General features: G+C 38.0%; 1 protein-coding gene across 2 annotated transcripts; it reads left to right on the forward strand.

Moving 5' to 3' along the window:
* The first annotated feature begins 16,423 nt into the window (after window positions 1-16,423).
* On the forward strand, window positions 16,424-34,762 carry LOC145991291 (uncharacterized). Of its 2 annotated transcripts, none has more exons than XM_083127281.1 (2): window positions 16,424-16,978; window positions 32,632-34,762. In XM_083127281.1, exon 2 carries the CDS (start codon window positions 32,651-32,653, stop codon window positions 34,718-34,720), a length of 2,070 nt encoding a protein of 689 aa, XP_082983407.1. In that variant the 5' UTR covers window positions 16,424-16,978; window positions 32,632-32,650; the 3' UTR covers window positions 34,721-34,762. The 2 variants fall into 2 exon arrangements, with proteins under 2 accessions (XP_082983407.1, XP_082983408.1); XM_083127282.1 differs by having other exon boundaries at window positions 16,424-16,669.
* Window positions 34,763-72,089: the final 37,327 nt, after the last annotated feature.

Here is a 72,089-nt window from a genome sequence, read left to right on the forward strand (position 1 = left end):
CACAGCACGGGTTAAAAACAAATTGATTGGCGCCTGAAGGAGGCAGAGCAGACGAAACATTTCTTGATAAGACATAAATCCGATACATCAAGGTCTCTTTCTTATGAAGCGTTGATTTGAAACATTGGTTTCATAGGTCTAAATTGTCACTGTGTACGTAAGACACTTTTTATTATTCTTGATATTCTGGAAAAAAGATTTGCCGCCCCCAAGAGTTGCCGCCCCTAGGCACGTGCCTATTTGGTAATCCGCCACTGGACACAAGTAGTGCGTATTTTGTTTTCAACCGGTAATCCACATCCTTGAACAACAATTCGTAAACAATACAGCATAGGACAAAAAAGCACAACTTCTATAGCAATGGTAACGCGTCATTGTTGGCACTGTTTAAAGTTCGCGCGCTTACTACATTAACGTCCAAGAACTGAAGAAAGCCGATTCATTGTTGTGCGGTAAACAAGAATCCCGTGCCAAGAAGCCGTGCTTCGAATGTGGGTGGGGTTAAACAGCGCGCGAGTTGTATTAAAAAAATGATAAAGATGCAAAAAGGGCGAAAAGGTGCAAAAGGTTCTGAGATTGTGAAAAAAGTGGAAAAGGTTCTGAGATTGTGAAAAAGGTGCAACCGAAACACCATGAGTAGAGTTCAGTACGTGCTTATTTTGGAGATGAGTCACTTTTTAACCATTTTCACACAAAATAATTTAAGGTGCAGCACCTAAAATTCCTCTCTCTGTCAATATGTTAGGCCAAAGTCGACACTCGAAGGGCTCATAACGGGAGTGGAACCCAAGAACGCTAGCACCAAAGGAGAGAGCGCTAACCATTCAGCTACCCAGGAACCCAAACGTGAAGATTATGTGAAATTGTTGAAAAGACACAATAAATACTAGGGAAGGACGATATCGGAAATTTGATATCGCGACATATCGTCAAGAAAATATCTTAACAGACGATATGATACGATATTTTTTTCCGTATCGTCATATCGGCGATGTATCGTCTGACACGATATATATTGATAAAATGTCATGACGATATATCGCCGACACGATATAGCCTATATCGCCAAATGTCGTGACGATATATCGCCGACACAATACATATCGCCAAATATCGTGACGATATATCGCCGGTAAGATACGTCGCCAAAATATAGTGACGATATATCGCCGACACGATATATATCGCCAAATATCGTGACGACATATCGCCGGCAAGATATATATCACCAAAATATAGTGACGATATATCGTCTAGTTGATATCGCCTGGACATTTTTTTCAATATCGCGATACATCGTCAGGACAATATGTCGCCCAACACTAATAAATACCCGTGGTCAGGTCGGGACTCGAACACACGAATTTCGGTAGCGAGATCAGAGGCTGATCGCATAAGGCGCTCGACCACCGAGCCCACCTTGTAGGACAAATTTACAATTCATAATGGGTTAAAACAAGGAGATGCATTATCTCCATTGCTCTTTAATTTTGCCTTAGAATATGCTGTTAGGAAGGTAAACGAAACTAAAGAAGGACTAAAATTAAATGGTGTGACTCAGTTGTTAGCATATGCAGATGATGTAGACTTACTGGGGGATGATGTGAATACAATTAAGAATATAATGCTAAAATATTTTTCAAAACTGCTAAAGAGATAGGTTTGGAAGTTAACAAAGAGAAAACTAAATATATGCTTACAGGCCGAAACCAAGTGTTAGGTAATAATCAAAATCTAATTATTGATAACAACTCGTTTGAACCAGTTTCCAAATTCAAATACTTAGGAGTAATATTAACAAATGAAAATGATATTAAAGAGGAAATAAAAAGTAGGCTTAATTCAGGAAATGCATGTTACTTCTCTCTTCATAAACTTTTGTCTTCTCGTTTAATATCTAAGAAACTAAAAGTTAAAATATACAAAACAGTAATTTTGCCTGTAGTATTATATGGATGTGAAACTTGGTCCCTTACATTGAAAGAGGAACACAAATTGAGAGTATTTGAAAATAAGATCCTTAGGAAAATATTTGGACCTAAAAGGGATGAGGAGACAGCTGAGTGGAGAAGGTTACATAATTTAGAACTACATAATTTGTATTCATGTCCAGATATTATTAGAATAATTAAATGAAGAAGACTTAGGTGGGCAAGCCATGTGGCACGAATGGGAGAGGAAAGAGGAGTTTACAGGATTCTTGTTGGGAAACCTGATGGTAAGAGACCTGTAGGAAGGCCAAGACGAAGATGGAGGGACAACGTTGAGATGGACCTAAGGGAAATCGGTAGGGATGGAAAAGAGTATATAGAACTTGCTGAAGATAGGGAAAGATGGAAGGCCTGTGTTGCTGCAGCCATGAACCTTCGGGTTTAAGAAGGCTAGAGAGTTAGTTAGTTAGTTAACATATAGCTGGGACTTTCATGTCTATCCTCATCTCGATATTACATTCACACCACTATGATCATTTAACGTGTCGTTCGCAAGAGCCAAGAAATTACACCCTTGTGTTGATTAAGCACTTATTATCCTGTGAGGAATAGCCCAGAAAAGAAACTGTAGAGGCATAAATATCAGAATTCTTGTGACAAGTGACACATTTTCTTTCCTCCTAAAGAAATCAATTCATTCCTTCTGATCGGAAACCGAGTCTCGATCGACTGAATATTAATGAGTGTCGAAATTTCTTGGACGGGAATTTGGCTTCGCTTACAAGAACGAACGACAGAACAGATTGCCTTCCGGGGTGCCGTCAAAAGAAGTGTTTCCAGCTTCTAAAAATTATCGCTAAAGAAAAGAGTGTCCATTTTTGTTCCAATGCTGTAAGTTAAGCTGGAGAAGATTGAGTGGAGCTTTTATACGCAGAAATGTTACATCTACCTCTTTTCTTCGTGGTGTAGCGAGCAACTTAACGTATCGAGAAAGCAGATATGCTGAATCCGAATTTTCCAACTGCAGAAAGAGACAGAGACAGAGTGAGACAAGGAGAGAGAAACAGAGGGAGAGAGAGATTCGATGAGATTTACAAATTGAACGTGAGAGAGGGAATTGGAAGGCATATCCAGAGAATGAGAGAGGGAGAAACTGAATGAAAGAGGCAGATATAGTAGATTAGAAAAGACAGTGGTATACACAGACAAGAGGATTGATTCATTGATTGATTGATTGATTGGGTTAACATAAATTGCATGGTTCGGCAAGTATGGCAATTTTACACCCTTCTAAGTATACGAAGAAATATCCCCTTATCTAAAACCATTACCTTACAGTTAAAAAAGGTATGTAAAGAGCCCCTTGGGTATAGTTGAACGTGTAGATTGTTAAAGGATCTACGCAGGACAAGCACAACACACTATAAAAGGTAAGGACAGCGTAAAAACTTCCTCAGAAACAGTGTAAAAGGTCTGCTCTTCTCAAAAAGCTAAAACACTGTCATCGTCTCCCAACACGGAGGATAAATCGTTGGGAAGGCCAAAGGGTAGAGGGGTGTGTTCCAAAAGGGAACCAAAATTAGATACATTTCACATGCCTATTGGGACATTCAAAAAAGTAATTCAAGGAATGGAAGAATAAATGTCAACAATGTACACATAAACGCAATTTTTGTAAATATATATTTCTTTCGTACTCAATTACATATATGCACGTAATTTCTAGAGTGTCAGTTATTTACAGGTCCTTTATTACACACATAATTAATGTATTTATTTATGGTAAATAACTTCTATCCTTGATTTATATTGTGTTTATTTTATTTCCATATTTTATGTAATGTATAATATATTATATTAGTATCTTATATATATATATATATAGTGTGTGTGTGTGTGTGTGTGTGTGTGTATGTATTGTACATGGTGGTAAAGATCTGAAATACTGAGTGTAAAGATAAATACGTTGTGCATTGTACTTAATAATTGAAATATTGTATTCATGTAGGCTGTTTTTGTAGATAATAGTTAGATATTTTATTCCACTCTCTTCAATTAACATGTATTATTATAACTCGGTTTGTTAACTGTTGTATACACATACAATTTAGCGTTGACATGTTTATGTTTATTTACATTTCTGCACAATAATATTTCTTATCAAACTGTAAATTTACAAACCCAAAGCAAGAAAAGTAGAACACTGTAATTGGCCATTCGCCTGTTGTGTTTAATAATAAATAAATAAATAAAAGGGAGAGAGCGTGAGTTGATAGAGGAATACAGGAGTAGTCGAATAGAGAGACAGGAAGACAGAGAGAAAGGTTGGGAGTGATAGGAATGAGAGGGGATACAGAAAAGCAGAATGGCATAGAGAGATTCGAAGAGATAAAAGATAAAATGGGGAATAGGAGAAAGAGTAGCAGGAGAGAAAGATAGGACGAGTAGGAGGAGGGAGAGAGAAAGAGATAAAGATGCGTAAGAAGAGAGAGGGAAAGAGAAAGATATAAAAGAAAAAAGAAGGATGCACTGAGTGAAAATAAAACAGGGAGGGACAGAAAGAATGAGAGAGCAAAAGAAATCAGAAAGATTAAGAGAAGTGAGAGAGGGGGCGACAAGAGAGTAAAAATATCAAAAAAAGGAAAGAAAGAAGATCCGAAAGAAGAAAAGAAAGATGAAATTAAAAATAAGACAGAAAGAGTGACAAATATAGGAGAAAAGAGGTAATCAAGGGATCCCCGGGTTCGAACTCGGTGGAGGCACAGTTTAAACTGTAGTCCAGTCCCGATTAGCCATACTGCGCATAAAGTTGACTTAAAAATCCAACTCAATCAATCAATCAATCAAATGGAGAAAGAGATTGAGTACAAGCTTAGCATCCCCTATTTCGAGATAAATAGTTCTTCTACCCTGAGCGGTGGTTGGAATTCTTTGCCCCACCCTACATTGTGAGCAACGAGAACTGAATCAATTATGATAGTTTTTAGTGATATTTTGCTTCATCGCTTTGGCAACACTGGCTTCTTTCTTCTGCGCGCAAGAACAGGTCTGCACACGTAGATCGGCGGCAGAAAACCGCCCTTGCAAATCATCTTTTAGGGACTGATACAGATTCTGGTGATTTTTCGGCTTAACCACTTGGCAACACTGATCACTTGCTTTCGGGAGATAAATGCAGATCCCCGCGGTCCGCACCAAGAGCAATAAAACAGCCTTTGTGGAACTGCATTTCGACAAGCCATTGTCTGGATGGAAATCTCATTTCTGGCTTCTCCCGTTCCATTTATAGCCAGGGGCGTGGCGGGAAATTTATCCACTTTAAAACGTCAGCTAGATAAACATGTGAGGAGACGCATTATCCTGCTGAAAGAATTATAAGCGACGCTTCTCCGGCTTTATGTCGTTCTCACGTGAAATGCTGCATGAAAACGTCACGTAAGACGCATACGCACGCGTGCACTGGGTGCCACACACTGTTTTATTGTGCGTGCGAGATATATTGGCAGGAATATTACGCGTTCCTTGCGCCAGAGGTGCGAGTGCGTGTGTACGCGTGTTTGCGTACGTGTTCCAAAATAGACGTTTGTCGTTTAACTTCTTGGCGCCGCGTTCCTTTACGTCTCATACAGAACACACGAACATAGATACTTCGCAATTATCTACAAGTAATATAGCAGCTGAATTAATATTGGGGGATAATTTGATGTTTTTGTGCTACAAATCATGTCCTCCTCAGCAATTAAAAGTGATATGGGTTTTCTACAAAATGTTACTTCAAATATACAAAATGTTACTTCAAATAATTCAAAGCCATATAAGTATACTACAAACTATCGCTTCAAACAATTCAAACCCATATATGTAAGCATACTACAAACTGTCGCCTCAAATAATTCAAAGCCAAACAAGTATACTACAAATTGTCGCTTCAAACATTTTAAAGCCATATAAGTTTTCTATAAACTGTCAATTCAAACAATTCAAAGCCATATTAGTAAACTACAAACTGTCGCTTCAAACAATTCAAAGCCATATAAGTATACTACAAACTGTCGCCTCAAACAATTCAAAGCCAAATAAGTATACTACAAACTGTCGTTTCAAACAATTCAAGGCCATATAAGTATTCTAGAAACTGTCACTTCAAACACTTCAAAGCCATATAATACTACAAACGGTCGCTTCAAACAATTCCAAGTCATATCAGTATACTACAAACTGTCACTTCAAACAATTGAGAGCCATATAAGTTTTCTAGAAACTGTCACTTCAAATAATTCAAAGCCATATAAGTATACTACAAACTATCGCTTCAAACAATTCAAAGCCATATAAGTATACTACAAACTATCGCTTCAAACAATTCAAACCCATATATGTAAGCATACTACAAACTGTCGCTTCAAACAATTCAAAGCCATATAAGTATACTACAAACTATCGCTTCAAACAATTCAAACCCATATATGTAAGCATACTACAAACTGTCGTTTCAAACAATTCAAAGCCATATAAGTTTTCTAGAAACTGTCACTTCAAACAATTGAAGGCCATATAAGTTTTCTAGAAACTGTCCCTTCAAACAATTCAAAGCCATATAATACTACAAACGGTCGCTTCAAACAATTCCAAGTCATATCAGTATACTACAAACTGTCACTTCAAACAATTGAGAGCCATATAAGTTTTCTAGAAACTGTCACTTCAAATAATTCAAAGCCATATAAGTATACTACAAACTGTCGCCTCAAACAATTCAAAGCCAAATAAGTATACTACAAACTGTCGTTTCAAACATTTCAAAACCATATAAGTTTTCTATAAACTGTCACTTCAAACAATTCAAAGCCATATCAGTAAACTACAAACTGTCGGTTCAAACAATTCAAAGCCAAATAAGTATACTACAAACTGTCGTTTCAAACAATTCAAGGCCATATAAGTATTCTAGAAACTGTCACTTCAAACACTTCAAAGCCATATAATACTACAAACGGTCGCTTCAAACAATTCCAAGTCATATCAGTATACTACAAACTGTCACTTCAAACAATTGAGAGCCATATAAGTTTTTTAGAAACTGTCACTTCAAATAATTCAAAGCCATATAAGTATACTACAAACTATCGCTTCAAAAAATTCAAACCCATATATGTAAGCATACTACAAACTGTCGCTTCAAACAATTCAAAGCCATATAAGTTTTCTAGAAACTGTCACTTCAAACAATTGAAGGCCATATAAGTTTTCTAGAAACTGTCCCTTCAAACAATTCAAAGCCATATAATACTACAAACGGTCGCTTCAAACAATTCCAAGTCATATCAGTATATTACAAACTGTCACTTCAAACAATTGAGAGCCATATAAGTTTTCTAGAAACTGTCACTTCAAATAATTCAAAGCCATATAAGTATACTACAAACTATCGCTTCAAACAATTCAAAGCCATATAAGTATACTACAAACTATCGCTTCAAACAATTCAAACCCATATATGTAAGCATACTACAAACTGTCGCTTCAAACAATTCAAAGCCATATAAGTATACTACAAACTATCGCTTCAAACAATTCAAACCCATATATGTAAGCATACTACAAACTGTCGTTTCAAACAATTCAAAGCCATATAAGTTTTCTAGAAACTGTCACTTCAAACAATTGAAGGCCATATAAGTTTTCTAGAAACTGTCCCTTCAAACAATTCAAAGCCATATAATACTACAAACGGTCGCTTCAAACAATTCCAAGTCATATCAGTATACTACAAACTGTCACTTCAAACAATTGAGAGCCATATAAGTTTTCTAGAAACTGTCACTTCAAATAATTCAAAGCCATATAAGTATACTACAAACTGTCGCCTCAAACAATTCAAAGCCAAATAAGTATACTACAAACTGTCGTTTCAAACATTTCAAAACCATATAAGTTTTCTATAAACTGTCACTTCAAACAATTCAAAGCCATATCAGTAAACTACAAACTGTCGCTTCAAACAATTCAAAGCCAAATAAGTATACTACAAACTGTCGTTTCAAACAATTCAAGGCCATATAAGTATTCTAGAAACTGTCACTTCAAACACTTCAAAGCCATATAATACTACAAACGGTCGCTTCAAACAATTCCAAGTCATATCAGTATACTACAAACTGTCACTTCAAACAATTGAGAGCCATATAAGTTTTCTAGAAACTGTCACTTCAAATAATTCAAAGCCATATAAGTATACTACAAACTATCGCTTCAAAAAATTCAAACCCATATATGTAAGCATACTACAAACTGTCGCTTCAAACAATTCAAAGCCATATAAGTTTTCTAGAAACTGTCACTTCAAACAATTGAAGGCCATATAAGTTTTCTAGAAACTGTCCCTTCAAACAATTCAAAGCCATATAATACTACAAACGGTCGCTTCAAACAATTCCAAGTCATATCAGTATACTACAAACTGTCACTTCAAACAATTGAGAGCCATATAAGTTTTCTAGAAACTGTCACTTCAAATAATTCAAAGCCATATAAGTATACTACAAACTATCGCTTCAAACAATTCAAACCCATATATGTAAGCATACTACAAACTGTCGCTTCAAACAATTCAAAACCATATAAGTATACTACAAACTGTCGCCTCAAACAATTCAAAGCCAAATAAGTATACTACAAACTGTCGTTTCAAACATTTCAAAACCATATAAGTTTTCTAGAAACTGTCACTTCAAACAATTGAAGGCCATATAAGTTTTCTAGAAACTGTCACTTCAAACAATTGAAGGCCATATAAGTTTTCTAGAAAGTGTCACTTCAAACAATTCAAAGCCATATAATACTACAAACGGTCGCTTCAAACAATTCCAAGTCATATCAGTATACTACAAACTGTCACTTCAAACAATTCAAAGCCATATAAGTATACTACAAACTATCGCCTCAAACAATTCAAAGCCAAATAAGTATACTACAAACTGTCGTTTCAAACATTTCAAAACCATATAAGTTTTCTATAAACTGTCACTTCAAACATTTTAAAGCCATATAAGTTTTCTATAAACTGTCAATTCAAACAATTGAAGGCCATATATGTTTTCTAGAAACTGTCACTTCAAACAATTCAAAGCCATATTAGTAAACTACAAACTGTCGCTTCAAACAATTCAAAGCCATATAAGTATACTACAAACTGTCGCCTCAAACAATTCAAAGCCAAATAAGTATACTACAAACTGTCGTTTCAAACATTTCAAAACCATATAAGTTTTCTAGAAACTGTCACTTCAAACAATTGAAGGCCATATATGTTTTCTAGAAACTGTCACTTCAAACAATTCAAAGCCATATAATACTACAAACCGTCGCTTCAAACAATTCAAAACCAAATAAGTATACTACAAACTGTTACTTCAAACAATTGAAAGCCATAAAAGTTTTCTAGAAACTGTCACTTCAAACAACTCAAGGCCATATAAGTTTTCTAGAAACTGTGACTTCAAACAATTCAAAGCCATATAATACTACAAACCTTCGCTTTAAACAATTCAAAGTCATATCAATATACTACAAACTGTCACTTCAAAAAATTAAAGCAAGAGAAGTTTGCTACAGACTGTCACTCCAAATTATTTAAAGCCATACAGTCACACTACAAACTATCATTTAAAGAATTCAAAGCGATATAGGTGTACTACAAACTGTCACTTCACACAATTAAGTGAGATATAGCTATAATACAAATTGTCACTCCAAACTATTCAAGGCAATATTGATATACTACAGACAGTCACTCGCACCAACGTAAGGGGTACACCATAAATTGTCATACAAATTAATTCAAATCGATATACGTATACTACAGTCAGCCCCCTAAATGAGTAGTAATCAGGTCTTACACATCACACCCAGTGATTTAATATAAGTTAATTCCTTTCTTAAGAAGTCATTTTTACAACAATGTAGAATAAGAATGGTTCGTAACAAAGATATTGTTGTAGGACAATTTCATAAGTTTTAAGACAGGTCCCACCTCCGTGGCAGAGTGGTTAGCACAGCGCGCTTCAACACCACGGGTGCAGGTTTCGAATCCAGGGCCTGGTGATGATTGTTCTTTGTGAATGTTCTTCATCAATTTCATAATATCATTACTCATCCTCATCTTCGCGATTAGCCAAAAGCGACAAAAGTAAAACAAAGCAAGTTAATTCATAAATCATTAACTCAACATTTATTTTTTCGCTCATTGATTTGCAGAGTTGCAGCCCCTCATTCCCCTTTTGGGCGCGCCCTTGAGTAATGTCAGTTGTATTAGCTAGAGAAGTACCATCACGTCATGAAACCGCAGAGTAATTTAGCCACAAATCAGAATTTTGCACATAATGCACTTCTCTTCACACCTCAGAACATGCCAGAGGATCTTACAGCAACGAAAGACCTTCCCTTGCGAAATAATTTCCCTCCCTAAGGACGTAGATCCCGCAGGAAGGGCCCCGTCTGACGTTGACACTGATTGGAGGAAACGAATGGATGCTAAGCCGGCTGCCTTCCTCATCCAATCTTCCCTTCTTCTTCCAATCTCGAGCCAAAAGAAAAAAACCTCTTCTCTGCCTCTTAATTCGGATTTAGCCCTGTTTCTTTTTAAATCTGGCGATTTGCTTCCACCCTTATATTCGTAGCCCATAGACGAATTGCGTAGTCAATAGACGGATCAGTGCGCCATCTTGGATCGGGATATATTGACATTTGAACACGACCAAGGAGAATACATACAGGTTAGGCTATCAGGTACTTTCTTGGTATTTATTTCTGACGTAGGTGGGAATCAATTTCGTGGAATTAGTTTTTTTTCCTTGTGCTTCATTCAGGTCTGTGGATATCAAGGACACAGCTTACGTGAATCCGCACAGAATGACTTCTTAACCATTCCTACCCAGCCGTCTTCCTTAATGCTGTGAAGTAAAGGGTGTTCCGTATAGGACGCCGAATTTGAATCGTATGCTATTGTCTTGTTTCGAGGTTGGCAGACCTGTTCTTACCAATGTTGGCATTTGTTGTCATGCCGATTAAGGTAGCCTCAATTGTTTTGACTCGTTCGTTGTGGTTTCCTTCCGAAAATCCTCGAATAATCCAGGAGCGTGAAATCCATCCATCCTCTGAGAACGACTGTGTGGTGTGGGTTTTGGGCAGGTAGAGTGTGATCTTACACCCTGTGATTCCTTCTTATGGGGGTTTGTGAAATCACAGGTGTACGCCAACAAACCACGAACCCTTTTGGAACTCAAGGTGGAAATCATACGGGTGATTGGAGGCATCGGGACAGACATCTGCGAGAGGGTTATCAATGATTTTGTGGAGCATATAAATGCATGCAGACTCTGTAGGGGTGGACATATGCCTGACATTGTCTTTCATACGTAAATGGGAGATGTCACTGCTTACATGTGAAATATAACTATTTTCATGATATTTTCCCTTTTTTTATTTAATTTTCTAATTCGGCGTCCTATATGGAACACCCTATATAAACGCCTTAACGCACTATGCTTGCGTTACGCACAGTTTTTAAAAAGCATTAGAATCCGAACCCGAATTATTCGGGAAACCGATATCAGAATTCCGAATCCTATACTCGATATCCGAATCATTATTCCTGAACCCACTATCCGAAATCTGATTCTTGAAACATTATCCGAATCCTGATTTCTGGATTCAATATCCGAGTCCTGATTGTTGAACCCGATATCCGAATTCTGATTCTGGAACCATTATCCGAATCCTGATTTCGGAACCAGATATCCGAATCTCCATACGCATTCCTATACACTGTCCCAGCTAACTGTGGAGCAAGGCCGCGCATAGCGTCAGAGAAGCGAGGGAAATCTGTTGGCCAGAGCGAAGCAGTAGACACTGATGGGAAGGCTGGTAACTTCAGTCGCTTTTCCCCTCTCCACGCAATTCCGTTCCTCTCACGTGTCCATTGGTGGAGCCGTCTCGCGTCACTACTTGCGCAGAGACTTCATTTCGTTTGCCTGCTCCACAGTTAGCTGGGACGGAGTATAGTGTTTACCTTAGCATTCTGGACGTTACCCCAAGAAATCATCTGACAGTCAATTCCGTCGTGTAATTAACTTCAATTGGTTCTTACTATTAACCACGCCAACCAGTTGCGATTTTCACATAGACTTCGTAACTCTTAAGGAACATTTCTCTGATCGTCTCGGTATGACGTCATACCCTGATGACGCGCCTACGTCATTTCGTAAGGCTCACTTGAGCTTGCTTAAGAACACAAAATAAACACGTGGCGTGCCCTCCGAGCTACCGAGCGTGTGTTTTCTTTCCCCGTCTCTTGCTCTAATGGGGCGCGTAAAAACATAATTAACTTCATAGCAGCAAGATGGAGCCTTTGTTTATTTTGTAGGCCGTCAACACTCGGCCGTTTCGCGGATGGGATTTCAGACGGATGACTGCGACATGTAAATTAGACAGAGCAAGACGTTTGGAAGCGCATGCGATCTGTGAGTTCACGTGAAGGATGACAAACACTGGCACATGCAACTGTATGTTCACACGACGCTCTGATTACACGTTTCGACTTGTCACCGAAGATTCCACGTTCGAGTCATGGCCTGGAAAGGGTGTTTCCTCGTGATGGTCCAATCACTTTCCACTCATCTTTTCGCCCTCCGTAGCGGAGTGGTCAGCACAGCGTGCTAAGACGTCTGGTATCCCGTGTTCGAATCCGAGCCTGACCTTTGTGAGTGTTCCCTGCATCAATTTCATCACTCATCCTCATCGAAAAGTGGCAGACAAGCGAAGTAAAATGAACCAAACCTTAGACCTTCTGCTAAAAGAAAAAAAAGATGCTGATTTCCATCTATATATTGTTTGAAAGAGGTAGACAAATAGTCAGCAATTATGTGTTCAAAAACCTTTAGCATGGCATTTAATATAGTAATTGGTCTATAATTATTAACGTCATTGACTTTTCCATCTTTGTTTTTAGTTACAGGTACAATAAACACATTTTTCCAGATATCTGGAATTATTCCAGAAGATAGTGACTTATTGTAAATTTTGGTTAACTATGGTATAAAAACATCTTCGTTCGCTTTCAAAATAAAATTAGGAATACCATCATGGCCTATTGAAGGCCCGATTTTTAGTCTTAATAATAATAATAATAATAATAATAATGCCGGCAGGGTTTAAAACAAAGGATAGCCTAGCGGCCCAAATTTTATAAATCCCCTCCTGCATACAATTGTAAACAGCCGGAAGCTAATCTCATTTCAAATCATTTCCGGGACTGTTTCTTTCGATTCCAGGCCTTGTGGTGTGTTGCAGCCAATCTAGATTAACGAGTGCTGGGACCGAGGGAATTCCCTCAGCATTTAACCTCGTACCCAACCTTCGCTGTTCTGGGAGTTCCCTGGGGAGCGGAGGGACTCCCGGCTCCGACAAAGAATCACTCGAATAACAAAGGAAGATACAGGCTGGATAAATCATTTCTTCTTTCCTAAAGGCTGAGGGGGGGGGGAAGGGGGGGATCAAATTGCGGTGTCTTTCCCTCTTGAGTAGAAACGAATGGAGTCGTTTTGACTCAAGGGTTTTCAATTTCACTGTCGTATGGAAGTGTTGTTGGGATATGTTTTAACAATTGCCTTATAAGGGGGGAACTTTTTTGGAATACGCTGATAAGTGAACCTTCATTTCATAGGACTTAGAATCTCCCGAAGGCGCAGTGGTAGCGTCGTCGGGTTGTAATCAAGGAGTCCCGGGTTTGATACCCGGTGGAGGCACATGGCACAGTGGTTCGGATCCCACTTTGAACCGTAGGTCCAGTCCCGATTAGCCTTTCTGTGCATAAAGTGGACTTAAAACACCAACTCAAACCAAACTCATAGAACTTAGGTACAGTCAACAGCAAAAAAAAAAAACATGATTCTGAAAATACACTTATATTTATGCTGTAAAAAATCACTAATTTTCCGGCTATATCACCAGCAGCAAGTACATTATAACTGGTCGCATTTCCAGCTGGCGGGTGGGAAACAGCGATTCAGCGGTGTGATGAATTATCGTCGACTGACATCGGGCATTTTCGAGTCACAAGGCACCGAACCATAGGCGCCGACTCCATGGGGCTTAGGGGGGCTCGAACACCCCCCAATGTTAACGATGTGGGGGCAGAGCCCCCCAAATAATTTTGCTTAGTAGGATGTAATGTATTATTTTGCTTCACTTGTAAAGTTTACTCTGAATTGTGCCACATGAACTTAACTTTAAACACACATTTGAAATGTTCTAGACCAGCAAATTTGGGGGGCTGAGACCGCTAAACCATCAACTTTGGGGGGGGGGCTATGACCAGGGACAGCGAAACACATGACTTATAACTATATACTAAGTATATACTTATGAGTATTGTTAAATGTTTTACTAAAAAGAGTTTCAAAAGACGATGTGCATGAACTAGGGTAGTGGATGGGACATTCGGGTTACAAATGGCTCTCACATGACATTCAGAACGAGATCATTGATATATTAGGGAGATCTGTTTTGTGCTCCGGGGTAGCAGATATTTAAAGTCGGGAATATTTTGCTATTATGGTTGACGAAACTTGTGACATATTCATCCGTGGACAATTAATATTCTGCATTAGAACTGTGAATAAAAATTTTGATATTTTTTTAGGAATTCGTGGGCTTTTATGAGATTCCGAACACTGAGGCCAAAACTTAAGAAAGGGAGAGAGTGAGTCATTTATTAATTTATTTCAGTGATCAGAGCCCCCCCAATAATTTTGGCAAGTCTGCACCGAACGCTGTTAGCAGCACGAAACAGATGAGCGTCGGATAAACCACATGTTGCCAAACGTACCGTAAAGCCAAAGAGTTCTTCGACGACGGTATCGTCAGCACCAGAAATCAACGGGGGTTAACGGTTCTACTGGACACGTGACCCTGCACAATGAAGTTTCCGGAACGACCACCCACAGGTCGATATGCAACTGGCAAAAACTAAAGTACGTTTGGCAACATTGTGTCGAGAGAGCCATGTCACCCCTACAGCTTTTGCTTCGGAACCGAGTTTGTCGACACCCATCAATCACACATTCCCGAAGGTGATTGGGGGACAGAAAGGGCCAGGAATAGCCATCAAGGTCATCCGCAAGCTGGAAATGCGACCAGTATAGTGATGTCACCGTAATATTACAACAACGGGCGCACAAGCAACACCCTAAGCACAGTAGCGTGCCCAGGATTATCGAAAGGAAGGGGTAAAGTACTGGACCAAATGGTGGGTTATTACCTCCACCAACCCCCCCACCCCTTGGGCACTGCCAAAGCACAGAGAAAGCAACGCCTCAGCACTATTCGCCCACCATTTGTGTGCATGCAGCTTTTTCAGTGACAGTAGTGCGAAGTGCAGGGGCATTTCTATCTCTGTGTGGAGTTTCTCTCTCTGGGAGAGGGGAGGCAGCATTGCTCAAAGTGGGGATCCTATACCCCGAGTTAAGAAAATTTTTATAAAGCATGCCCCTTTAGGATAATTTGCACAGGCATCTCCCCGCCGACTGCATTTTCTCCACGTTGATACATAGAAACATCCCTCCACTTTTCGTAACACTAGACAAAGCATCCCTTTCCTCCAGCTAAGAATTTCCACTCCGAGTACTGGACGGTAGGATAGGATTTAATATCTTGCCCTTCAGTCATAAAACTCATATTTTACCTTTTATGATTATTATTTTACAAATCATAAAATTGAAATTCAATTGAAAATTCCTAGACGTTGTTGTCAAGTACAGACTCCATCCCACTATTTAAATATAAACTGAATTTAACTTCCTTCCTTTCCATAAACATCAATCACTTCGTTGATGAACAGTTCTTTGTTTTTTGTACTTTTCACGATGGACAGGTATCAGAGACCACTTAATTCCCTAACTCATGTTTTCACGCTACAATTACACCATTCGACTGAAATTGTTTTCATATATCTCAGAAGGGCAAGTGCCTTCCTGGACCCCTCTTGGTAGATTCCATAACAACCAAAGCCAATCTGAAAATATTTTGTCTACTCTTAAGCCGTCAGGTGACGCCACTGAACACAGGGGCACAATTCCACCTTGTCACGGCAACCAAGACGCCTCTGGTGTTAGTTTTCTGCACTAGAAATTAAAGCCATATACTTTTGATACACCCTGCGGATGCGTCCTGTCAGTCCACACTCTATTCTGAGAATCTGGACGCCTACACGTGGCCTTTTGGGCAAATAAAACTCGACTGGGTTGTAAAACAAGGTTTTGGCACTTCTTCCGTTTGTTTTCTTCAGTGAGGATGGTCTGAAGACCAATCATTTAATTGACCCACTTACTCAACTAACTCCTTTCCTCCCACACAGATTGACCTTGGGTTTGTGAGGTCGGACGATTCAAAGGGGAGCTCTAGAATTACTTTCTTCCTTTCGCCGTGGACGTGAAAATGGCGCAGTGAATTCTCTTCAAGTGTGGATGTACTCCAGCATGAAGCGATCCTCACATCGCGTTGATTAGCAACATGCCAGTCATGTAATCAGTCTGCTAATACGTTCACGCCAGTACGTTTTGACTGCTTTTAAGATCAACCGTCATTCCGTTGATAGTGCGTCGAACATTGCAGCATTTTTCGTCTAATCAGCAAGCTTTTCACTCCCAACAGTCAGTGGAAATCGTTAGGAAAAAAAACAGGTATGATAGTTATCAAAAACAGTGAGTGTTGTGATCACGAAAAACACCGATTCATGGACTAAAAGCCTATTAACAATCTTGCAAAACATTTCGTGTTTGTTAATTCCGTGTGTTGACAACAGATGGAGCAGCAGTTTAGATATTGAATTTTTATGAAACTGTGAATACATGCGTCCTGTTCAATGAAAGATACTTAACATAATAATACAGAGTATTCGTGAGATCATAACATGATTTCCTTGCTTGACTCAAAGCTAATAATTGAAGATCTAGTCCATCCTGTCTGCTCGAGCCTAAAGATATGTACAGGTGAGATACTTTTAATAACCGTTAGTCTTAAAAGTTTCATGTGATTCGAATTTTTTGACTGACTTTCCTTTCAATGTAAAGGAGTCCGAACGATATACGGATCTCACAGACGCAAATTAAAATTGTGCAGAAAGAATAAGAAAACATTTTCTACACTGTGCTGTTAAGACAATATACGTAAGTAGTGTGCAAATTTAACTTTAGCTCTTCTAAGAAGGGGATATCATACATTGCTGGGTCTAGATGTGCATATATGGGTAACACTTTACTATACCTGAGACAGATTTCTTCAAATTTACAGGAGAAAGTACTTACGCAAATCATTTTCTGTAGCGTTGTTGATGTTCGGGAATGTAATTTTGATTCATTTTAATGCGAATGCATGTGGTTTTGTACGAAAATCTATTTCCGACGCGCTATTGCTGCTGCCGCCATTTGCTTCCTGCATGAGAGCACAATACGCTCTCGTATTGTCCGTATATGCTAAATTGAACGAAAGGAGTGCTAATGGAACCAAACCTAACAGGCCTAACCTAACCTAGTAGGCATACCTCGTCCCCGTGATGGTTTGTGGGGCTATCGTGAATTTTTGGGCTAACGTCAATGGTTTTTCTGGCTTAAGGAACGATCAACGGTAAGCTATCGCCATGTTGTGTGTGGAAATAAACAAGAACAGTAAGTACTCGTAAATGTAAGAAATATACATTACTTTCCTAACAAATTCAATTATTTCACCTAAATAAGTGTTCCGGAATGCAGAATAGTACGTTAGCAATGTAAAAAAGTGCGAAAGAAATGATTCCCAGGTGTCTCAGGTATAGTAAAGTAGTACCCATATATGATAATAGCCAAATGAGTCGGTCCCTATGGCGGAGTGGTTAGCACATCACGCTGCGACGCCAAGGGTCCCGGGTTCGAATCCCGGCTCGGACATGGCTGTTTGTGATTGTCTGTCCAGAAAAGTCCTGAAATTGAAATATGAATGAAGTGATATGAGTGAATGAAGTGTGGTGGGGTAAGCTTCCGCATAGGGGCTTTCCTTAAAAAAAAAATAAGGTAAACGCTCTCGCCTTTGGTGCGAGGGGTCCCAAGTTCGATCCCTGATGGGAGCTCCAAAAATGTCGGTGTTGACCCAGCATCATGAGGGCAATTGGGAAGCTACTTGAAAAACAAGTAGCGGACTCCGGTCCCTAAGGCTGAAAACAGCGGCGATGGGAGTCGATGAGTCACTCAATGAAAATGCAACTATGACAGGGCCTGGCTCTTAGAGGGTTGTTTCGGCACAGAGTTTAGTTTAGTTTTAGAACTTTAAAATTATATGAAAACCTACATAATTAACTACTGACATAATATCTGCTTGCTGCGTTGAATTTTCATATATCGCGTATTATTATATCATTCTTCAAGGCATATACAGGGTGTCTTATAAGTAATAGCGCAAACTGACACAGGTGAAAGTAATAATATAATAGAAGCAAAAAATGCTCAGTAAGCATGGGTCTGCAAACGAGCCGTTTTCGAGATAATCGCGAATGTGTGATTTTTCAAGCCTCCACTGACTTCATTGTTTGTACACTGTAAAAAAAAATACACTTCTTGTACACTTTTGGTACACTTTCTTGCATATAATATGCACAAGATGTGTACTGAAGGTGTTGCAAAAGTGTACTTAAAGTGTTCTAGATGTGTGCGACCCGAAATGACGAAATTTTGTACACTTGTTGCACACTTTGGGGACACATTCAAAGTTGTGTGCACTTCTTCAACGCTTTCTGTACACTTTTGTTTAAAGTAAGTCTGTACACTTCTTGTACACTTTGTAGCACATGATTTCATTTTGTGTTGTTGGTCATATCGATTGTCATTTTATACTTTTTTGACAAATTAATATCTTATGAACATAAATCAATTTCATTATATAAAGCAGTAACACATATAAAATGTCACATCACAATTGGTGCCACCCATGCATGTACGTACAAGCCACTAATATTTTATTATTGGTACATTGTTTGTACACTGTAAAAATAATACCCGTTTTGTCATTTTTGGTGAACTCTCTTCGATAAAAATGTTAGGGAACGTTAAGTGTAGCAGAGATGTACGACCCGATTATTAAATTATTATTTTAAGCACAGGATTTTAAGAGTAAGATTTGACCTATTGCCCTTCAGCCATAGAAAGTTAAAATTTCCGTGTTATTAGCGTTGTTATCAATGTTCTATTATTGGGAAGAAAGGTTTCGGTACACTTCACATCTGTTTGTTCTTGTGTTCATCGTAAGAACTATTGAAAATATTGCGGCATGTTTATAAATTTTAAAATATACCAGGAAAAGAGCGCTGGTTATTATCATTACCTTACAAACAATAAAATTGACATTGAATTGAATATACTTTGGAGTTGTTAACAAGTATAGACTACCGTACGTTCATTAGATAGAAACTGGATTCGCCTCGCTTCTTTTTATAGGTATACCGTATTGGCCCGAATATAAGCCGCACATTTTAACCAAATTTCAATTGTCATTTGTTCCGAATAGTTATTTGTCTTTTTATTCTTTTTAACGATGCACAGATATGAAAGACCACAACGAGCTACGACGAAAGTGGTCCCGAGATCGAATCCCGGACTGGAGATGGGTGCGTGTCTCTTCATCAATTTCATCACTCATCCTCATCGTCGCGATTAGCCAAAAGTGGAAGTGATACGAAGCTAAATAACAAAAATAAAATCAAAACAGGAAATTTTTCCCAGAGTCCCAACTTATGGTTATTTTGGTTCTAAGTTTATTCTTACTCTTCCACCTGCTCGCTACTGAAAAATTCTGGACAAACAACCCCTCATAACTCACCACCGTAACGGTACATCTTGAGAGGCTTGAGGGGTTGAAGACAACTTTCGCAATCGCCGGAAGCATTTCGCTTGGTTGGCGTCTTCTCGCGACACGTGTTTCAGTAGTGCTTCATTTCGCATTGTGTACTGTGTATTGTAGTTCTGTGCAGATTCAGGAGAGAACGAACTACCACCACAGATTTTCGGAGTAAGAAAAGTAAGTATTTATGCATGTTTTCTACAATTTCATTTTATATGTTTCTTTGTTCGCTGAAATTCTGATTTAACTGCCTAATTATAAACGCGCGAATAAAGGAAAGAACCTGGTCAGACCCAACGATTACACCAAAATGGGAGATTAGCTTCAGGGCCCATTATTTACCATACCATAATACAGTGGCGTACGCAAGGAGGGTTACCGGGTTTAACCCCCACCTTGAGCTTTTGAAATGTTATGGAAATTGTTGTAGAAAAAAATTAAAAATGGCTAATTTATCCCAGTCAAAGATCTGCGACAGTAATAATAATAATAATAATAATTTGAATTATTATTCCCATGCAGCATGAAGAAAAACACAACATTCCAAACACAACCTAAGCGGACGCAAAGTACAATTTTGCAATTATTTTTTTTTTGCAAAAAGTCGCGCAGTGACGTGCGAGAATTGTGAAAATTCCTTGCTTCGTCGCAGTGTGCCGAGTCTGCCGACCTTATTGCAAACATTCTTCCCGGTACTGATTTCACATCCCCTTGTGAACTCCTCAAGTGATGCTGAGTCTACATCCACATCATTAAATAATGTTGAAGAAGTGCTTTGTGAATCACCTAGAAGTGATAAATATGTTGGAATGTCTATAAACTTACGTTTCAACGAAAACATAGACTCAATGGAATTTAGCAACATGTATTCTCGCGCTTCATCATCATCCTGGGCGAGTTCCATAGGTAAAGGTAATGTAGATTCCCCCGTACATATAGCACCGTGCCATGAAGGCACACGTAGTGGTGTGGCGGGCCCCAAAGATTCTCGATCTCGAACTATTTTTGCAGGTGATGTGAAATTTTGTTCTATTTCTTTCATAAATAGCAGCTGCATTAGTAGTAATTATTAGTAGTAATTTAACTAATTAATTAATTATAAGAATTATTAATTAATTTATTATTATTATTATTAAAGTATAATAAAACAATGGTAATGTGAATTTGTAGAAAGTTATCGAAAGAACACCCCCCTTGATGAAATCCTGCGTACGCTACTGTCATAATAGTTTCACATTAAGCTGCGTTGTTATCTAAATAGTTGCAAGAACTAAGTTATGTGTTAGGTGAGAGTTCAATGCTTCCTTGCTTTTGTTCTCTGCCTATTTCATTTATTTTTGTCATTGCGGACAATTCCAGTGCCGTGAAGCAAATATACAGGCATATAAAATTTGAAAATGGCAGAAAGCACACTTTTTCTCTCTCGCGGTGACTTGACCCCTCATTCTCTTTTTGGAATAAAAAAAAAACTGCCTTCTCATTCCTCTCTCCCTTTTGTTTGTAACGTTTTTGTCAATTTCTTTTCCGTTAAAGCTTCCCATCTTCATTTCTCATTTTAGTATCTCTTCCTTCCTGTTTATTTCCTCTGTTTTCGAGCATTCATTTCCCTATGTTTACCCTCACATTTTCGGCCTGTTTCTTCTTTATTCTCTCTCTCTGTTATTATTCCTCTTCCTTGCCTGCCTCTTTTCGCTTGCTTTGCTTCTATATTTCTCTCTCTCTCTCTCTCATCTATTTCTTTCTCCATTTTTATATTTCTTTCTCTGTCTTTTTCTATTTCTGTTTGTTCTTTTCTACTTGTTCCTCTTTCTCTCTCTCTTTACTATCTCCACAGAGATATATATCATTCTCTCCAATTCTTGCTTCTCTATTTCGCTCGTTTTTCTATTGCTTTATCTCTCTTGTGTTTCTCTATTTCTCTCTCGCCCGCCTGTCTCTGACTCGGCCTCTTTCCTCTCTTGTCCTCGGTCTCCCTCCCGATGGCTGATTACGTCATTGGCTTGTAATCAAAGGATCTCGGGTTCGATACCTGCTGCAGACACATTGCGCAGTGATTGGGATCACGCTTTAAACTATAGGTCCGTTCCGACCAACCTATTTGTACATAAAGTGTAGTTAAAACCAACAATTCAAACAATTCTCTTCTCCTCCTCTCTCTCTTCACCGTGTGTGTGTGCCCGACTCGCTCCTTTATCTTTATCTGCCTCTTTTCTCTTTCCTTCATTCTCTGTCTGACTCTTTAATTCTATTCCTTTCTCACATTCTCTGCCGCTTCTTCCATCTCCCTTTCTTTTATTTCTTTTAAAACACTTTTTCTTATGTGGAGATGTTGGAAATATTTACATCATGTTCGCATGTCATCATAAGAAAGAAGTGCTTTAAAGGAGAGAAAAAATAGATGAAAGAAGCGGCAGAGAATATGAGAATTGAAGAACCGGACAGAGAGTGAAGGAAAGAGAAGAGATACATAGACATACACCTAAGAGGAGGGGGGAGCGGAATACAAGAACCGAGGGAGAGGGTAAAGGGAAAAAATACGAGTACATGGGAGAGAGAGAGAAATAGGGAAGCGAGAGAGGGGGAAAGAAATATGGAAACGAACGAGAGGCATTTACACATTCTGGATGTTATTTTTTTTTTCTTTTAGAAAAGAGGAGTAGGCGTAATAAAAATCTAGAATATCTTAACCTTATATATGTGAAAGATAAGAAATATTATATTAAAAAATCCATGAATGCTAGAGACAATGGTTCTATCAGTGGCGTGCGCACTTTCTTTTGTGGTCCGTCCTCATTTTGCCATCTTTTCGTACGTCTGGCGTTCTTCTTTTTTTTTAAGTGCAGGCGAAAGGGGGTTATAACCCCCACCAATAACTCTCCTTGGGCGCGCCACATTAGCACGCAATATTAATTGGATATTTTCCATATCCAGTGTAGTTTCGAGAACTAGACAATGGATAATATCGAATTAACATTCCATACTAACATCACTTTAAACAATAAAAAATATATATATATCACTCATCTTAGTAATAAGAATGAAATGATCATCCTAGGACTTTATAAAAAAAATATTTTTAAATGCTACTTGTCTGTTGTTCATTATTCTTAACTGTGCCATTAAATTGATATACTCAACTAGTATTTTGTTTTGATATCACTAGTTCTCATGCAAAAGTTTCTTTTATTATTATTCTTAAGGCACCTATTGTTCCTGTCATGAAGACAAGAGAGAAATATTCAGAAGCTATTGTCGTGCAGAGAATTGTGAGGCATATGATTCGACTGAAGAAGGATTATTCTGTGCTTATTGTGGATATCTACCCACCAAGGATGCAAAAGGTAAGTGTGTGTTACATATTGTTATCTGAAACATGAATATTTGCATTTCCAAATCAATCAGTGATAAGAAATCTCACTTTCCGTAGACAATTTACCATGATAAAAGTATTCCTCGTGTTTGAAATTTGGACTTGCGAGTTAACAAATATAAATAGAAGAAGTCAAAGTTGAATTAATTTAAACTGTCTTCAGAATATATTTCCTTCGCTTCAACATTAGGTACATTTAAGGCTCAGATTTATTAAACTGCTTGACGCAACATCAATGTGGCATATCAAAAGGGGGTTGGTGGGGGTCACAACTTATAACCACCTCTTTTGCTCAGTATTCCTTAAAAAATGTTGAAAAAAAAACATCAAAGGCAGAAAAAATGGCAAATTGAGGGCTCATTAATAAAAATAAGCATATGTACCCCTCCTCCTTTCGAAAATCCTGATAACTCGTAACATCACTCACAATCTGAATAGCTTCTTATTGGATGACATAATGATCAGATCTTAACCCCCTCATACCTTTGATACCAGCTTTATAAATGAGACTCAGGTTAATTCAATATGCTTAACTGTTAAGGTTTGTAGTCTGTCTGTCTGTCTCTCTCTCTTTCAGTAGTGGAATTCTCTTGTGGAAAATTATTTTTATACTCATAGATGTTATAGATAAGGATATCATGTCAATTTTGCTGTTTAATTTTGCTTTTATACTGCTTAATGTGCAATAACTATATCTTGTCTCTTTTATTTTATTTTATCTATTTGTGCATATTACCTCTTTTTATGCTTCCTTTCAAAAGTGTCTGTAGCAATGCCTATTATCCTAATGACATGTGGAATATGCATTTTTAAGTCATAAAGTAATTTTGGCTCTAAATTTTTCCTACCACCTTTAAATACAAACTGTCATCCACAGATGGAAAATCCAGAATACACCACTCTAAATATTTTTTTGTGCAAGTGATAAATTATTTTAAGTAACTTAACTATACAAAAATAATGGCCAACACGAGAAACAGTCATGTATATTCTCTTTCACTTTCTTAATTGCTTGAGATATGGAATGGTATTTTTTTCTGTTAACATACAAACTTTTATGCACATCAAAGACTTGGAAATTTAATTATTACAATGACATTTAGTCATGGAAAGTGGTAGAGGAGCAGAGAGAACTCTTTCTCCTCTTATTTGTTTTTCTTTTTGTTTCATCCTTTCTTTTCTCTTTTCTTTCCACTTGCTTTCTCTATTCAGCCTCTCTCTTTGTCAGAGCGAAATAGACTCCTTCCCTCACTCATGTCTTTTATTCCCTCTTCTCCTTTATCTCTCTCTCGCTCTCTGTGTCTCTCACTGGATTTATCATTTTTCTTCTCTCCAACACACACACATATGTATGAGAGTGTGTGTCTCATTTAGAGAGAGAGAAATATGTGTGTGTGTGTGTGTCATCTTCCCTTTCTCTCTCACTGCATTTCTTCCATTTTTCTTCTCTCCTAGAGGGAGACAGACAGAGAAATATGTGTGTGAGACAGTCATCCTTTCTCTGAAGGAACAGAAAAAGGAAAGAGAGAAGGAAGAAAAGAGTGAGAGAGAAGAGGAGAGTGATAGAGTGAGCCCTCAGTCTGCCTTTCTCTCTCCCTCTCAAATTTTCTATCCTTTTGTGAGGGAAAGAGAGGTGGTGGGATGGGAAGGAGAAAAGAGTGAGAGGGGGAGGGAAGAGAAGAAAAGAGAGATAAGTTATGAAGATTGATTGATTTAGTTTATTTTACTTCGCGTTTTGTGCCTCTTGGCTAATTTGCGAAGATGGGGATGAGTGATGAAATGATGAAATTGATGAATGGACATTCACAAACAACCAAGCCCGACCGGGATTCGAACCCGGGACCCTTGGCGTCGCAGCGCGATGTGCTAACCACTCGACCACAGGGTCGGGCATAAGTTATGAAGAGTTTCCAATTGTAATTCATATACAAATTACATAATTTAAAACCATGCATTCTCTTCATCTGTTTTAGTCTCACATAAGTTCCTAATTATTATATTTTCAAAGCTCCAAGTAATGTTCCTCTGTGATAAAGTGTTGACTGTTTCACATTCATATTATATGATATAAACAGGAAAAATTAGTCTTGTATTTTTTAAATCAACTTTTTATGTATAGGATAAACGTTTATGAACAGAAAAGTAATATAAATGAACTAAATTGAGTATGCTATATCTTTATTCACTTTGTTTTGGCTTATAAGTATATTTCAGAATCTGTCTCCTCTATAGTTTTACAAAGAATATTATTGCTATTATATTTACACCACCTGGGTATGGTAATATTTTCCCAGTGCTAATTTAAATAAACCTTGAATGTTCTCTGTTTCATACCAGTAAATATGGTATTTGTTTTGTTTTACAGTAACTTCACATCAATATTTTCTTGGCCCTGTGCAAAGACATGCAACATAAAGGAGAAAGTGCTCTTGTGATGAGTTTCGGGTTCAAGTCTGGCCTGTATAGGAGTATTTTTGTGTACCCGTCTTCATGCATCAAAGGTAAGCGCATACAAACTTTAATTGCTGTAGTTGAGGGGAGGAACAGTGAAAGTAATATACTAAAGGTTTAGAAGTTGACAAGTTGGATTCTAAATATTTTGTAGTCATTAGTAAAATAGAAGAGCTGAATTCTTGGTTACTGTTGTTGTCTTTAATATGAGTGGTTCTTGGTTTGAACTCTTTGGAGTTCCAAAGTTCTGTATTAACACAACATCATAACAGTTGGGGAGCTACATGCAATAAATAAAATACTGTGAGCTTGAACACCAGTAACAGTGCTGATGGTACACAATGCGTTAAGCACATATTATCCAATGAAAAGCTGTCTGTCTGGCAGGCCTTGACCCCTCAAAGGGATGTGGAGTCATGGAATTTAGTGTAGGTAAAAGGGAAGCAAATTGGTACAGGGATCTGCTTGAATGTCAAAGCATTGTGTTCTTGGGTCATGGCAGATATTAAATAAGTCAAATTTAATGTCAGTGTACAACAGCCATTTGAGGGCATTGTTCTACCATGTATTTTTTTTCTTTTTTTGTGGGTTGATGCATAGTTAAGTCTCATTGCGAGAGAGAGATTGTTTTAATTGGATAATACTTGATCAGGAATAAATGTGATGTTTTGTAATTAAATTCAAGAAAAAAATATGATATTTATGCATGCTTCATTTATTTTCAGGAATTATCACCGTTTGGTAACAAAAGATTTTGAGAAAGAAGCACCCTATCTGGCACTATTAGTGGAAGGAATGTTGTCCCGGTAGCTGAGGATGCTAGAAAGTGCAGTGTGCCACTTTACGAACATTTATCTATGCACTTGTTGACATATACTATAGTTTTGAATTAGACTACCCCAAAAGTTGTGCTACATGTATGGTATTAGTCCAGTATATGTATACTATTAGGCCATAAAGACAGACTGTCACCTCAAGTCATCTATCTTATGTGAGAAGTTCAAGGATTGAAAGCAGACTATGCATTAAGTACCAGTGTATCTGTGACAAACAATAAATGTTCTGTCTCAGGATCTTCTGTATCATTTGTTACTATGAATTGCACCTAAGTTTCTCTTATTGTTCATTAGCAACAATGGTGTGGTGATTGAAAATGGTATTCATAGTGTTTCTGTGTTTTATATTCATTTTAGGTTACAGGTTGTTGATTTTTTTTCTGTTTAATGACAATGCTTCTTTACTCCTGCATCATTTATTTTTTGTTCATAATTGAATTTTTTTCCTATTTGGTTTATTCTTGTGATTGTTAATCTGCATGTATACACGATAAGGCATAAACATGTAGATTAAATGAGAAGAAAAATTTATTTACTTTCTTTTTTCAGCTATGATCTCTCATTTTGTGCAAAAGTTATTTTCAATATCTCCTGAAAGTGTCATTTCAGTTTCAATATTCAATTCAAAATTTGCACATATAACCAACCATGAACTCACAAGGCCATGCCACTTTGAAGCAGAAAGGTGTGTTTATATATGCACAAATGTGAACAAGCTCAATTTTTTAATTAAATGTAGCTTAGCACCCCCATTACCCTGCACTAGAGAAATTTACACTAAGCTCCCTCCGCCTAAAATATTACAGTACTGATAAATTATTTCGTTGTGTACTAAGAAGTGTTTTCAGCATGTTCTAAATGTGGGAAGTGTACTATAAATGATAAAATAATTTCTAGAATGCACTTAACACACTTGCAGAATATATAATATTGACAATATTCCTTTCCATCACTTTTTCAGCATATACAACACTTCTGAAGCACATTAAATGTGAAGTGCTTCAAGAGAGTGTTTGAAAAGTGAAATTTTTTTTACAGTGGAGAAATGTATTGGAACTTTTCCCTTGCAGGTATGCAAGAAAAGAAAAAAATTGATGCATTTCAATGTGTCACTCTACACACTAAAGATGCATCAAATTTTTTGACTCCAACGACACGTTTAGGTGCATCAACCGAAATATCCACTTTAATGTGTCATTTGACACATTTATTTCGATGCATTTAGGTGCATCTTTCAGTTTGATGCATTTTTAATGTGTCATTGGAGTCAAAAAAATTACGCACTTTTGTGTGTCAATTGACACACTTTGAGTTCTGTGTGAAAGTTGTTGCTTTTTCCTCCTTCAATTGTCAAGTTCAATGTGACTCAACTGTATTTTTATTCTAGAAACTAAGTATGAGTACTGAATTGCGATATATCTCATGTGTGCAAGAAGTGCTTTCAATGTGTTCTGAAAGTGTCGCTCAAGTATTTTCACAAGTGTTCCAAATGTGTAAAGTGTACCAGAAGTGATCAAAAGTAGTTTCTGCAGCACACTTCTTACACACTTTTGGGACACATTTACATTGGAAGCACTTCTTGCACACTTCCTGTACACTTCTTTTGCTGCACTTTTTGTACACTTCCTGTACACTTTTGAAGCACTTCCTGTACACTATTGAAGCACTTCCTGTACACTTCTTGTGCACATTTAATGTGTACAAGAAGTGATCAAAAGTAGTTTCTAGGAAGTGTTCCAAAAATGTGCAGAAAGTGTATTTTTTTTTACAGTGTAAACGTGGTCCTAGTTGGATAAATGCTAATAATGTGTGCGAATAAGCCGTCATTGATTGCATTTTGTAAACACCGAGTGCTTTACTCCTTGCGCGTTCCGAGGTTTGCTCTTTGTTTACAAAACAGAAAATTTCCGAGAGGTGGCGTTGTAATCAAACAGGATGGATACAATCAGTACACAGTCTAAACGTACTGTGGGAGTCACTTCTCTTACTGTATTATTAGCATTTTACCAACTAGGACGATGTTTACAAACAATGAAGTCAGTGGCGGCTTGTAATCACACATTCGCGATTATCTCGAAAACAGCTCGTTTGCAGACACATGCTTACTGAGACTTTTTTGCTTCTATTATCGTGTACTTTCATTTGTGTCAGTTTGCGCTATTACTTTTGAGACACCCTGTATTAGTAATTTTTGTGTTGCACATAAAATCTATTTTAGCATGCAATGTTAATTGGACATTACCCATTGTCTAACGCTTCTAATACTTACCTAACACATCGTTTATATAGCCTGACAAGTTAAGTCCCGATATGCGCAGATCGCTGCGGAGCACTTCCTATTACGTCATCCTCCCCACCACTCTTCTACTCACTGGTTTGGCGTTGAGAGTTCCAGCGGTGCCAACTCAGCAAAATTAAGCCAAAATAAATATGACAAACGATTTTCACTGTCTAGCGTGACGGTGCATGTAGGCTCCTATTATATCAGTGGTTCATTTGATTTAATCCGACCTTTGAAAATGCGTGCGGTGCACCGATCGTAAACTGTAGTATTACGCACGTGCGTTAAGGTTTATAACGAAGAGAAACTACAGGGCGAATGACTTCATTTTCTGAATGCGACATCGAGCAGTGGCCTGTTTTTTTGTTGTTATTTTAAACCGACCGAGTGGGGTGGTTGTTCGTTTGTTTATCGTACAACAATCACTACGAGAAGGCAATCTGATAACACGCTTGCCTGTGTTCTTTTCTAAAGCATTGAAATGTTCATGCTCTTTACTCTTGGCTGCAAGATTCTTACTTTGAAAGAGATGGACTTATGGACGAGCGTGTAGATGAATTGATAATTAAACTTGGTGAAGCCGATTCAGACACTGACACAGATTCATCGGTAGACACAGACTGGGATGAGTGGAAGAGTGAAACTGAAGAAGGAGAACTGGAAAACATTTAGAAGATGAGCTCAGTTCTATCGTTTATATATTCTTCATTTTTCTATCGTTTTATTTCATACATTTCTTATGCTGGTAAGAAATATCATTAATATAACTTAATTAATTTAAGGTTTAAAGGGAAAATATCAAAATGTATTTAGAATTTAGCGTAATCAATAGGTAGCGTAGGTGAGGGGATACTAATTCATGCCTTTCACATTCAAATTTCGTTGAAAATTCTCAGACAATTCCACTCCCTCCAGGCTGCAACACTGCGAACCAAAGTCGCCGCAGACAATGGAGTGGGGAAATGTGATGTGAGGTGCGCAAACAATGGATTGCAGCGTCTTGTTTTTAAACTTGTCAAGTTATAGAGATCAACTGTTCTCTTGTCTTCAGGCGAACAATTTAAATTTGCTGATTGTGGCGTTCGAACGTACGACTGATCTGTGGTTTCACTACAAATACGGTGTGCTTACCAACTACTACATGTAGGTTAGATCCCAGGCCGATACTCCAACCCGGGCACATCGTGAGGCGACGCCAGGGGTCCCGGGTTCGAATCCCGGCTGGGCATGGATGTTTGTGAGTGTCCATTCATCAATTTCATCATACCATCACTCATCCCCATCTTCGCAAATTAGCCAAAAGTGGCACAAAAAGTGAAGTAAAATAAGGAAAATCAATCAATCAATCAATCAATCCAACGTGGGACGTCGGTGGCGAGCTCGTCAGCTGACCAGTTAAACGAACTTGGCCACCGAACTTGCGCATGTAACAAAAGAACCATTGGCACTGAAAATCAGAGAATTATTTGAATCTGATTTATGTTAAACCTAGTATTTACAGCAGACTAGCATTTGTACATATGAATTTGCAGAAACAGTTCACCAGCCAAATTTTCCTGTGAAAGGATTGAATGTAAGTATGACGTAACGAATAGCGTTGAAATGGTGTGGCTTTTCCTGTTCTACAGTAGTGGCATTAATTCTGGACACTTTTAGTAAAATGTTATTTTTTTAAAAATCTCGAATGTAAAAACTAATTTCTGTATAGAAATATTAAACAAGTTTAAATTACATCGTTCAGTAACTTCAATAATTGCATCTGAGTGCAGCATTGTAGTCTATTATTGTTATTGTTATTTTAAACCAACAGAACGCTTGTGTGCGATTGTTGTATAGTAGGTCAACTGGGAGCATCATTGTTGTATATTGTTCAGTAGCTTCAAGAATTTCATCTTACTGCAGCTCTGATTATTGGTATTTTCTGTATTGTACTGTGGGTTAAGTGTGAGCTTTATTGTTTGCAGCAGTAGGAAGTTGACCTACTATACAACAATCGCACACAAGCGTTCTGTAGGTTAAAAATAACAATTATAATCAGACTACAATGCTGCACTCGGATGCAATTATTGAAGTTACTGAACGATGTCATTTAAACTTGTTTAATATTTCTATACAGAATATAGTTTCTACATTCGAGATTTTTTTAAAAAATAACATTTTACTAAAAGTGTCCAGAATTAATGCCACTACTGTATTACCTTATATTATACATTACTGATTTCTACCACACAGTAACATATGTTTCTTTCACATTTGCGTTGTCATCCATTGCATTGCACGAAGCGACGCTTGTACGATTAACAAATTTACCTTCTGAAAATCTGACGGTAATACTTCTGTTACAGTATCACATTTTTATCCAAATAGGGGGGTAAAATCATCCTTGGCCGGGTTAGAAATGTTGCCAGGGACACTTGGAGTTTTTGGGAGGAACCACTGTCACACTCTTCTGCCAGTTAATTCGCTCTCTACGTGTAAAATAAAAACAATATCTTACGTACTGTATAATAGATAGTTCAGAACACGTTACATTATTTAACTATCCGTAACGCTATGTCCAACGTGGATACGGGCAGTGTGGTGCGTGCGGTGTGATGCGAGCGCCGCACCGCAGATATGTGCGTGAACGCCGGGAGTGTCCAACGTTACTGCGTGCGATTGTGATGAGCAGTTGCGACTAACATGGCTTCCAGTTCGGTGCTTTTGGCCGTTGTTGATGCAAGGTACAGATTTTTAATGATCGATGTGGGTGCATATGGCAAAGAAAGTGATGCTGGTGTATATTCTAACTCAGCACTTTATCAAAATGTCGAAAATGGTTTCTTACCAAAAGATTTGCAGCTGTCCAACTTCCATCAAAAAGACCCATTTGTGTTTGTAGGAGACGAAGCATTTCCATTACGAACATATCTTATGAGACCATATTCTAAAAGAAGAGTTCAAATAATGCAGCCGCGTCATATTTCAATTATCGTGGAGTGTGCTTTCGGCATAAGTGCTGCGAAATTTAGGATCCTATTGAAACCAATTGAAACTAGTGTACAGCATGCTGTTCATATTGTTAAAGCAATTCGCATTCTGCATAATGTTATAATTGACATAGAAAAAGATTCTCTTGTAAACGTCTTGGACGAAAATGTGATGGACAGGAACCTACAGCTCTCGAAGGAACAACCGCGCTTCGAGAGCAGCAGAAAATGTACGAACCGTATTCTGTGATTTCTTCTCAGTGAATACAATTTGATGTTTTTGTTCATCCACTCACGACTTTCAAATACTTAAAACGTGAAAAATGTTTCGGAATCCCACTCCTTATCAACAATTAAACGATCTTTGTAACGAGGGTTTGTTTTATCCCACAACACATTTCTTCTTTGCACTTCTGCAATAAGCCCTTCCATCTTTCTCGGCGACTCGCCACCGGACGGCAAATGCGATACAAAACAAACCTGTTTGAAAATCAAACGTTGCGTGCGTTGCGAGCGGACGAATCGCACGCGTAACGTGTCCACGTAGGACGGGCTCATTGCTGACTACAGGTTTGATCGGATACGACTGCCGCGTTGCTCGCATCGCACCGCACGCACCGCGCTGACCGTATCCACGTTGGACATAGCGTGTTATCTCTTTTGAACGTTATATAAAGTGAGATTTTGCAGGTAACTGAATTTTTCGTTCATTCTTTACAATGCAAGAAAGGGTGATTGATAAATGTTCAAAAATATATAAATATTATTCATAATTTATGTATTCGCACGCACGCACGCACACACACACACACACACACACACACACATCATGAGATGTAATCAAAAGATGAATGTGCCTTGTTTGTTTCAGGTGATGATCAGTGACCAGGATGATCCTCCTCCATGTGACCGTGGCGCTCGCAGCAACGATCAGCGTTTGTTCGTCGGCGTCTTGCCCCACCAAGTGTTACTGCGACTTCGACGGCAAGAGCAACGCGACGGACTGCTCGAGACAGGGCCTTCGTCACATTCCCAGAGGGATAGATGTCTCCACCAGCGACCTCCTGCTGTACTCCAACAACATATCCCAACTGAACAAGCACGACTTCAAGAAGATCCACAAGCTCCAGTACCTGGATCTCTCCAACAACCCTTTGGATGACGTTGATGAGAATGTCCTGCATCCCCTTAGATCCCTGCGGGGGTTGAAAATGGCCAACTGCAGCTTGAGGAAAGTGCCGCGGGGGATGTTCTCAAGGGTGGTCTTCCTAAAGCATCTCCTCCTGCCAAACAATCCGCTGGAGGAAGTCGAACCCGGTGCCTTCTCGAACCTTACACAGCTCATGTGGTTGGACATGTCCAGCAGCAACATCACAATGTTGCCACCTGACTTGTTTTCGAGTCAAAAACTGCTGAAATATCTAATATTGTCCCATAACCCCGTGTCGAGAATCGATCCTGACCTCTTTGCTAATCTTAAGAACCTCACACTCTTGAATCTTAAGGACTGTGGCATATCTGGTCTAAGTCATCAGGTCTTCTCGCAACTCACATCTCTACAGACGCTTGTCCTGTCGCACAATCCGTTCACAGAACTACTTCCCAGGACGCTCGACTCACTCGCCAAACTCAGCACTCTTGAACTCAAGCGCTGCAACCTGTCTTCCCTATCCAGTACCACTTTCTCCAAACTACGTCTACTAAAGGAGCTGTACCTCTCAGACAATCCTCTTCGAGTACTACCCACAAGTATCTTCAGATCACTCTATAAGCTTCTACGTCTTGATCTTACAAACTGCTCTCTGGATCATCTCCACGGGTCTATGTTCTCAAGCACCACCTCACTCAAATACCTAAAGTTGTCGCACAACCCACTTCACATGGTTGACTCAACAACTTTCGAACACCTCGGCAACCTTAACTCCGTAATCCTAACGCATTGCAATCTCCTGTACCTACGCAACAATACTTTTTCCAACATGAAGAAGGTGACCACTCTTCATCTGTCACATAATAAACTATCCACCATTCAAAACGGAACTTTCGAGTCACTCGTGAACCTAAAACTCCTATATCTGAACCACTGCAAGTTGACGACTCTGCCCATGGACGTTTTCGCAGGCCTCAAGAAGCTGCAGCACCTTGATCTATCCCACAATCTCTTGGGCGAAGTCAGGATGGTGTGGTTTGTACCGCTAGTGGAGCTGAAGATACTAAAACTAGCCCTCTGTAACCTTTCCAAGGCCACGATCAACCCTATGCAGAACCTGACAAGGCTTGAGGTACTCCATTTCGGAAACAACCCACTAGGTAGCCTCGAACCAGGGGTCTTTGCCTCAATGGATAACCTTCAAGTCCTGAGAGCTCAATCTTGTGACCTCAGCTCTTTAGAGGAGGAGTATCTGAAGATGCTACCAAACCTTAGAGAGCTACATGTGGAAGGTAACAACATACACGAACTCAATGTGAGTGTCGTGAATTCTCTAACTAATTTGGAACTTTTTAACGTAAGCCAGAGTAATGTGACAAATGTTATTGGTGCTCTGAGTAACACAAGTTTAACAAAATTCAACGTTTCGGGTAACAAACTCACAACTTTAGACAGGGCCATCTTTGAGTTGGCTACGAACTTGAAAGTCCTCGACTTATCTGACAACCCTTGGATGTGCGACTGTGCGCTTCAGGAAGTAGCACAATTGGCCACGAACAGATCAGTCAACCTGGGAGACTCGGCCTTTTGTGCGGAGCCAATCAGCGTCTTCGGAGAGCCCTTGTCAGCCAATGAGAGCTTCGTATGTGGCGTCCTGGAGGAAGCGGTAAATAAGATCTTGATGGCTGTGATCATTGCGTTGATTCTTCTGACAGCAGCCTTTGTGACAATTCTTCTTGCTACCATTAAGTGCAATTGCAAGTGCAAGCACAGAAAAGCCATGAAGAAGAGCACTATTTGCAGTTCATGAACTCAATGTGTTAGCCAACAGTAACAAGTACAATAAATTACATATTGAAACAAATATTTCTAAAAGAGTTTTTTTCACTATTGTGAACCGATATAGGGATCTCCCAGATGGCGTAGTGGTAATGCTGTTGCTGTAATGAAGACGAACTGGATTCGGTTCCCTGTAAAGGTTCATTGCATACTGGTTCGAATCTCACTTGAAGCTGCAGGTCCAGCCCCAATTTACAAATTCGGGATTAGAGAATTAGTAAATCAGTCCACCTCGATGGTCCTCTATGAAGTCCTGTAATCTCAGCGATGTCATAGTGATAGCGTCGTTGCCTTGTAATCAAGGTGTCTCGGGTTCGATACCCGGTGGAGGCACATAGTGGTTCGGATCCCAGTGTAAACTGTATGTCCAGTCCCGATTAGCCTTACTGTGCATAAAGTGGACTTAAACACCAAATCAATGAATCAATCAATCAAGTCCTGTACTTGAATATTGCATTCTGTTTGTTTCTTCAATATGATCCCTTCACTGTGTGAGCTAATCAAATTTCATCGTAGCAATTCACCAAAAGTAATAAAAGAAGCGACAAATAGTAACAGTGTTTATCCTAGAATCATTTTTGCAGTAGATGCTAAGCCTAGGAGTGGCCGAACGAGTTGAGTGGTAGATTCACCATCCTATCACCGAAGGTTCTTGGTTCGAGTTTTGATCCAGCATTGCCAGCTTAAAAATTCAAATTATCGGGTGATACTTTCAGTTTAAACAATGTACAAACAAATTACGGTCAATATTAATTAAACAATGTTTGCACATACATGTTCCTACCATTATTCCTTTGTCTTTGTATTTCGATCTTTAGAAATTCTTACAATTAGGGTCAGGAATTTTATGTAATTATATTAATATATTTACGTGGCCAAGCAGATACAACACTGTTAGGACCCATATAGACTACATAGATATCATATTTTGAAGTATATTACATATTTTCCTTTGAGAGTGCATATTTTCACATAGAATGCTGCATTTTCGCCATTTCTCTAGTTTTCATTAAAAAAGGCAAATATATTTGCGGTTCGAAAATTCAAAATATGACTTCCAAAAATTCGCTATTTTCAATTGAATCTGAAAGACTCGTCATTTTGGGTTCACTTGATCTTGTTTGAAGCCATGAAAATATCACCGTAAATATCAAGGCTCCCTGATTACTTTGATCGTCACTGCCGCCATATTTCGCAACGCAAAAAAATCTGTGCTGCTTCTGTGCTTGTCAGCAGATCAGGTAGCGCCGCTGACGGAATCCCCGAGAAATAGACTCGAGCCTAAAGAAATAGAGAATGAGAGAGAGATACAATCGAAGACTAAGAAAAGATACAATCGAAGACTAAGAAAAATATTATTAACATATTTTAATATACTCACATATTTTTACATATTTATGTACATATTTCGAATGTTTTGGTAACATAACAATCCGGGTCTTACTTATAATAGGCCTATACAGTCGATCTCACCCCTTCTTTCCACGGAACCAAGACCTAAAATATAATACAAACACTAATATTATTGTACGTGCGCAATCTACTTTGGTTTTGCTTGTACATAAATTATTTTGAAGTTTATTCTACTTGAAGTTACAACCGTTTTCAAACTCAACTTTTCGTGTAAATAACAAACAGATTAAAAACATGCACATGAAAATTAGTTATAAAATGTTGATGTAATATTATTCGACTATGTCACACAAACACTCCGACGATAATGAGATAATTATTTATACTCATTCTTTCCTTTTTTCTCTTTCAAACAGCGAACATTCAATGTGGTGGTAAATAAACGAAATTGTACGTACATTCTTTAGGAATATCTTTAAGTAACTTGAAACATATCTTTCGGGTTTTGCCCCCCTTCCCCTTAAGCTTCAGGTACTTACGTGCCTGGATTTAACGTCTATTAACCAATGGGAAGAGCGGTACAAAGGTAACGCCACAGTGGATTTTAATATGAAAGTGGCAACCTTACGTTCGTATGTTCTGGCAACGCTGATTCTTATCTTTGTGATTTGACCTTTTGTTGAACGTTGTATGTGCGTTTTGTTTGTTTTATGTGAAGTGTTGTGATATTTATACAATTCGTGTCATTCTATAGAATGAAGGGATCTGAACCAGTTAACTGTTGGGGTGATGTAAACTACTCATCATTCATCCTCTTGATGAGACCACTCGTCATTAACATGACGAGTTATTGCTTGGCATGCGAAAGGTACAAATTACTCAAAGGAATTAAACTACTGAAAAGACAATGGCAACTCGTTGGATTTTGTGAACCGTTGAACCTGTATCATGGCTGGGTGTAGGATAATTACCTGTCTAACTGAAGTCTCTGAGCTGAATCGAAAATAGCGAAGTCCTCTGTAAGCTTCTCTCTAAGTGTTGACCAAAGCGTGCTTCCACTATCGACCTCCTGTCTTGCTGACCTCCTCTCTCTACCAACTCAATTCCCAAAGTCCAGTCACTTCCCAGCTTGTCTCACCTCTATATTCCCTGGCCATCGAGCTCTTCCTCGATGCCGAATCGCCGAATCGTGTTTATTATCATAATTGCTACCATGCAAACCGCTGACACCAAACCCAGAAGTGTTACCTATTTCCTGAATGCTCAGGAGGTTTGCATGGCACAACACAATGCATTGTAAACATGCCTAAGAGGCTTGAGACAGCTGAGAGAAAAACAAGTGAATGCCCTGGTCAACATGAAGCGTTCAGAGAGACTTAATAAAATAAACATACAATCCTATGGATTGATACGTTCGCGCCTCTTAGGAAAAATTTTCTCCTTTGAAAATTTAAAAGTCAAATCGCAAAGCTTGACATGACTCAGGTTCGCCAATTCCATATATTTTCTTAAAAAACCAAATATACAAAAGAAAATCCACCATAACTATCTGTTGTTTGCCGTAGCCTGAATAAAAACAAAAAAAATTTTATTTCCTAAACTCTAAAATGAATAATACCCTTAATACTAACAAATTCGTATGTTTATACGATGTAAAAAACAATAATATATACTATTATAGGACTAGAAATCACAAAAGTTCGTGTCGTTAAGCGAAAACTCTTAATGCATCACATGTGCGTGTACGTAATGTGTATTATGTACAATCGCTCATCAACCTGCTCCTAGTCAAGAGTCTGTGATGTCTCGCCACGCGGTAGAGACTCTGTGTCTGCCGCAAGGCCAACGGTTGGAGCGTCGTGCAAGATGGAACGGAATTCACAATGTTTATGTATATTTCCACTTGATATAGACTTTTCAAACACATAGAAAAACCTTAAAAAGGTGCACAAGTAAGTACACGTAAGTAAGCATGTAAAACATTGTCACATCTCACTGTTTTGTTCGTGTGAAAACCTGATCATATCAAAGTGCGTATGTTTACGAACTACGAAGCACTGCACTCCTAACCTCACCAAATATAAAAACTTGCATGGCTGTGTTGCACATTCCAATGTAGTATTATACACTATTCAATGTATATAATGAGTTACACTGAAAACTGTCGCTGGTAAAACTTAATTATAGCGTTCCATTTTCTTTTCTACGTTAATCTGTACACTGTATACATATATATGGCTTGGTGAAAACCTTTGTATGTCTGCACACACATAAAAAAAATAATCTTGCAGTATTTTATCAACTGTCTACTCTGATTGAAAATATCAAAAAATGTTCAATGTGCAATTGTATTTTTAATTATGTACCATATTGGTGAAACACAATTAACTATTTGGAAAAAACATTTGCATAAAACTAAAGCATACTGTCTGCAATGTTTGAAAGTACTGTAGCTATGCTTGTTATAGCTTGCATGTGCAATTGGATATCCATTATAAAAAGCTTCTTCTTAAAACCAAAATATGCACTAACTGATGCACTGGTCAATTGACATCACTAATGCTTGTAGCTTCCTTGCAGTGTTATGTAAACTTAAATGCATATAAAACTAGTTCTTATGCATGACACAAAACTGAAAATGTATATAAGGACTATGGAAAAGTACTGTTTCCCATAATGCATGTTAAATGACCAAATAAATACACATGATAGGAGCTCACATGTGTATGTGTAGAAACACTGTAGCACAATTCTGTAATTATTATTTGTGACCAGAACTGCTGGTTGTAGAATGTATGTTTTCTCTGCTTCCTCTTCTTTCTGGATTGCTTGTCGTCTTGACTGCATTGGGGCAATGTAAAAATGTAGTAAATTACCCGTAGAACTTGGGAGATGGGGAAAAGTTGTTGTTTTAACTGCAAAACAGTGTGGAGGGAAATTTTATCTAGCTCCATCACTAGGTGTTGTTGATAATGTATAGTCCGCTATACTGGGAAATGTATGGTTGACTACATCCTTCCTGTAAAAGGTAGTCTCCGTGCAGTAATAAGTAGAAATGTCTGCATGTCTCCCTCAAATTGGTGGTGACGAATCTCTTCTTGAAATAGTACTTAAAATGTCTGCATGTCTCCCTCGTAGAATGATACTCAGTCTTTCTGCCTGGTAATAATAGACTGCCTGCGGATGTCCGTCATGAAAAATGCCCATGGATGGTGTAGGCATTGCTTGTCCATGGTGCTCCGTATAGACAGGTTAGGTTAAATAAAGGGAAAATTATGACAAAGAAAGGAAATTGCAATAGGATGGGTATATATAATTCAAGTATGCATGTACACAAAACCAACTAATTTCCACTGCCTTTTCTTTAAAATTAAATTAAATTGTCTCATCAAAATAAAATAAATTAAATAAATAAATAAAATAATTGCCATAACTCTTTGAAAATAAATAAGGAAAATTTAAATAAAATATCCAACCGTAATTAAAATATTAATGTCCATGATTAATGTGTTGCCTTAACCTATTAATTATTACTGCGCTGCTCTGAATTAATCTGTTTCGCAAGCTGATGATGCTTATAAAAGTAATATCGTAGGGTTGCGGTTAATAACACATTCCAAATAACAAAAACTAATATAGACATGGGCAACGGGTTTAAAACTAATTCTTTAAATGAGATGTTCTTACTAATTGATTGATTAAGTTGCTTTAAAGCAAGTTCAAGCGAAGTCCACTGGGGAATAGTGAAATCAGATAAATTCTTGGGAATATTAGGTAATAACTCAATTTCCTGCATTCTGACTTGTTCGAAAGCTAAAATTCTTGTGTGTAAAATTTGTTGATCCACAATAATTTGCGAAAAATCCTGATAATTAAAAAATAAAGATTGGCCTTCGGAAAGCTGAACTGATCTATGCATGTTCAAATTATTATTCAAATTCTGAATGACAATAAATTGACCTGAACCTGATATTAAAATACCATTGCGTGTTCTGATGAACTGAAATAATTTATTGTCAGTAATAGACTTCACTTCAAAACTACAAAATGTAAAATTAATAAACAAAGATAAGTGTTGCAAGCATGTTCTAAATGCTACTTCTGAGTTTCGTTGAAACTCCAGGTGGTAACAAATATAGCATCAGGGAATTAAAAGGTGAAATTAAAATTTAAAACACAATAAAAATAATAAAAACTTTCATTTGTGGTAAACCACTCTGTTTAAATTTGGAAAGGCTAACGATGCCGTGGCGACTTTTGCTGCACATGCCTGTGCTAATCACCGAGGCTTAGCCTGGCATGTTGCTAATAATCTTGATTATTCTAAGTGCATAAAGTGTTAAAATTGCCCTTTTGTAAAATTTCCCTGATTGTATCAAAATTTCGTTTATCTTTATCCTGATTTTAACCAACTGTACGTCGATTTCCCAAAAAACTTACTTACTATAAATATCTCTTATGAAAAACGGGAAAATTTTGCGAGAAAAACGCAAAAAAAAATTCGTCTTGTTGTTCCTTTGTAAAATTATTGGTCGTGATTAGTCTGAAGTGCATAAATGCGACGTTTTATGGCAAAAATTATTTATGTAACAAAAATTATCCCTAACATAGTTTACATAAAGTTCTATCGTGAAAATCAAATTCTAATGGCTATATGCGTAACTAAACTGATTCCCTAAAATTTTTAATGGACGACCGCCCCTGGCTGATGTAATCTCAATGCTAAGTGTTTTCTAAGCTTCTAGCGTGTTCAAAGTACTCGGGAGCTTCCGTGCGGAGAAAGGAATTCGCTGATACCAGACATTCTAAATTGTGCAAAGTTGCATTCTTCGTAGTCGCTTGGAAGGACTGAACTGATTTCTCTACAGCGACAGGCGTGATCGGCGACTTCGGGGAAGTTCGGGTTCCGTTCGGGAGGTGGAGGGGAAAAGGTCGCTGCTTCGAGCAGCAAGCAAAGGAACGGAGAGAGAAAATGCAAGGCGATGGTTCGCTGATACATTGAATGACGCGTAACTGTTTACAAAACTTTAACTTACTACGAACAAAGTGTAGTAAGCGCTGCGGGAGTACGAACTAAAGTCAAGGACTTGAAATGACGTAATAAATGGGATGGAAAGAGAAAAACTTCGTTGTGCTTGCGACAGCGTGTTACTAGAACACTTCCGCGCTCGTAATAACAACAGTTGGAAAGCTGTTAGCAAACTAAATGACTAATAAACCTTGCATAAGGTACAATCAAACGTAAAAAATGAATTATACTTAAAATTTAAAACGTAATTAATATAAAATTCTAGGCGAATGTGAAGTCGTAGAAAATATGGTCTGTAAACGATACAACAGGTTCGGGAACCTGAAAATTTGGCTTACTTTCTGCTTTTAAAGTAACACTTGAAACTTTCTCGACTTTTACTGGTGACTGATTCGCAAATAACTCTTTAACTTTTACAACTGGCTGAACACAGTGTGAAATAGGCAATTCACTTTCCATTTTGCAACTGTTTTGAACAAAATTAGGACCCTTGCTTACGGCAAATTTCTGAACTCTATCTTTAACGGATAAAATATTCTTCGGCAAATCTATACTGTCGTCTTTAGTGACTAAACTATTTCTGGATACATCTTGAACTTCTTGTTGTACCCTGGGTTGAATAATAATGGACTGAGGCAGTGGAGGCGGCAGTGGCGGATTTATTGTTTTCAATGGTACCACTTCAACAATCGGTGCAATATCGTCGTAAATTTGGTCAATGGGCGGTGGATCAGTATTAAATTTGCTTAACGGTAATTCGTTGGTACACTCATGGTCATAAGTAATAGATTTCTTGCGTTGACATTGAAAATAACAGATTATGAAAATTATAAAAATATTAATAATAAATGTTGTTAATAATAAAATTGTAATTATATTATAAGGATAGTCAAAGGACTTGTTCAACAGATAAATAAAATTAGAAGCTTTTACGTATGGAAGAAATCCGTTTAAAATAACTAAAATCGCAATGATTTTCATGTTGCTTAGGCAATCAAAACAAACAGTTCTTCAAAACTAATACGTACTATAAGCCTGCCTAGTTTAATTAGTAAATAGTTTAACTCAACTTTTAATTATTTCTGACTCTAGGCTCAAATTATCTGCGTAATTTATTTATTTAATATAATTTATTTATTCTCTAAATTTATTAGCACTGTTTAACTTATCTTATTTTGAATTTTACTGCAAACTTATCTTATTTCAGGTGTTAACTTTATATTTAAAAACTTAAAATCAATCGAACCGTACTGAGGTACAAGGTAAGGAAAAAAAATTGAGACTGATTTACTCCTGACTACCTGAAATAAAATAATAACTATTATTTATGCGATCTTTAAATGCATTAAAATACTAACATCACTAAAACTTGAAGAATCTTTAATTCTCTCTACTCATTCTAAAATATGCTTAGCATATTATTGTGGCAAAGCTTTAAAACTAAAACCGTTGTGGTTTACTCATAATCATTCTGCGATGGCAGAATGGATTTCCAGGATTATCGGTCTAGATCCAATATCCGAAGGAAAATACTTGTAACTGGAGCGCAAAAAAAATCTTGACGTCGACGTCTACATATTCATATAATATAAATATTCTCATAACTGGCGCTTAAAATAAACTTTGCTAATATAATCATATACCTTCTTCTGAAGAGTAACTAAAAAAAATTCTAGTGATGTATTCGCTGAGCTAGTATTATTACATACTGCAAAAAAACTTTTGTGCCTAAAGCACATTATTAAATAATAAGTCTGCTTTTAATCTTTAATATTATTAGTGCCATTTTATTATAAATTATTATTATGTCATGCAAGTGAATTTAAAATATTAGACCTGTTTCACTTTAATAAATGCCGTAACTTGGAGCAAACTTGCAATATTTATATTTAAGATTTTAAAACAATCTGCATTTTAAAGTTTTTAACGTTCGAAGCTACAATCGTGCTAAGGATAAATATTCAACTGTCAAACGAAACAATGTTTCGGACAGGAAAAAAAAATATAAATATATACTAACAAAAAAAATCTCGTTAATATGTGAGAAACGTCCACGCCGTTTGATGCTCTCCTAATTCTCTTCTAGTTATTCAAAATAAGTTGGCTGTGCCTAACTTTGCTTAAATCATATAAGTATATGTATATCTGTGTACGGATTCATTCTCGTCACTACTGCTTACCTGTGAACGGACATCTCTCGTCACTGCAGCCTAATTATACATCTATTACTTCTCAACTAGAACTTTTAATTAATCGGGCGGTTTATACCCTAAATCACGGTACGAACATTGTACAGCGTGTCGAGGAATATAATTAGCGTTTCGTTTCTTTACATATTAACATGAATTAAAATTTTCAGGCAATGTATGCGTAAGTTAAGGTAACGTAAGGCAAGTGACTATCTCGTATAAACTTGACTATCTCCTTAATCTAAGCTCCCTTCATGAGGTGCTAGGAGACTTCAGTCATTAAGAATATAAATGAGTGGTCCTCGGGGCCTTATACGTTCCCAAAACTATATATGTATAAAATGTAATATCCTCGTTGCAAAAGTCTTAGCAGTTATAGTTCAAGCATTCTAAATCATTTACAAGTTACGGTCAGTTTTGAACCAAATTTAAATTAAACTTTTAAGGAATTTCAATTAATAATAATAATAACAAAAACAAAATATTGACTCAGAAAAGCATACTCTCTGCTATGACTCGTTAAAATGCACATAGTGCTGATTGAGTCAGAGTCAACATACTCTAATTTATTTTCCTCATTCATAAATAACTTTAAAATCCACTTTCAATCCACGTTTTATTTAATAAAAATGTTAAGGGTAAAATCGTTTACTGTAGCTTACTGCATCCTCATAACCAACGTTGTAATAAGTTTCGTATTCAAGATTATGTAAAAAAAATTCTAAATCACTGTCAATGCAAGAAATCTTCAAATCTAAATGCCTTTTCCTTGTTCCTTATTTAAAATTCTGGATGGTAAAAATTTCCCAAGTGGGAATTTGTCGTAGCCATGGTACCGGGTTCGTGAGTGAACCACAGAGCTACCAGGAGCAGATTGATAGGGAATCGTCCACGGACGTCCCTGGGCCGGCCACATTTTTGATGAAATGGGCCTCCCTAAAATCCGACATGGAACCTTCCGCCACGCGGAATGCCGGACGCTCCTGATACCAAAGCGCCAGTCCGACGCGGATAACCGCGACGGAGCTGGGGCGCAGGTTCCTCCGCAATTTACATTTTGCGGGTGACCGACTCTGACTTGAGGTCTATAGGTTTCATCTGATTCATCCTCAAGTTAGAACTCGACATCTATCATAGCTTAATGGTTCTCCCCAGCTGATATTAGCATTAAAACACGTGTAACTCTATAAATTCTCTACTTTTAAATACGTACGCAGCCTGTTATTCGTTTAATGTTTTCATTATAACTTTCATCCTTTCTTTTCTCTGCCTAGAAATGAGAAAACCTATCTGGAGGGTGAGGAAGCCTAATTTAAAATAAAATGTTATTTTTCTTTGCGTTTCCGCCTGAGATGAACGAAATCGGGCACAAAAATGGCATGACGGTTCTATGTTCTTAGTTTTCATTTATTTCAAACTGAAATGAATGAAAATTCTAGCACCTCCATCCACGTAACGAAAGTTGGGGTGGGGTTGAATTTTTAAACTGGCTAACAAACTCTTTTCTCATCGCATTTCCGAAAAAATGCATGAGAAGCCCCAGCAAATCCACCACGTGTCATTCTATAGAATGAAGGGATCTGAACCAGTTAACTGTTGGGGTGATGTAAACTACTCATCATTCATCCTCTTGATGAGACCACTCGTCATTAACATGACGAGTTATTGCTTGGCATGCGAAAGGTACAAATTACTCAAAGGAATTAAACTACTGAAAAGACAATGGCAACTCGTTGGATTTTGTGAACCGTTGAACCTGTATCATGGCTGGGTGTAGGATAATTACCTGTCTAACGGAAGTCTCTGAGCTGAATCGAAAATAGCGAAGTCCTCTGTAAGCTTCTCTCTAAGTGTTGACCAAAGCGTGCTTCCACTATCGACCTCCTGTCTTGCTGACCTCCTCTCTCTACCAACTCAATTCCCAAAGTCCAGTCACTTCCCAGCTTGTCTCACCTCTATATTCCCTGGCCATCGAGCTCTTCCTCGATGCCGAATCGCCGAATCGTGTTTATTATCATAATTGCTACCATGCAAACCGCTGACACCAAACCCAGAAGTGTTACCTATTTCCTGAATGCTCAGGAGGTTTGCATGGCACAACACAATGCATTGTAAACATGCCTAAGAGGCTTGAGACAGCTGAGAGAAAAACAAGTGAATGCCCTGGTCAACATGAAGCGTTCAGAGAGACTTAATAAAATAAACATACAATCCTATGGATTGATACGAATTATAGGTATTAATTTTACTCTTCTTAACTAAGATAACTGTGTTTTAATGCAAAGCAGAGAAAGCAGTGCCTTCGAATTGCTTCGATTCTTTATAAAATGAGAAGAAATCGCTGCAAGCTAGTGAATCCGAAAAGTACAATGGAAGATTTCGGAAGGTAAGTAACGCAACCTTTCTTGTCTGCAGTAGTGAAGCGTAGAGTTGCTAGCAGGGTGGGCACAAAAGTGCGATAATTTCCATTAGTTGCTTAAATCTGTAAAAAAAAAAAAAAGAAAGAAAGAAAGAAACGGGGGGGAGTATGTCAATGTCTCTCCAGGCAGTTTCTGTACTTGTCAGTGGGGGACATTTTCAAAAGCTTTGTTACCGGCAATCAGTAAGATAATTACGTCTGTTAGACGTTATCCCTTCCCGCCCACCATATGTCAACGATCTATATTTTTTTTCATTTCGTTGTTTTTTTGTTTGTATTTTCTCAACCCGTGAGTGATTTATGCACACACCTCCAGAAAGAACTAGCAATCATGAGATATCGCGAAAATCCAACGAATAGTGGTCGAGCCCTGTTGTCAATCCTTCATCACTTTTTTTTAAATGTATTTATTTCTTTTGCAATCGAGGTGAAAAGGGGAAGAAGAACCCTATAATTTTCAGGTCAGTATGACGTTAGTGCCGTGAGCAGAAGCCAGAATTCTGCACTTTCAACGACTGTCAGTTTGCTACGAACTACTGTTGCCAATTTAGTTTTTTTTGGAGCAAGACTTGCATTGTACTCACAAAGCCCCTCTCCTCTTGTTATCTCTTCAGGGATAACGAAACGGCCTACCTCTTCGCTTGTGTCGGCTGCATAAAAAAATGTCTGCTTGCAATATCTATACGACGACAATGTTAACGCATAAATAACGTTTCAACAACTTTATTTTTTTTTATATTTTGCTGTCACTTGCCAGTTACCACTGCTACTTGTAAGGAAAATAGAGTTGAAAACAGTTTAGAAATGATTGTTATAAGAAGGAAACATGAAAGAACAAAAGGGGTCTTACCTTACAGATAATTACAACTTCACTCAATTATGGACCCAATTGTTCTTGCATAAATCTGATCACTGCACACGACACGAATCACAAACAAAGCTCTACTGCCACTAACGTCGCGCTCCCAGAAAACGAAGTCAGAACTACAGTACTCTGTAATTTTCAATTTCACTTACTCTTGTCGATGAAAGGAAGGAAAACTTAAGTTTCGTACAAAATATGGAGAATGTACAAATGAAATAGAAATCCCTCTGCACGAACACAGGCTAATGTTTATATAAAATGCTGGTACACCACAAATTTCCAACCCTGGCGGAAATGCAGTGTTGCTGACATTCTGTTCGTCCTAGTTGGTAACACCGCGAGGCCGGCCTCAGGAGCACGTTATAAGCATACGTACAGTACTCGTAAGATTAGGCTTCCCGGATATACGACCGTACGATGGAATGTGAAGAGAAGAGGCCCCAGCAAATGTGCCTCACTCCGTGGAAAGTTCGTATACTGGACAGGGTTAGAATTTTTTTTGTAATTATCATAAATGAAAATTCCAAACTCTTGCATTGCATTACATATGTTTTGAAGAAAGAATTAAAGACACCTTTAAAAGAGTAATGGTGTGGGTAGGCCCGGCCTCCTGGCCTCATAGGACGCTTCGCCACTGCTTGTCTGTGTAAAAAACGAGTTTGTTTCATTACAAACTGCCAACCAGTGTTCGGATTGAAGGGAAAGCTATGAAATCCCCCTTCTCTGCACGTCTCTATGTACGTTAATTGAAAATTATCTTTGTATTATTTACTTCTAGCTGCGAGAAATGGAAATAAATAAGGAGGTACTACGTACGTTTCAGGAAATGGCGTCTTGGTGTCTCCCCCCCCCCCTTTCCATGAAAATTGCTGCCTACTTCCTTGGCTTCCGAAGTATTACGTATCAGGTAAAACTCTCAAAATGTGAAACTAGGAAGCTCTGAAATTACCAACCCTTTATTTTTTCTTCAATTGTAACTCTGCTGACAACGAACATGTTGATGTACAGTAGAGCGTCGATTATCCGAACGTCGGTCAACCGAACGACCGCTTAACCGAACTGTGTACTCGCTCACTTTCAGATATCTGTAATGAAAAAAGTACGTGACTTAGCTGCTCGTAAGCGTGTAGGCTTGCTTAGACAGACCAAAATAAAGGATTTTTTTAAACGTTAATTTTGTGTACTGTGTGTATTGTTCATGCAAAATGCGTATGTAATATGTACATATTTTTGTTTAATAAACTGTACCACATACTATATATTCCTACTAAAGTTGCCTTTGTACGTTACTTTGTAATACATACTTAAAGAGATGCCTGTTTTTATGAATAAATTTACTGTACAGTACTTCTTTTTGGCAAATAAACATGTACAGTTCGATTATCCGAACAAACCAGTTTTCCGAACACCCATGTCCCCCAATTACTTCGGATAATCGACGCTCTACTGTATTCAACAGTTCACGTTCACAGTTTACTTGTGTATATAATGTTAAATTAAAGAAACGGGGTGTAAGGGGTACCTTCCACATAGGCGCCCAAACGTCAACCTCACTTCCACGTAGTGCACCCTGGACTAAAGACAAACGAGGCTCTGGCGACTGGCCCCATGGCCAGTATAATTTTGTTTGTGTTGTCCTGTGTTTTGTCCTTATTTGTGCTGAGTGTTCTTTGCAGCCTCGGCTTTTAACAAGTCAGAACATTTTAATATTTTATGATTTTAATTAAGCAACGTTAGAGTTGTTACGTGTAACGGTAAGGGGCTGGACCCCGTATAGTGTGACGGGTGCAAAATAGCCTTAGTGCTGACGCACCCAAAGATTTTAAAATCAAATCAAATCAAATTAAATTAAAGAAACGAATACAGCCTCGTACGTGTATGAAAAACTCAACGTTACACTTCTGTTCTTTTGCTGTGTTGTCGAATATTAACTGCCGAAACAAGGTAAGTTGAAAATTCTGTTTTGTTTCGTGTTCCTTCATGCAGAATAACTGCACTGTACGTGTTTGACCCCAATAACACTGCAGTATCGCCATAATGATATATCAGTGTGGCTACTTGCCGGGATTTTTTTTTTATTTCCGTAAACGTGAAAACTGCACTTTTATTATTGCAAATCCCATTGGATCTACACATATTTGCAAATGACCCGAGGCCTGTTTTTCGCAGTTTAGTTTTTATTTTTATCGAGGAAGTACAAGAAAGCTGCAGTGGAAAACGAAACAACATACTCTCAATCCTGATACCTTGTTTAACGTTCTCTGCAGAACAATCTATTTGACAGACAGTGCAAGTCATGGTAAGGCGCCAAGTCTAACCTTTTAACTTTTATGCTGCGAGTTCCTTTATGACCGAAATACGGTGTGTTGTTCGCTCACGTGAATGTTCTTGGGGAAGTAGACGGAATTGTTTGAATTTTCGTAAATATTACTTTGTGTAATCATCAGTGGCGTAGCGTTATAGTACGCCCGTACGCCCGGCGTTCCCAGATTTAAAATTTCAAAAATGCTAAAATGCTGTGATTATAAAGTAAAACGTGACTAATTTCAAATATGTTTGACCTTCATGGCATTATAATAGCTATTTTTCGCGATCCGCTTGCAACGCTCCACTCTCAACACTCGTTCTAGCATCTCTTTTCAATGCCTTTCCCAGCCGGACGCCGAGCAGGTTCGGCGTACAGGACTCCTATATTCCTTGCTGCCTTTATGGAGGGAAAGCTTTCATTTCTACAGCACGCGCGTAAATGCTCTCTCTTACGCCAGCGTACGGAGAAGAGAGGTCTACCGTGATTGGTTCATGTGACCCTTCCTGCCTTCTGAAGCAGACGACAGCGGTAGAATTCCTACCCGGTTCTTCGCTCTTCGCGCTCATGCAACTCGTTCTATGTGATGCTACAATACGCAATATTGACTGACGTAACTTTACCAATCTCAAATATACTGCTTCTTAATGGCCACTGCATTGTATGATTTATCGCACGAACAGCGATGTGCATTAGAAACTAAAAGATCAACACAGTTTTTGTCAAGTAAGTTGGTGAAGTCCTCGTGGTAGAAATTCAGCCTGTGGCTGCTCTACCACTTAACCCGCAAAACTATTATTTTTTTATTGTATTTTTTCGTTATTATCTAACTACTTAATATTGTGTCAATGGAAATGTTTAGCATTCATTTGAAAACTCTTAACATCGAATGGTCTCTGGACAAAATTATTTTAAAATGTTTATCAGCATTCTCAAGATGTAATAAACAGTGGTCTGAATTACTAATCGGCACTGTTCGTCTGTAGAGTGTACGATATTTGGATCATGCACTCCACTTTGCACAGTGCGCCAAGACGACAGAGGTCCCTGGTTCGAATCCCGGCGTGAGCACGGATGTTCTTTGTCAGTGTCCCTTCATCAATATCATCACTCATATTCATATTCGCAATTAACCAAAAGTGGTAAAATAAACCAAATCAATGAGTAGTTGGATCAACCACAACAATGACGTCTGCTGTTGTTCAAAGGCGCTTGTGATTCAGGTAGGTTTTCTAATGACTTGCGTCATGCAGAAAGGTATAAAACACCAGAGTTCAAAACATTTGTGGCATAGTGAGGCATCTAATTGTCTAGCTAAAACATGCATGGATGATGTTTTATTGAAAATCCAGCTGACTTCAGGCAAATGATACCCGTGGCGACTAATACCATAAGTAAGTTATTAAGCAAGAAAGAGCCGACCCTTCCTTCAGACTTGGCGTTCCCACCCGAAATGTCCATGCTACGCCACTGGTAATCATAAGCGTTTCCATAACTTTTACTAGTTATTATAAAGATTACTGATAAAGTTTTGAAGCCAAGTGGAAAGCATCTGGAAGGCCCGTGTAGCAGAAGCGATGCCAGGGAAAATGTGACTGGGATAAACTTCGGGGTGAAGGGGCAGAATATCACGTGTAAAGTACATATTCAGGGCAGGAAAAAAACTGACTGAGACGTATAGTGGAACCACAAGGAAAGAAACCTGCGCAGACCCCATCGCGCTGGCGGGTGGGGGGAAAAGACAGGAGGAAGGAGCCTTCAGAGGGGCCAACGTCAGTGTTGCCAGACCTATTGATTTCTCGGTAGGATTCCATAATAAACTATTGCTATGGCACCTCCTACGGCCTGCTCAAAAACAAGTTTCCTGGTCACCTTACTTGAACAGGGAGGGGAGAGTGGAACTCCACTCAGCCATGAAAAGTGCTGTTTGAACTGTGAAATTATGCCAAACGATGTGCTAGGACATTATTATTATTTTATTACTATTACTACATTACCATGGGCGTCCCGAAGGGGGGGGCGTGGGCCCCCTGGAAAATGAAAGTCAACCAAAAATTATATATTTTTCACATATAATTTCATTTCAGCTGCAATAATGTGTGTTAATTATTGCATGAATATGATACATTGAAATTTAAGCAATGTTTTTTGAGGGAACTACACTATTATTGGAGAAAATGTGCCTTCTTTGCCCCGTCAGAAAAAAAATACCTTCCTTGCCCCTGCCTGGAAAAAATCCTGCGCACGTCCATGTACATTACTATTTTTAGATGCTTGTGTTTTATCCCACCTGAAAATCTATTTCTATTTTAATTATTTTACGTCGCTTTTGTGCCTCTACGGATGAATGAAAAACTGATGAAATAAATGAAGTGACACAAACACAGTGAAACGTCCTTGACTTACTAAGTAGAAATACTGACTTCGTAGCGTGGGCAAATTATTTTGTATATGTATTGTCTGTGTGTGCGTCTATTATATATTAAATGCAGCAACATAGAGGCAGCATAACTGACGAATAAAGCATGTGAGTGTTAATAACAAGAAATTTGCTAGAGAACGAAGCGGCATAGTTCAATTACAAAGGAAATAATGCACCCCCTCCCCCGTAGCTGCTTCCAACTTTCATCGGCTTGAAAATACTTAATTTTCTATCCTTAATATACTATTCTATACTTAAATACTTAATTTTCTACAAAATTATAAAGCGGCATGGACGTCCAGAAGGAAGTGCAAGGATGGTCGCCACCCCCTCCCCTTCAGGAAAATGAATGTTGACATAAAAGTACTTATTATTTCAGACGTTTAAGTTGATTTCAGTTACAGTAATTTACTTACATCCATTATTATAATAGGGATGTAGGAACGTGATAATTTCAAACTCAAGTGGTGTTTTCTGAGAGGGCAACATTATACGGGGTAATATGCCTCGTTTACCCGCCTGATAAAAATACATTGTTTTCCCCTCGCTGGAAAAAATCTGCAGACATCCTCTTGCCCCCCAGTGTGCACGCCTATGCCGCTGCCGAGAAGGTCGTTCATCCGCTACTATTAGATCATCGGATTTTGTAGCAGATCTTCTGGTTTCCCAAGGAACAATCTCCCGATTTTTTCAAGTCTGACCTGGCAACACTGCCCCGAGCACAAATAACGGCAGGGAAGATGCGCGAACGCTTTTGAGGGAAGGTTTTTTTCCTTGTGGTCGAGCTATAGTAGGAGGCTGCCGTGTACCCTCGTCTGCCGTTGTTCACTGATTCTCATTCGAATTGTTCGGGGACTCGACTTCCCCAATATTTTGCGAAATGGAGAACCGGGGGATAAGCTACATTTACTTGAAAGAAAATAAAGGATCGCTGCTGGGGATATTTGGAATCTTGGAGCCGAAACTTGCATAAGAGGGAAACAGGGCGGAACACCCAAAAATGGGCAAGAAAGAGGGAAATTAGACATCATGCATTAATGCCTTGCTTGCTTCTGACGCTGTTGCTCTCTTTTTCTCCTGAAATATCGTATTTCGATTCAGTCTGAACTCAGCTGATTTAATTGTAATGAAAAGAGTAACAAGTTTCAAGTTATAAGTTTTTTTTAATAATGAAGACTCGAGATAAAGCAAAATTTAGTAAATTTACTGTCCAATAAGAAAAGGAAATAAATTAAGTACATGGTGCAAATTTTATTCACCCCAGTTAACACGCACCCATAAAGGGTTCACAAAGGCCTAATTTGAAGCTAAATTTGCCTCCAGACCCCTAAATTGGTTCGCACACCTTCTTAGATCGAAATCTCGGGATAAACTCTCAAGGTTTTTTTTTTTTTTTTAGCTACATTCCATCCATGTGAAAGTGCACCTGAACCTCAAATTTTAAAATTAAATGCAATGCTGTAACTTTATCTTATCTTTTGAGTGAACAATCTAAATTCCCATTTGCATCAAGTATTATACATAATTAAGTTAGAAGGTAGAAGGTATTTTACTATTGTTCGTTTATTTTAACTTCTTGATTTACTTTTGTTTTCTATTGTGTCCCTAAAAAAACAAACCAAAAACAATCAATTTCTCCTTGAACTGTTACATTTTCACTTCAACTACAAAGGTCAATTACCTTCTCTCTTTGTCCTAAATAATTTATTTTCCATGATTTGACAATTCACGGAAATTAAGATAAATTTATTTTTAAGTGAAGAGACAGTGTTTCGTCTGTCCCAACTGTGACACAAAATTGTTCACTTGTAGCTAAAAATCTGGGAAAGTATATTAAGGGTAGATATGTTTAATCAAAACTGTTAAGTTTCATATTTCATTGCACAGAAACTTTAAGGCGAGGAGGGACAATTTCCCCGAAGTCTTTCTAGCTGGGGCAGCTACCGATCACTGTTCCCAACTTTGCTCTTTTGGAGCCAAATCTGGCTCTTTGGTGCACTCGTTTGACTGTGAACTGTGGCACCCGCCCTCTGCCGCACCATGTTGCCACCACTGGCTCCGGCCCATAAAAACCAACCTTTGCCATGAGTGTACATTTTGCACGTGACGTGATATTCATATACATATAGGCTGCGTCACCCACCCCTCTTTACTCCCCAGGTATTATTATATATAGCGCTGTGGCTAAGGTGACGATGACAATATTGTTATCCGGGAATTCTTTATTTTCGATTTCATATGAACATCGTTGGATTATTGAGATGGGTGATGCCGCCAAATCTAGGCGGTGAAAACTAAGAATAAATTGCCATCACTTTGAAGCTAACGTCAATAGCAGCGCCCCCACCCCTCTGACACCTAAAATTATCCTAGGAGGCCCTTTATGCAGCCTTCGTTAATCTATCTCCTTGAAAGTCATCTTTTGCTCTATTAATGGAAAATTTAGCTCTTTTATGCACACCAGGTTTGGCAACACTGCGAGGATGGCCGTATGAGACAAGGAGAAATGCATTAGGTTTATGGGACCATCATTTTATTCGTTCTCTCGGGAATATCAAACGTCCAATGACGTAGAAAAGTACATGGACGGAAAAGGACAAGTTGAACTATGTCATAGTAGAAGGAAAAGTCGAAACTCGCATTTGATTAGCCGTAATTTGAAGTTGAAGTTAATTTCCCATAAGGAATACATGGGATTCTGTAAATACTTATTAATCATATTTTTCAAACATCGTGTCTAGCTTATTAATCAACTTGAAAAACAGTTTTTCACTTGCAACATGGAGAGAAATTCATACTCTCTTGCATACTAAACCCTTTCTTAAATAGCAGTGCCCAATCCGACGATATTGAAATAAATGCACAACTAGTGCGTAATTGTCCCTCCTCACCTTAAGAAAAATGTCAGCAGAATAGTTACTTTAATATAAAAAATGGAGTCTGGGCGTCCCACCTGTGACAATGGAATGGAAGGCAAATTTCTGGAATACGACAGGGAAATTTCCATCTGAGCCAGGAACATCACACCGCCTCTGAAGTACATAAAGATCTTTAAATAAATACCCTCGTGTTATCGGGTTGCTCACAGCTCGGTCTTTCCAACATTCAGCAGCACCAACCGTTCAGTAGCAGTTTGGCTGTATCCAAAACCAATCTGGCTCCCCTCAAACGTAACTGGATGCCCCCATACGCCACCAATGAACCATGAAGGATCGTTACGCGAAGCGGCAGCACCCAAACACAAGGTTTGGTGCCCCGGTGAGGGAGTAACAAGATCTCCCCTTCAAATTGTCCCCGGGAGTTGGGGTGTCAGATGCAGAAATCGGGAGACGAAATATTACCAAGTAAAAACGAAAAAAAGAACACCTCTTCTCAAGATGTCTCCGTGCTTCAGCCGTCAGGGTACGCCGTGCTTGATCTATCACAGTCAAATAAATCTTCATGTTTGCCTGGTAGTTGGCACACACTACATGGAGAAGGGTGAGGAACGAATGTGGTTTCACACCATTTGAGTTGGAAAGTTGAGATGACGGCTTATCACTAGACCTCGGATTATTAGGTTCTAAAAAGTGTGTTTTTAGGTTCCATAAAATAGGCTCTAAAAATCCTAAAATAGGTTCAGAAAACCCTAAAATAGGCTCTAAAAATCCTAAAATAGGTTCAGAAAACCCTAAAATAGGCTAAAAATCCTAAAATAGGTTCGAAAAGCCCTAAAATAGGTTCAGAAAACCCTAAAATAGGCTCTAAAAAATCCTAAAATAGGTTCTAAAAATCCTAAAATAGGTTCAGAAAACCCTAAAATAGGTTCAAAAAATTCTAAAATAGGTTCAGAAAACCCTAAAATAGGTTCTAAAAATCCTAAAATAGGTTCAGAAAACCCTAAAATAGGTTCAAAAAATCCTAAAATAGGTTCAGAAAACCCTAAAATAGGTTCTAAAAATCCTAAAATAGGTTCAGAGAACCCTAAAATAGGTTCAAAAAATCCTAAAATAGGTTAAAAAAAACCTAAAATAGGTTCAAAAAATCCTAAAATAGGTTCAGAAAACCCTAAAATAGGTTCAAAAAATCCTAAAATAGGTTCAGAAAACCCTAAAATAGGTTCTAAAAATCCTAAAATAGGTTCAGAAAACCCTAAAATAGGCTCTAAAAATTCTAAAATAGCTTCAGAAAACCCTAAAATAGGTTCAAAAAATCCTAAAATAGGTTCGAAAAACCCTAAAATAGGTTCTAAAAATCCTAAAATAGGTTCAGAAAACCCTAAAATAGGTTCAGAAAACCCTAAAATAGGCTCTAAAAATCCTAAAATAGGTTCAGAAAACCCTAAAATAGGCTCTAAAAATCCTAAAATAGGTTCGAAAATCCCTAAAATAGGTCCTAAAAATCATGTTAGACGCGAAAAATCCTGAAGTAGGTTAAAGAAACTTAAAACATTTCAAAATTCCTGAAATATGCTGATTAGGTATAGTGACCGGCAATGAAAATGGGACACCTATATCCTGAAATACGCACTATCTTGCATAACGTTATGTGTGTTGCCTAACCCTACGGCGATGGCAGAACTTACCATTGGAAATTTGCTATTAAAATCCACTCTTCGCCGTATAGTTAGGCAACAATCTATGTTCATGTTATCCACAGTCAAACTCCGCAATTTTGTCTGTGAGGATCATCTTATATGCTGAAAATAATATTTCAACAAAAACATAGTCAGTGGTGCAAACTTCAATACTGAAGTGTTAGTTTGCAAGGCGCGAATGCCACAAAGCACGGAAGTGACGCGAAAGTGAGGAAGACCACACAGATCGGACCACTTTGGATTGTACAGGTAACAGTGGCACCAGACATTTTGCTTTGTTTAGAGCTTTGAAAAATCACCATGGACTTGGAGGAAGAGAAATCGACAGAGTACGTTTCAAACACGTTCGTTGTTATTATTTTTCGTGACGAAATAAAGCAAATACCTCTGTGTGACATAAAAATCCTGTAAAACCTTCAAAGATATATAAAAACAAAAAAATCTTGATTTAGGCGCATAAACCTAAAATAGGTTATAACAAGCGAAATAGGTATTTTAAGGCACTATAAAACTTCATCAGTCGTTGCGTATTTTAACGAAACGCTGACATAACTTATTATTTCTTACATACCTGTAAAGGAAAAAAATAGGTTAAAAACCTAAAATACGAGATCTACTTATCACAATGCAATTAAAATTCACCCCCCCACACACACACAATAAGCCCTCGTACCTAGCAATCCGTTTGAAAGACAGGGTGTCTACCAGTCAAAAATGTCAAGGAAAAGTCAAGAAATCAACAGGTAGGGCAAGAAAGTCAAGAAATTATGCTTGTGGTCAATAATTTTTGCTATTTTTTTTACAGTATGGTGAATTTACATTGTTACTAGGGACGTTCAATATATAAGTTTCCCTGTGCTATAAAATATTGTATAAAACAATGTCATTAAAAAGAAGCACATGGTTGACAAGCGCCATCCTTCGTCTACAAGGAACAACAATCGATTCGTTATCAGACGTGAAGGCGCATGCGCTCAAGGGCGAAAAGTAAATGCTTATTCGGAAAACGAGGGCTCGCGTCATAAGGAGTTTAGAAGCATAGATGCTAAGGGCGTTCTGCTAATGGACTTTTTGGAACGAGGAAGAACAATTAATGCTGACCGTTATTGTCAAACACTAGATACACTGAAAAACGCAATTCGACATAAGCGACCAGGTCTCCTGTCAGCTGGTGTCATTCTTCTTGACGATAACGCTCGCCCCCACTCAGCAGTGCAAACACAACACAAAATTGAAGAATTGGGGTGGGAACGGCTGCCCCACCCTCCATACAGCCCTGATTTAGCGCCGAGTGATTTCTAATATTTTCCGGTGTTAAAGTCTGAATTGCAAGGTTACCGTTTCGAAACAGATGAAGAAGTGAAGCGGAATGTGAGAATAGTGCTCAATAGCCAGAGCCCTGATTTTCTTGCAAAGGGTATGGACAAATTGGTGCAACGGTGGGACAAATGCCTGAATCTCTATGGGGATTATGTGGAGAAGTGAGGAAGGATCCTCATACACATGTGTGTATAGTTTTCTAATGTATCTTAAAAATACAATTTTCTACAGCATACGGAAACTTATATATTGAACAACCCACGTATATACCTGTAATGGGATTTGATAAAATTGAATATTTGGAAATCTAAAATTGTATTGATTTGTGGTTCAGATTTATTCACTTTGTTTCTTAAGAATTACATTCTTGTATACGTGAAGTTTTGCAAAAGTATTAAATAATGTAATGTGACCATTTCCCATCACACGATGAAGTCTGAAGCTAATTAAAGCAAATGTGCAAATGTATCGTTAAAGTATAGCTTCAGTGGTAGGTTTTTTTATTGAATAAAAATATATAAATTCCTAATTTCCTACTATACCTTTGTAAGGAGCAATTAAATAAATGTTAAGAGAAAGAAAGAAAGAGGCCGCGAAAAAGGATAGAAAAGTTAAAAAAGTTATGAAAAAGTCTAGAATTTTGAATTTGTTATTTTGTTAGACACACTGAAAGATAATGAAGCAAGAAAACTCTCTGCTACCCATCATATCTTACTGAAAGCTTTGGTACCCCAGATCTTATGAAATCATGGAGAACTTGTTTATTTAGAAGAGCTGAAATTATTGTAAGTTATCATCATCAAATCAATCCATACGCATTATATGTTTCTCATTTCTTTTAGAACTCGATTGTTTTGTTTAAATTTTTTAGAATCATGATGTATTCTGGCTTTAGAATATTTTTGTAACCAACGAAATGTGCAGATTTGTGCTGCCATCTATGAAGAAAAAGTACAAGTTTGATTTTTTTTTTTTTTAGAGAGTGATGATTTCATTGCCAATCAAGAGGGTGTATGTAATGTGTCCATATTTTTGGCGACAAAGGTGTTCCTGTCCAGCCCTGGTGTGGATAGTTGGTAAAACCCGCTTAGACGAAAGAATTTTTTATTCCTGTTAGTATTTGCGATTGCAATGTGAAGCGTGTAGAGAACGTTAGATAATAGGTATATGTAGCACGAGAGGCATACGAGTTAGCTACGCGGTTTTCATTTAATAACTAATGCATTCAAAGAGGAAGAAATGTAATTTCAAAGAGAAAATGGTTATTTAATTGAGGAGATATCGTGTAATCAAACTGGAACTCTACACGTTTTTGTAACGTGTAAATGAGCATCAATCTCACCTAAATGTTGAGATGTTTTTGTCCATGGGCCAGTGTCCGATGTATGCAATTGAAACAACTAATGTTTTCTTCCGTACGTGTACTGTACACGCGATAAAGTATGTATTTAGGCAGTGCCATTGATTTGTATCTAACACCATCTTTTTGGAAACGTTATTTCGGTTTGTAGAACAGTTATCGACTTTTAAAAATGTGAAGTGATGCATTGTTTATATCTCGCTCGACCGCCATTTAATCTGCACCCGTGACCTGGAGCTCGCTTGCTAAGGAAATTAGAACTGATTCTGTGAAATATACCACGGAATATACTACGACGTTAAAATGTTGTAAGATTTCTTCACATCACACGGTAGAAGTTGATCGTAGAAGAAAGTCATGGAAAATGCTAAGAAAATGCTTTCGTCTAAATCGGGCTAAGTCTATATCCGTTTGGCACAGATCAACAGCGACGCGAGAGCCATCTAGTAGATGAAAGGGAATCTTCACCCAAAACCTGGCAGAGAACTCAATCAGAGTCGAGCACAATCACAACGAAAACCGCAAAATGTTCCTCCTAATGGTCCGAGATGGCTACAAAAAGGTTGAATCACACGTTTCCAGCGGCGCTTGTGATTGATCAAGCACGCGAGGAAGGAGTGACGCAGCCAAACACCATGACAGCTCCATCCAAGAGCTGAGGTAATGACCGTATCCTGAGAGACTGACGCTGTGGATGACGTTGACAGCAAAGGCCCTCTGCCGCCTTTCCCACATTGCACCACATGCCTCACAACGCTGGGGGAGAAATGCTGTTCTCAATTTGAAAGAAGCAAGAGTTGAAACACTGCCATTTGCGTTTTCAGATTTCTTGGAAAAGTGACTACCAGAGGTGACAAGGTGCTTTCCCCATTAAACCACTCAATTGCCCCTTTTCCTTGAATTCTCGGGTAACTTGAGAACCAGTGGTTCTCAACCGTCGTGGGCCCACGGTCAGGTAAATTCGTAGTAGAATGACAGCATTTTGTTCCTACGCGTCAGCAAAAATTTGATGCGCCTGGTGTTACGTTACATCCGTTTGTAGCGGGCCACGAGTGATTTTATTGTTGAGTCAGCAGAACGTGTCTGATCACCTTGAAGACATCGGAAGCGGTGGGGGGAGGGGGGGTCAATGGGTTTGTCACGTTGTTTCTTGATGTATGCTAAACTAACACGTGCGTATGTTTGTGTGTGTGTGGAGGAAATGCGCGCGCAACCATTGCGTATGATTCAAAGACATGAAGAAATGATTTAAAGATGGCGCCGAAGGTGCTTTACCCCCGAAAGTTTAGCGGCTAAGGTTATTGCTCTGTAAAACAAGAGGCGTCGAGGGTTCGATTCCTGGTAGAGTCAATATTGATTGGTTCATAGATTGAGTTAGTTTTTTTAAGTCTGTTTTATGCACGGCAAAACTAATCAGGATTGGAGCTACAGTTGAAAAGTGGTGATTCGGACCACTATGTGCCTCCACCGAGTATCGAACCTGGGACCCGTTGATTACAAGGCGACGATGTCAATATTGAATGGTCTCGATTAGCCTGTGTGTAAATAAAGGCAACAAAATGGTTGAGTTCGAAAATCGAGTTGGGTTAGTGGTTAATGTTGTCACCTGGCAATGAAGAGGTCGCGGGTTCGATTCTCTAGGTAGTTAAATTAGGCCAATTGTTTTGCCCCGCCATTATAGGTCCCGATTAGTCCATCTGTGCATAAATAGTATTTGAATAAAATCAAAATGGCGGCCGCGTTTTGTGTTTAGCGGCGGCGGCGACCGGGGCGCGGGGCGGCGCGGGGCGGGGCGGGGCGGGGCGGCGCGGCGCGGGGGGTGTTGTTTATTCCGCGAAATGTTTTAACCAAGTGGTTGAGGGTTCGATTCCCAATGTTGGTGAAAATTGGATATTCAATTGTATTTGTTTAAAAGTTCCGATTAGCTTTTTGTGCACAAAGAGAAAATGAACTAATTGGAAATAGGATGTTTATGCTGTAATGAAAAGGTCCCCGGGTTCGATTCACAATGTCAAATTGGCTGATAATGATGTTGTTTTTAAAATAAAAAACAAGTGTGTTGAGTCCCCATTAGTATTTATGCAGGAACATTGTCCATCTGTGCATAAATAGTTGTTGATTTAAGTCCACTTTATGCACAGTAAGGCTAAACATCCTATTTCCAATTAGTTCATTTTGTCTTTGTGCACAAAAAGCTAATCGGAACTTTTAAACAAATACAATTGAATCATTTTGTTTAAAAAGTGAGTTACTATCCCCGATTATTTTTGATACACAAATAGAAAATGGGGTGATTTTGGAGTTTTGCTACCAAGGGGGTAATGTTGGCGTTTTTTTAACGCAGTCCCGATTAACCGTAATGCATAAAGCTGTTTCAACGAATATCGAACCTGGAACCTTTTGATTACAATGCAAAGACTTTACCACTAATGTATGCTATGTTTGAAAACCAAAAATAAATAATAGTATCGAATTTTTTAAAAATGCGTTACCGGTCTTGATTAGCCATTATGCACAAACAGATGTGTTTTGAAACCAAAGGGGGGTCGAGGGTTCGATTACAACTGGGTATGTGTGTTGAGGAAACTAAAGGTCAACAGGCATGGAAAGTTTTTATTCGCCATCTCAAAATAAGTTTTTGGGCTTGGTACAGGTAGCTTTTTGTAGAAAGCCCCACAACGACATCAACGTGGCTACCATCTGTGGGGGCCTCTTTTTTTTTAAAGTTGGAGAGGGGCACAAAGCCGTTTGTACCATACAACGTTGCACCGAAGAACCAACTTGTCAACTAGTCACTCACTCCATCATTAAAGTGCACAACATAATATCAGATTTGTACTGATAATAAGCAAAAAATTATAGCGGCTGCATAATTATATTTCAATGACAGCAAATGATTTCAAATGAATGGTTTCCACTTTTATTTTTTACTAAGTAACAGATTTGGTAATGAAAAGCTTTAACATTTGCATATAATATGAGATTTGTTTTGGTATCCAGTTTGTATGTTGACCAAATCACAGATATACTATTACTAAGGATAGCATTAACTTAATCTAATAAAAATATATTCCACTGCATTACAAAATTAACTCATTCTGTTTTCTGTTGTTTGAATCCATATGGTAAAGTCTCGAAACTTGATGCACATCTTTTTCTTTTGGTATATACCACCTGAAAAACCCTTATTTCCGGCTTACTAACAACGGAATGTGTTTTTGTGCGTACGATTTTGTTCGAGTTGAGTAAAGTTAAAGAGGAGGTGTTGTTGAGAATAGCATTGGTGAGTGATTCGAAATTGATTGTGCTGCTGTTTTTATGGTTTAGACATATGCCTTTCACTTTGCAAACAGTAGTAACATTAGTATTGTCTGGATTTACTACCTCAAATGCATAACTTTTCGGCCCACTGGATGAAAATGCTCTGATATAAGCATTTTTCCCATAGAGTTCTAGTTCATTTGTCAACTCCCCTAGGTAGTCTCCAACAGGCAGATCAACATCACCTGGCCTTTGAATATAAATAACACTATCGGTATCATAGTACAATACATTTTCGCCTAATGTATCCAAATATTCATAAAGCTCTAATCGTGCATGTGTTGTAGTGTATGCTGCAATAACTACATTTACAGTCGATAATGGAGGTGCAGATTCTTCGAGATATTGCCAGTGAACAATCAACATATTTTCATTTATAGGTATAACTTGATGTACTTCAACATTGGGACTTTCTAGTTTATCGAAAAAATCCTTAGGATTGTTGATAATACTAACTTGACCAGGGTTTTCTCTCTGTCCAAATTTACCCCAAAATGAATTCAGCATAAGTTTTGCTAAGCTTCGTAATCCAGGATTAGCACATATTCTGTTTTCATCCAACAACACACCCTCCTTTTCAAAATAGTCAGCTATGTATTTTTTTTTGGATTCTTCATCAATACACCACAATGGCCAGCCGCTTGCTTCAACTTTTGCTTTGAGAAATGTATTGATGTACTCTGCAAAAACACCACCTGATTTTTTTGCAGGATCATATTGTTCAACATTATATTCCCATACCTCATGTAATTCTAAAATTTTGTATTTCTTTTGAACTGCCTTCTGAACTTCATCCACAACCCAGGTTCCAGTTATAGCTCTTTCCCTAGCAGTATGGTTACATTCCGCCTGGTTTATTTCATCGGCACAAGTTCTACATAGAGGGAAAGTTAATTTTGAATTGGTTCGATATGGTAACACAGGATGGTACAGATCTCTCGGTGGAAGTATTGTTGCTTTGACAAGTCCTTCAAAAGAATAAATATCGGGGCATTCTTCCCCCACATAAATTTTCACCGGATGGCCAACTGGAAACTTTTTAACTTTGCAACAATAAGGGTACAGGCTACATACATCCTTATATTGAATTGTTTCATTTTCTTTCACAGTGTAATGTAGTTTGGTAGCATTAGTTCTACCACCATAAAACGCCTCCCGGGGAATTATGGGGGCTTTAATTGATAACGGATGTTTTTCAACATAATGTTTCATGGTTTTGTTATTTCTCAACTGCTGGTGAAATTCGCACCCCCACATCTCATGGACAATGTAGTTAAGTGCTTTTAATCTGGTAATTTTATTTTCTGTTCTTTCATACCGAAAAGACAAAGTATCATATGGGTCATCATGAAGAGGTTCTGTACGTGAAGTAGGGAAACATTTGACACAACCATGTGTTCTGCATCCTTGATATTCAAATACATGCTGTTGCCCCTTTTGATCTTTAAAATATCCATCTACTTTCAAATTTCCTCCAACTTTTACTTCTGGTCCTCTGGCTGCATGTTGGATTTCGATTTTATGTTTTTTTTCCTCCCATACTAACCATTGAATAGCCTCTATAGACTGAATATCACACCATCTGTATCCGTTTTTAGGAATAATTCCTATATGTTCTGCTTTCAAAAATCTTTTACGGAATACTTTATTACAAGCTGAAGCGATGGTGATGGCTTCCAATAATGGGTTCACTGTTGTTTCTTTTTCAAAAGTGGTCATGAATTTCAAACAGGCAGCACGTAGTACATTAACATCTTCTACACAGTATTTTCTCAACTCCTTCTGCATATCGAAAACTACCCCTGTTTTCTGTTGTTCACTATGCCATTCCAAAAAACTGGTTCTCTGATTCTCCATCATAGAATCAACAGCGTAAAATTCAGTACCAGGGATACATCCGACATATTCTTTATTTTTCAAAGTATTAAAAAAATGAGGAAAATACCCTTTGGACATTGGGAGATCAAATGCTTTCGGTAATTTGTTGAGCGCCATTGGAATAAAGTTGAGAGAATCTATGAAATGGATATTGTGCATCTTCAAAGATAATATTTTGGCTCCATTCATGATCACAGACGGTGTCCATTTCATTTTTTCGATCATAGTTTGCAGTACAAAGTGCGAATCATACCCTCTACTATTGTGTGCAATACACACAATATTGTTAATTTTGGTGCGGTGAGCTGAAACAAATTGCAGAAAATTGTAAACAGGTTCTGTACTATCAAAAATGTGCTGTCTTTTTCCGCATACACTGCACCATTGAGACATATCTTTGTTCTCAATGCAATTATAGCATACATTTTGGCACACCAAAAGATTTGGAATATGCAGAAAATTGTTTTCAGTGCCTTCTAGTTTTGTGTCCTGCCTCGATTCAATATCGTAGAAAACAAGCATTGCTTTTTTTGATATAAGAGAAGATATTTCTTTGCTATACATTTTTTGGATGTGACATAGATGTTCAGATGGTACCATATTTTTACAGCTGACACAGAATTTCTCTCCACATGTATGAGGATTTCTGTTTGTACGGATAGCATACGCTTTCAGGCATTTTTCACAACATTTTACTGTCTGACAAAGAGAGTTTTTTCTATTGTAACATGTTTTATGATTATTGTAACATTTTTGACCATAGAAAAATCTGTTACAATCAGTGCACTTTATTTTGGTTTCTGAAACAGTACATTTGGGCTTTTCTTGGCATTGTGAACAAACAGCTGTACAGGATCCTAGATGTCTAGAAACATGATCATATTTTTTATGGCAAGTTTCACAATAGAAATTAGCGGAGAATGCAGCTGTAAGAGATGTTATAACATTAAAATGGTTGTTTATGTACACCAAATTTAAAGTTTCGCGCCTAGGTAATAAAGGACCTTCATATATCACATCACTCCCGGAAAATCCATTATATACGGTAATCTTGAAATCAGATAAATAGTCCTGAAATTTTTGAATTTCGGTAGTTCCTCCACCACCATTCAAATTTTCCCCAGCTTCTCTGCACAGTTTATCCACTTCTTCTTCCATAACACATTTATGTTGTCTAACATACTGATAACGTTTTTTAGGTTCATTTTTGTAAACATTAATACCTCTTGCCACAACCAACGCATAAGCCAAACACCTGCTATCGGAATTTTTAATAGTTATAATTCCTTTTTTTAGTTTACAGAATTGTTCCCCATTCATTGCATTTTGGCGAACACGTCCTCCCCCTCGTGGCATTTGGACATGATGGAGATATACATAGAAATTGTTGTCAGAAAGAAATGTTGTATTGCTCTGCAATACTTTTTCCAATGCTGCCCACAATATCTCCGTATTTACCGCCTGTGCTTCCCGAAAAGATAACCAAAAAGGGCGATCAGGGTGATCTTCATTTCTGATAGTAATACCAACTTGGTCATGCTCGGCCACATCACGTAGAACATATTCGACCAGTTCTTGCAATCCCTCCTGAACCCATATCACCGGATTCTCATTGTGTGGTGCCCCCCGCAACCGAGCACGCACCATTCGTCCTTCCATATTGAATCTTTGGTAACGCCTTTTTGTCTCTTCTATAACTTCAACATGATGTAACACTGCATCATCGCCACCGCCTACCTGTTTGCACACTTCCGCTTCCTGAATACAATCCCGAAGAACCATTTGGTATAACGCTGGCGAAATATGATTTGTACATTGCTCCAATTCTCTAGTGTCTAAAACAGATTCTAAATGGAAAATATCTCCACATTTTTCATCGGTTGTTCCAATACACCCAAATATCCCTGTATCCTGGTTGTTATACTTGTTAGGAAACATTTCAACATGTTGGTTGGTCTCACTAGAAATAGAGACAGAGGGTCTGGATTGATTGCTATTAATAGCAGTAGAGGTAGAGGGGGTAGAATGTTCTGCTGACTCAACATTAAAACCGCTACGACAGAATGTAACATAACACCAGTCGCATCGAATTTTTGATGACGCGTAGGAATGAATAATTTCTACGCCATTCCTACGCGTCATCAAAAATTCGATGCGACTGGTGTTATGTTACATTCTGTCGTAGCGGTTTTAATGTTGAGTCAGCAGAACATTCTACCCCCTCTACCTCTACTGCTATTAACAGCAATCAATCCAGACCCTCTGTCTCTATTTCTAGTGAGACCAACCAACATGTTGAAATGTTTCCTAACAAGTATAACAACCAGGATACAGGGATATTTGGGTGTATTGGAACAACCGATGAAAAATGTGGAGATATTTTCCATTTAGAATCTGTTTTAGACACTAGAGAATTGGAGCAATGTACAAATCATATTTCGCCAGCGTTATACCAAATGGTTCTTCGGGATTGTATTCAGGAAGCGGAAGTGTGCAAACAGGTAGGCGGTGGCGATGATGCAGTGTTACATCATGTTGAAGTTATAGAAGAGACAAAAAGGCGTTACCAAAGATTCAATATGGAAGGACGAATGGTGCGTGCTCGGTTGCGGGGGGCACCACACAATGAGAATCCGGTGATATGGGTTCAGGAGGGATTGCAAGAACTGGTCGAATATGTTCTACGTGATGTGGCCGAGCATGACCAAGTTGGTATTACTATCAGAAATGAAGATCACCCTGATCGCCCTTTTTGGTTATCTTTTCGGGAAGCACAGGCGGTAAATACGGAGATATTGTGGGCAGCATTGGAAAAAGTATTGCAGAGCAATACAACATTTCTTTCTGACAACAATTTCTATGTATATCTCCATCATGTCCAAATGCCACGAGGGGGAGGACGTGTTCGCCAAAATGCAATGAATGGGGAACAATTCTGTAAACTAAAAAAAGGAATTATAACTATTAAAAATTCCGATAGCAGGTGTTTGGCTTATGCGTTGGTTGTGGCAAGAGGTATTAATGTTTACAAAAATGAACCTAAAAAACGTTATCAGTATGTTAGACAACATAAATGTGTTATGGAAGAAGAAGTGGATAAACTGTGCAGAGAAGCTGGGGAAAATTTGAATGGTGGTGGAGGAACTACCGAAATTCAAAAATTTCAGGACTATTTATCTGATTTCAAGATTACCGTATATAATGGATTTTCCGGGAGTGATGTGATATATGAAGGTCCTTTATTACCTAGGCGCGAAACTTTAAATTTGGTGTACATAAACAACCATTTTAATGTTATAACATCTCTTACAGCTGCATTCTCCGCTAATTTCTATTGTGAAACTTGCCATAAAAAATATGATCATGTTTCTAGACATCTAGGATCCTGTACAGCTGTTTGTTCACAATGCCAAGAAAAGCCCAAATGTACTGTTTCAGAAACCAAAATAAAGTGCACTGATTGTAACAGATTTTTCTATGGTCAAAAATGTTACAATAATCATAAAACATGTTACAATAGAAAAAACTCTCTTTGTCAGACAGTAAAATGTTGTGAAAAATGCCTGAAAGCGTATGCTATCCGTACAAACAGAAATCCTCATACATGTGGAGAGAAATTCTGTGTCAGCTGTAAAAATATGGTACCATCTGAACATCTATGTCACATCCAAAAAATGTATAGCAAAGAAATATCTTCTCTTATATCAAAAAAAGCAATGCTTGTTTTCTACGATATTGAATCGAGGCAGGACACAAAACTAGAAGGCACTGAAAACAATTTTCTGCATATTCCAAATCTTTTGGTGTGCCAAAATGTATGCTATAATTGCATTGAGAACAAAGATATGTCTCAATGGTGCAGTGTATGCGGAAAAAGACAGCACATTTTTGATAGTACAGAACCTGTTTACAATTTTCTGCAATTTGTTTCAGCTCACCGCACCAAAATTAACAATATTGTGTGTATTGCACACAATAGTAGAGGGTATGATTCGCACTTTGTACTGCAAACTATGATCGAAAAAATGAAATGGACACCGTCTGTGATCATGAATGGAGCCAAAATATTATCTTTGAAGATGCACAATATCCATTTCATAGATTCTCTCAACTTTATTCCAATGGCGCTCAACAAATTACCGAAAGCATTTGATCTCCCAATGTCCAAAGGGTATTTTCCTCATTTTTTTAATACTTTGAAAAATAAAGAATATGTCGGATGTATCCCTGGTACTGAATTTTACGCTGTTGATTCTATGATGGAGAATCAGAGAACCAGTTTTTTGGAATGGCATAGTGAACAACAGAAAACAGGGGTAGTTTTCGATATGCAGAAGGAGTTGAGAAAATACTGTGTAGAAGATGTTAATGTACTACGTGCTGCCTGTTTGAAATTCATGACCACTTTTGAAAAAGAAACAACAGTGAACCCATTATTGGAAGCCATCACCATCGCTTCAGCTTGTAATAAAGTATTCCGTAAAAGATTTTTGAAAGCAGAACATATAGGAATTATTCCTAAAAACGGATACAGATGGTGTGATATTCAGTCTATAGAGGCTATTCAATGGTTGGTATGGGAGGAAAAAAAACATAAAATCGAAATCCAACATGCAGCCAGAGGACCAGAAGTAAAAGTTGGAGGAAATTTGAAAGTAGATGGATATTTTAAAGATCAAAAGGGGCAACAGCATGTATTTGAATATCAAGGATGCAGAACACATGGTTGTGTCAAATGTTTCCCTACTTCACGTACAGAACCTCTTCATGATGACCCATATGATACTTTGTCTTTTCGGTATGAAAGAACAGAAAATAAAATTACCAGATTAAAAGCACTTAACTACATTGTCCATGAGATGTGGGGGTGCGAATTTCACCAGCAGTTGAGAAATAACAAAACCATGAAACATTATGTTGAAAAACATCCGTTATCAATTAAAGCCCCCATAATTCCCCGGGAGGCGTTTTATGGTGGTAGAACTAATGCTACCAAACTACATTACACTGTGAAAGAAAATGAAACAATTCAATATAAGGATGTATGTAGCCTGTACCCTTATTGTTGCAAAGTTAAAAAGTTTCCAGTTGGCCATCCGGTGAAAATTTATGTGGGGGAAGAATGCCCCGATATTTATTCTTTTGAAGGGCTTGTCAAAGCAACAATACTTCCACCGAGAGATCTGTACCATCCTGTGTTACCATATCGAACCAATTCAAAATTAACTTTCCCTCTATGTAGAACTTGTGCCGATGAAATAAACCAGGCGGAATGTAACCATACTGCTAGGGAAAGAGCTATAACTGGAACCTGGGTTGTGGATGAAGTTCAGAAGGCAGTTCAAAAGAAATACAAAATTTTAGAATTACATGAGGTATGGGAATATAATGTTGAACAATATGATCCTGCAAAAAAATCAGGTGGTGTTTTTGCAGAGTACATCAATACATTTCTCAAAGCAAAAGTTGAAGCAAGCGGCTGGCCATTGTGGTGTATTGATGAAGAATCCAAAAAAAAATACATAGCTGACTATTTTGAAAAGGAGGGTGTGTTGTTGGATGAAAACAGAATATGTGCTAATCCTGGATTACGAAGCTTAGCAAAACTTATGCTGAATTCATTTTGGGGTAAATTTGGACAGAGAGAAAACCCTGGTCAAGTTAGTATTATCAACAATCCTAAGGATTTTTTCGATAAACTAGAAAATCCCAATGTTGAAGTACATCAAGTTATACCTATAAATGAAGATATGTTGATAGTTCACTGGCAATATCTCGAAGAATCTGCACTTCCATTATCGACTGTAAATGTAGTTATTGCAGCATACACTACAACACATGCACGATTAGAGCTTTATGAATATTTGGATACATTAGGCGAAAATGTATTGTACTATGATACCGATAGTGTTATTTATATTCAAAGGCCAGGTGATGTTGATCTGCCTGTTGGAGACTACCTAGGGGAGTTAACAAATGAACTAGAACTCTATGGGAAAAATGCTTATATCAGAGCATTTTCATCCAGTGGGCCGAAAAGTTATGCGTTTGAGGTAGTAAATCCAGACAATACTAATGTTACTACTGTTTGCAAGGTGAAAGGCATATGTCTAAACCATAAAAACAGCAGCACAATCAATTTCGAATCACTCACCAATGCTATTCTCAACAACACCTCCTCTTTAACTTTACTCAACTCGAACAAAATCGTACGCACAAAAACACATTCCGTTGTTAGTAAGCCGGAAATAAGGGTTTTTCAGGTGGTATATACCAAAAGAAAAAGATGTGCATCAAATTTCGAGACTTTACCATATGGATTCAAACAACAGAAAACAGAATGAGTTAATTTTGTAATGCAGTGGAATATATTTTTATTAGATTAAGTTAATGCTATCCTTAGTAATAGTATATCTGTGATTTGGTCAACATACAAACTGGATACCAAAACAAATCTCATATTATATGCAAATGTTAAAGCTTTTCATTACCAAATCTGTTACTTAGTAAAAAATAAAAGTGAAAACCATTCATTTGAAACCATTTGCTGTCATTGAAATATAATTATGCAGCCGCTATAATTTTTTGCTTATTATCAGTGCAAATCTGATATTATGTTGTGCACTTTAATGATGGAGTGAGTGACTAGTTGAAAAGTTGGTTCTTCGGTGCAACGTTGTATGGTACAAACGGCTTTGTGCCCCTCTCCAACTTAAAAAAAAAGAGGCCCCCACAGATGGTAGCCACGTTGATGTCGTTGTGGGGCTTTCTACAAAAAGCTACCTGTACCAAGCCCAAAAACTTATTTTGAGATGGCGAATAAAAACTTTCCATGCCTGTTGACCTTTAGTTTCCTCAACACACATACCCAGTTGTAATCGAACCCTCGACCCCCCTTTGGTTTCAAAACACATCTGTTTGTGCATAATGGCTAATCGAGACTGGTAACGCATTTTTTTAAAAATTCGATACTATTATTTATTTTTGGTTTTAAAACATAGCATACATTAGTGGTAAAGTCTTTGCATTGTAATCAAAAGGTTCCAGGTTCGATATTCGTTGAAACAGCTTTATGCATTACGGTTAATCGGGACTGCGTTAAAAAACGCCAACATTAGCCCCTTGGTTGCAAAACTCCAAAATCACCCCATTTTCTATTTGTGTATCAAAAATAATCGGGAATAGTAACTCACTTTTTAAAGAAATCAATGTTTTTCTGCAAATTTGCCAGCATTGGAACCCAAAACCTTTTGAATACTAAACAACAATATCAGCTATTTTGTTTTGCTTTTTGAATATCTGTTCGTGCTAATCGGGACTGATAACACACTTCTTTTTTATTTAAACAGAAAATCATTATTAGGCACTTTGACAACAATTTCTATGTATATCTCCAACATATCCAAATGCCACAAAAGGGGAGGACGTGTTCGCCAAAACGCAATAAATGGGGACTAATTCTGTAAACTAAAAAAAAATTATAACTAGGAACTCGAACCTGGAACCTTTCGAATACTAAACACCAGTCACAGCCATTTTGTTTTGATTTTTAATATCTGTTCCTGCATAAATACTAATGGGGACTCAACACACTTCTTTTTTATTTTATTTTAAAAACAACATCATTATCAGCCAATTTGACATTGTGAATCGAACCCGGGGACCTTTTCATTACAGCATAAACATCCTATTTCCAATTAGTTCATTTTCTCTTTGTGCACAAAAAGCTAATCGGAACTTTTAAACAAATACAATTGAATATCCAATTTTCACCAACATTGGGAATCGAACCCTCAACCACTTGGTTAAAACATCTCGCGGAATAAAAAACACCCCCGCGCCGCGCCGCGCCGCTCCGCCCCGCGCCGCGCCGCGCCCCGGTTGCCGCCGCCGCCGCCGCTAAACACAAAACGCGGCCGCCATTTTGATTTTATTCAAATACTATTTATGCACAGATGGACTAATCGGGACCTATAATGGCGGGACAAAACAATTGGCCTCATTTAACTACCTAGAGAATCGAACCCGCGACCTCTTCATTGCCAGGTGACAACATTAACCACTAACCCAAGGCCGCCATATTGATTTTATTCAAACACTATTTATGCACAGATGGACTAATCGAGGACCTATAATGGCAGGACTAAACAATTGGCCTAATTTAACTACCTAGAGAATCGAACCCGCGACCTCTTCATTGCCAGGTGACAACATTAACCACTAACCCAACTCGATTTTCGAACTCAACCATTTTGTTGCCTTTATTTACACACAGGCTAATCGAGACCATTCAATATTGACAT

The sequence above is a fragment of the Lepisma saccharinum genome, chromosome 8, assembly GCF_977018435.1.
Source record: "Lepisma saccharinum chromosome 8, izLepSacc3.1, whole genome shotgun sequence".
In the NCBI taxonomy this organism is placed as follows: Eukaryota; Metazoa; Arthropoda; class Insecta; order Zygentoma; family Lepismatidae; genus Lepisma; species Lepisma saccharinum.

Bases quoted from the DNA above. Each gene is read 5' to 3' on its own strand.
- LOC145991291 (XM_083127281.1), top strand. From the start codon at position 32,651: ATGATCCTCCTCCATGTGACCGTGGCGCTCGCAGCAACGATCAGCGTT.